Source organism: Mus musculus, chromosome 3, assembly GCF_000001635.26.
Source record: "Mus musculus strain C57BL/6J chromosome 3, GRCm38.p6 C57BL/6J".
NCBI lineage: Eukaryota > Metazoa > Chordata > Mammalia > Rodentia > Muridae > Mus > Mus musculus.
Window position 1 is genome coordinate 38,132,650 of NC_000069.6, and position 72,089 is coordinate 38,204,738.

At 42.1% G+C, this 72,089-nt stretch overlaps 2 long non-coding RNA genes across 2 annotated transcripts in view; one reads left to right on the plus strand and one right to left on the minus strand.

The window, feature by feature from the left end:
* Positions 1-19,256: 19,256 nt before the first annotated feature.
* On the plus strand, positions 19,257-26,499 carry Gm36680. Its single transcript, XR_389702.2, has 3 exons — positions 19,257-19,276; positions 22,997-23,076; positions 25,077-26,499. It is a non-coding gene; the product is annotated as a predicted gene, 36680 (long non-coding RNA).
* A 44,002-nt stretch (positions 26,500-70,501) lies between these two features.
* The window catches only part of 5430434I15Rik (RIKEN cDNA 5430434I15 gene), a 4,969-nt gene continuing 3,381 nt past the window's right edge, over positions 70,502-72,089 (minus strand). The window contains exon 3 of the long non-coding RNA NR_040541.1: positions 70,502-71,624. This is a non-coding gene — a long non-coding RNA (RIKEN cDNA 5430434I15 gene). The remainder of the gene's footprint in view (positions 71,625-72,089) is intronic.

The following is a 72,089-nucleotide window of genomic DNA, read 5'->3' on the forward strand; positions in this document are numbered from 1 at the left end:
GGTGATTAACATTGCACTACTGACAAAGCCAGACACCAACACGGATGGCCTAAAGTGCTGGAAACAGTAAATTCAGGAGAAAAGTGTGGCTGCCCCTTAGCTGCTGAACGCTCATTTTCTCTAGCTGACTTTAACACTTACTTCCTGTGTTCTGGCTGGTATTTGACTTGTGTGTGGCTTCCTTATTAAATCTGTCAGCAGCTGTTCATTGTGTTTCTTTAATTTGGGGGTGGGGAGGTGGATATTTTATAGTTTCTGCACAGCACACATGATCAATTCTTTGAATGTTTTTTTTTTGTTTTGTTTTTCTAATCTTCTTAGTGTTACCACTGGCCCTGGAAAAAAAGAAACAATATATCACAATTACTCACTCCCCTGTCCATCAGACTTACATATATAAAGATATTTCTTGTGGAGAAAAAAAAACAGTGTTAATTCTATATTATTTTCTCTGTCAATGTCTTGCCCTTAACTCTACTGGATAAACATAAGTGATAACTCTCTGATTCAGAACTCAGAAAATTATTTTTGCTCTTGTAACTAATTTCTAAATTTCCTTTCTTAAGCTATTTTCAAAACATGAAAGCTGATTAATCGCCCCAAGAGAGTAAACTTCTTGGTGAAATTTGTGAGAATTGTATTTTCATTAAACCTCTTAGTAAAATGTAATACAATGTATGCTTTACTTATCATTTGTGGGCTATGTCTTCTACAATCATAGTTCTATTCTTGCTTGGCATTTTTGAGATTACATAGCTCAGTCAGGCTGTGATCTTACTATGTAGTCGATGACAGCCTCAAACTCATGATCATCCAGGGCTGGGATTACAAGAATGTGCCATCTTACTTTGACTTGTTCTGTGTTTTGACCCATATAATTACTTTTCTTTTCTTCTTAGGCAATCTAACTTTATTAGAAAGCTACTAATACTTAAAATGTTGAGCTAGAGAAATGTTTAAAACTTACGTCTCCATTACCCTTCCCCTACACACACACACACACACACACACACACACACACACACACACACACACTCACACACACACATTCACACACACACACATACTCACACACTCACACACATACTCACACACTCACACACTCAGACATGCACACTCACACACACACTCACACACATACACACATACACACACATACAGACACACACATACACACATACACACATACACACACACACACACACACACACACACACACTTTTAAAAATTCCTACACACAGAGGTGGAAAAAAGCCTCAATTAGAAGAACATAAGAAAGAAAAAACACACAGAATAGATGAGCAAAAAAGATCTATAAAAGACTGGATCTTGTTCAACTCAGTAGATTAGTCAACACCTAATAGGAATAGGGTAGCATGAAAAGAACCTATCAATATATAAGTAACCAGAGGATAAAAGCAAAATTATAGAAACCAGAAAGTTGTGCTTAATAATAGCTCTAAATATACATGACCCTAACTATCCAATTAGAAAATGAAATCTAGATGATCAGGTTATAAGACAAGATTCAACTGTTTTCCTACCAGAAACAGAACTCATTAACATTTTTAATATATTAACTAATATTAAGCTACTTCTTTTAATCAACTAAATAGACACTTCTTGGGTTGTTGTACTTGGAAATTTTTAAAGAAATGTTATATCGCACATTACATAACAAGACTGAGGGATATTTTAAGCAATGAGGTCTACAGGTCACCACCTTTTGTCCTTAGGCTTCTGCAGTTGCCTGTGGAATCTTCACCACGTTAGAAATGAAAGTGTGAGGTGCTTGTTTAAACAAACTGCCCTCTGTGTTCTCGATGACAATGAAGGGCAAACAATTGTAAGCTTTGTAAAGTCCTTCAGGAGTGATCCCTGAGCACCTTGGAGGCTGATGTCTGCATATACATCTGTTAAACAGCGGGCTGGAGAGCTGAGAGCTGGAGAGAATGAGGGTGTGAAGTCCACAAGGCAGAGTCCAGCAGGTCTCATAAGCATGGGTGAGCAGCCTCCTTCCTAAGCAAGTTCTGGCTGTGCTTAGGGGTGGTTGTCTACGGAGCCTCCAAATGATCGCTATGTGCAGAGGTACAGAGGGTTTCACCACCAAGGTTAGCTACTACTGAATCCTCAGTCTCCAGGAAGCATTATTTCCAGATCCTTCTTGTAGAGCCCAATGCCTGAGTTCTAGCCCCCTGGATTCAGGGAACTTCTAGAGGCCAGGTTGAATACACATGGCTCAAGCCTCCACATAAACACTAGCCTTGAGGGGCACTTTCTGGACCAGTTTTGTCGACTCTCTAGAGATAGCATGAGATACATAGGTGCCTGCTGCTTGAGGTAACAACCACATTGGTTGTTGTGTGTGCTTGTGTGCACGTGCATGCTTGAATGTGTGCACATGTGTTTGAATGGCTGTAGGACAACCTTGAATCTCATTACCCAGATAATGTCTACCTTCTTTTTGAGACAGGGTTTCTCACTAGCCTGGAGCTGATGGATTGGGCAAAGCTGATTGGTCACCACCAAGCCCTAGGGACCCACTCATTTCTGCCTTTCCTGCACTTGGAATAGTTCATTTTGCCTGTGTTCTGAAGATGGGACTATCAGAGCCATCTGTCCAGCCATAGAGGCATCTCAATGATTTTAAGGTTAATAACGAAGGCACAGGTGGCCATGACAAGCCCACAGGTCAAGGATCAAGATGCTCTGAAGCCATATGTGTTTGGAAGAAGTTGGAGGGATGCAGAGTCCTTACGACATTGATGGAGGAAATGCAAATGAAAGCACAGACAGTGATAACATTGGTTTTCTTCTTAAAGTAGGAAGACATCAAGGTCCTGGTCACACAGGCACACATAGCCGCTTACACGGGGCAATAAACTGCTAGGTGAAACAACATGATTCTACATGCATTTGGGAGGATGGAATTCTGGGTGGTCAGTCAAGATCTAGATGCACTTTACTTCTTGCTGATTTTGGAAAGTAAAAAGAAAAAACAAAACAAAACAAAGAAGAAAAATGTTAAAGCTGTTTGGACATAGTCCCTAATATTTCAGGAAATAGTCTAGTTTTTGCCCCTGGGAACACTCAAACATCTAGATGTTTTTCTGAAAACATGAGGATGAATCTGGTTTTCTCTGGCTGATGAGTACAAGGAGTCAGAGGCAAAAGCTGCCCAGAGCCCTTGTGCCCCTGACAGGCTTCCTGGACGGCCCTGAGCCCAGCTGAATTCTCCATACCTCGATGCACTCCATTGCCAGGAGAGAGGAAAACACCCCATGCGCTTTCATTTTTCTTCCTTCAAAAGCCCAAACATCCAGTCTTTGGATGGGTTTCAACCCTGCTTTCATTCATTAAAAAGCGAAACAAAACCATCACTGGCTTCCTTGACAGCAGTCAGGTTTCACTGGGTCTTCCCACTCCTGCCAAGCGGCACAAGTTCTATTCAGCCCAGTCAAGGTCCTTGAAGCTCAGCGCGAGTGGAGCCCATTCAAGCACATAGAGACGGGGACCCACGGGTGTGGGGTACAAGCCAGTGTACTGGTGCGTGGGAAGTCTTAACTACAAACTTCAAAAGAAGCCTTCGGGGAAAGCTATGTGAAGGCCCAAATCGGGGGTGGGGGGGGTGGGGGGGGGTTGGTGCCTGTGAGCATAGAACGCCATCCAACCCATTTTCATCTTTAGCAGAACATCTCCATCCTGAAAGCAAGCATTCTTGAAGAGCATGTTTCCTTTCCTAAAACTAACAGACCTCGAAATGGGAACACAGCAGAAGCCTCTGAGTTTAAACGATAGTATGTATGTATGTATGTATGTATGTATGTATGTATGTATGTATGTATGTATGTATTATGTATGTATTTATTGTCAGGGTGGGGCCGGGGGTGGGGTGGGAGAATGTGTGACCTGGGTGGAGTAAGGAGAAAAATCCTAAATTGTGAGCTTTGTTTGTGTGTTGTATTATTGAAGAAAGAGAAGCTGAAAACACATTTCCTCAGGAAGTGACTAGTTGTAAATATATTCATTAAACATCTCTTTCTGTCATTTTGTTGGCTGAATAGGGTCTGGGTTAGTTTCGACCATTGTAACCAATGTCACGAGGGACACAGTGGGGACTGAGGAAGCCTGGTGTTCATTCTTTGCCAGAATTAAGCTCTCAGTGTTGACCACCAACTTTCTCAGAGGAGCTAGCAGCCGGCTGACTGAGATCTGCACACAACCTTGGGGATACTTGTTACTGTCTTCACAGCTGATGCTGTGTGACTGTAGGCTAGTGACTTGGTCTCTTTAAGCTTCATTTCTTCATTTATAAATTGTCCTGAAACAACTACCTTCCTCTCTCGTTGAAAATGAAGAATCTCAGGACAGAGAGATGTCACAGCAGATTTGCGTGCTTGTTGGGGAGCCAGAGAGATAAGACAGCCCTGGCTTCTTCTCTAGAGGACCTGGGTTCAATCCTCCGTCCTCACATGGTGCTTCACACCTGTCTGTGACTCCACTTCCAGGGCTTTTGACACCCTCACACAGACCCACATGCAGGCAAAGCACCAATGAACACAAACTAAAATCAATTATATGGGGGGGGGCTTGCTGGACACATGTGAGCGCTATGAGGGCTAATGTTCAGATCCCAGAAACTGGATAGCCCAAGTAGTATTAAGGTTAAAAATTACCCCCCTTTATTAGTTCAAAGGGGGAGCACACTGTTTCCTGTCCAAGGTCCATGTTACCCTGATAGGAGGGTACTCTTACTTTCAATGGGAACTGCAGAGGACAATGGCCTTGGGGTTGGTTGGCCGCCATGGTTTTTTGTTCTCCAAGGTCTCAGTCCCTTGAGCTCCACTGGAATTCAGCACCTGCCCCACTCCACCTCCCTTTTCCTGAGAGCTGCTGAGACCTCCAGCTCACCTCTTGTTCTCTTTCTATGATTTCAATAAATATCCCGACTTCACTTCCCAGTCCGTTTTGAAATTCCTTTATCTATGAGACCAAAGCATGCCAAGGAGAGCCTTGCTCATGATATTGGGAATGTTGAAGGAATTTTTTAGGGACCCCTCTTCATATGTGTCTTTGATCTTCCCAGAGGCTGATCCTCCCCAGGTTCCTTGCAGACTATAATATAGTCAAGCATCACAGGGTAGACTGGGCTGGGTGGAGTGCTGGGCCTTGGAAGGGAAGGGGAGACCATATCTATGGCTTTCTTAGAGGGTAGAGGATGCAGAAAATTTTGTCCCTATTTTCTAAACTTAGGGTCTTCAACATCCCATTGTATTCATAAAGGATTCATTCATCCAGAAGGTAATTATGGTCTTTTTTAAAAGGACAGTTTATAAGGCTTTGAACTGTAACCAATTGCCTTGGTATTTCCTTAGAAATTCATTTGTTTAAAACAATGGAGAGGAAAATGAAGGGATTACCATTCAAAACAGATTTTCTGAGTCCTTAGAAGTTCTGAATAGAAGTTCATTTCTGTGGGAGAAGCCGCTGGCTTCGGGACACATGGTCAGTGAGGTTGCTGTTTCTCCTCAATGTAACATCTGCAGCACTAGACATCTCTTATCGCCTTCGTTATGATTTCCTGTATTTTAAATGCTAGGAAGCTTGTTCTATTTATACTACAGTGTTTTACACTGTGTTGCCTCTGATGCTCATAACAAACAGTGTTTTTGTATTATTTATTTCAAAGTTTCTCTGTACACGAGACTTGCTCTGCTGTGGCCAGTAGTCTTTGGTTGGAGTGAAAACTCTCTTAACCCCAGTCTTTATTCTCTTAGGACAAGGAGGACTGATCACTGAGAACCCTGAGTAGGATGGGAGAGGACTTCCTATCTGTGCCCTAAACATAATGGGATAAATGGGAAGAGTGACCACATAAAACAATAACAGCGATGGCAACAGCATTAATAATGCCTAAATAGATAGAAAGAACAACTACTGGCCTGTGAGCTGGAAGCTGGTTTGGATCAAGTAGCTCTCTCTAAGGAAGCCATGGTCCAAAGGAACCTGACATGGACGGTGGTCCCATCCACTGCATAGAGCATGATCTCTCTGAGGCAGCTTGCATGTAAATGAGCATAATGATCACACCACATTGGGCAGGTGGGCAGCCATGTAACATGTAAATGTGCCGTATGACACAGTACACTAAGCACCATTAGTTTGGGTTCAGCACTGGCAACATTGGAAGTCTGACAGGAATGTTGTCATCTGTGTCAAAGCCTATACACTCTACAAGTGTCATGTACTTACATGTAAGTGTAAAGTTAGCAAGTGTGAATGGTTCTGGTTCTCCTTAGAACCTCTGGGATTCCAACAACAGAACTGGACAGCTGGGAACTGTGATCCTGCAGGTCAGAGCTTGCCTTGGGCCCTGTCAGCTGGCACCTTTATGCACATCCCACAGCATGTACAAGTTCTCTGTGGAGGAGTACAGGCTCTGAGAGTCTCAGCTGCAGTAGCACACTAACCCGTGAACCACAGGTGAGTGGAAACCCAGGCAATATACTGTGTCCTGGCAACTATTTAAAATTGTACCATTAAATACAGCAGAAGCAAACAGCTTCAAATCTAGAGCCAAGAGTACTGGCAAGTACCTCCTGTGCCTCTGAATGCGCCATGGTACCGACAGGCAGCATCTTACCCCCTCAAGCCTTAAATCCTAGACTGTAAAGTTTCTGGAAGTGAATATTTTTCTCTGTGGTGAGCAAACTGCTTATTTAAAATTATTTAACAAGCTACTGTTATGGAAGGCTCACATATAGACCCCCCGGGCCAGGAAACTGTCCCTGCAGGTCCCCGTCTCCTTTTTATAGCTCATGCTTGACTATCAGATTTAATATTTTAGTTGTGTGCTGAGAACTTTCCAGACAGGCAATGCATGGAAACAGCATATGGTGTGTCTGCTCCATCTGCTAGGTGTAATGGAGTGAGTGGAAGGGAACACAGCCCAGCAGTTTATCCTGAGCGGGCTTCCCCATACTCATGTTGACCGTAGATCCCTCTGGTGGCATTGTTTGTCCCATTGGTCAGGGTTTCAGGCCCTGTCCATAGGAACATACATATCAGGGCCACCATAAAATGTTTGACTTCCATCAGGTTTGAGTGTGAGGTCAATGAACATCTGAAATGAGATTATGAAAGGCACTATTGGAGAGGTGGGGAAGATGGATATTGGGTCCCCAGCCTCTCAGGAGATCTTTCTCACTTCTTTCCACTCTTTTCTGGCAGTGAGAAGTTTGTGCTCTTGCTTCACAAGGCCTCACAACCTGCTCACAGCTTAGAGTCTCTGGGAATGAGAGGATCAAGGGAGTGGCTGTTGTGGCCGTCCTTGCGTAAGGTTGCCCACTTCCCATTGCCTTCTTGGTCCTCACCATTTCCATGTGGAATGAACCCTCAGCGTTAGTACAGACTAGAAGGTGAAATACTCAGAACATCTGGATGTTTCTAAACATTGGGGGAATTCGTCTGACAGAATATGAGCTTGCAGCAGCTTTGTGCTTTGACTATGGTGTGGCTGTGAGCAGCAGTGGGGTCATCCAGATGACTGAGTGATGTCCCATCCATGGTCAAAGAGACAAATAGGCTTACTTGGTGCTAGATTTATTACTAGAGAAAATTTAGACATTACAAAAAGTCGATGTCCTGCTTTGTATTGCTTTGCTGTGGTGAGCACCAGGACCAGAAACAGTTTGGGAAGAAAATGGTTTATCTCAACTTACAGCCCATCAGGAAGAGAAGTTGAATTTGAGGCAGGAACTGAAGCAGAGACCACAGAGGAACACTGCTTACTGCTTGTCTTCCCTGCCTTTCTCAGCCCGTTTTCTCATTCACCCCAGGACTGCCTGACTAGGGATGGTACTACCACATCACTCACTAATTAAAGAAAAAGTTCCATGGACTTGCTTATAGGCCAGTCTGATGGAGGCAAGGTTTGGGCTGGACAAGCCCTACTGCTCAGGCTGCTTCTGGGAGAAGACATAGGATGTGCAGGCATTGTGTGAGAAGGTGTCAGTTCTATATTACAGAATGGAATGGAAGCTTTAGTTCCCCTAGGGAGGGTCCGTGTGTCAGAGAGATTCCTGCAAGGTCTGGATTATAACTCAGGCAATAAAGTGCTTGTCTTGTGAGCTTGAAGACCTGAGTTCAATTCCCCATATCCATGAGAAAAGGCAAACCTGGTGGTGTGAGTTTGTCATGCCAGCACTGGGAGGCAGAGAGGACCCCATCCTTGAGGTTCCCTTTGGCAGATCTCAGGCCACTGAGCAACTCTGTCTCAGACAAAGGTCAACGGTGTCTGAGGGGCAAAACTTGAGGGTATGCTCTGATCCCTACAGATACATACCACGTGTGTAAGCACACACTTGTTGCTTACACGACTGTGCACACATGAATTGTGCTTATTTATCTGTAAGAGCATAAACAGAAAGCCCTACCACGGAGGCCTTCTGCCACTGCACTACTTTCCTTCGGTTGAAGGTGGCAGAGGACGGCTCCTCCTCTTGCTGATTGGTGGGTTACCCACACACTCCCGAGTGTTTTAGTGTCTCCTAGTTTCATGTTGCCTTTAAAGCTGTGAGAAGAGTTTTTGCTATCCTAGGTTTTTTGTTATTCCAGATGAATTTGCAAATTGCCTTTCCTAACTCAGTGAAGAATTGGGTTGGAATTTTGATGGGGATTGCATTGGATCTGTAGACTGCTTTCGGCATTTTTACTATATTAATCCTGCCAATCCATGAGCATGGGAGATCTCCCCATCTTCTGAGATCTTCTTTAATTTCTTTCTTCAGAGACTTGAAGTTCTTGTCATACAGATCTTTCACTTCCTTAGTTAGAGTCACACCAAGGCTATTAAAACAATGAATTTATGAAATTCTTAGGCAAATGAATGTATCAGGAGGATATCATCCTGAGTGAGGTAACCCAATCACAAAAGAACTCACTTAATATGCACTCACTGATAAGTGGATATTAGACCAGAAACACTGAATACCCAAGATACAATTTGCAAAACACAAGAAAATCAAGAAGAAACACCAACATGTGGATACTTTATTCCTCCCTAGAAAAGGGAACAAAATACCCATGGAAGGAGTTAGAGAGACAAAGTTTGGAGCTAAGACGAAAGGATGGACCATTCAGAGACTGCCCCACTTGGGGGTCCACCCCATAATCAGCCACCAAACACAGACACTATTGCATATGCCAGCAAGATTTTGCTGAAAGGATCCTGATACAGCTGTATCGTGTGAGGCTATGCTAGTGCCTGGCAAATACAGAAGTGGAGGCTCACAGTCATCTATAGGACAGAACACAGGGCCACCAGTGGAGAAGCTAGAGAAAGTACCCAAGGTGCTGAAGGGGTCTGCAACCCTATAGGTGGAACAACAATATGAACTAACCAATACCCTGGAGCTCGTGTCTCTAGCTGCATGTGTAGCAGAAGATGGCCTACTCGGCCATCACTGGGAAGAGAGGCCCTTGGTCTTGCAAACTTTATATGCCCCAGTACAGGGGAACGCCAGGGCCAAGAGGTGTTAGTGGGTAGGTAGGGGAGCAGGGCAGGGTAGTATAGGGGACTTTTGGGATAGCATTTGAAATGTAAATGAAGAAAATATCTAATAAAACAATTAAAAAAAGAAGAAGAAAAGGCTGTGAGAACAAACCTTGTCTTCATTTCTTCCTGTTAGAATTCTTCCATGGTGGGAATTTTAGCACCATGGGATTATCTGAAGCAAATGAAAACATTCTGTTTCTCCTCCTCATTCTGTCTTCTAATTGATGTTGTAAATAATGACTTCACCACTTTCTTGGCGTTTCCCATTTCAACACTTGGGCTATTATTTAATTATAAAGGTTTGAATTTGCCTTATTCAATTTATGTTGAATACATTAACTTTGAACAGGGATTATTTTTAAAATCAAGAAACAAGAAAGGTATTTAGAGGGATAAGTGGCAAACTTACAAGTAAAGGGTCATTTGAAAATGTATATTTTCTTATGCAGTAACGATTTAATTAATTTTCAATGAAAACAGTAGATAGGATGTATTCTAATTCCTGTTTTATATTAGTCCCGAGTGTTATGAAATCACAGCTTATTTGTAAATATCTGTCACTTCATTTTGTCTCTGCTGGACTTATTAACGGTGTAGAGAATTCCATTTTACTAGGATGTGTGGGTTTTAATTTTGAGGCTTCGTTGCAGTTATGTGCTGTGTGACCTATTAGAATTTCAACAGAGAATTCTAATTGGACTCCACACTAAGATGATTCCCTATCAGGCTAATCCATACTTTCTTTCTTTCTTTCAACCCCTGGGGAATCACTAGGCTGTTTTAGTCCATGAACCTCTGTGTCCAAATGAAAACAAACAAAGTAACCAACCAAGGAAGAAACACTGGGATTGTTTGTTCCCTCCGTTCTTTCTTCTTAGTTTCTCTTGTTTTACTCATGTTCGATACACTGTATAGACTGATGTTCTAGGAAGAAAAATAATTCCCTTTGGCTTTTTCTTTTTAAGTCTTGGATAAGACACAGCCAGGATGAGCCAGAAAGGGTGACCCTGGCATAGACTCTGCAGTTCCCCTTTGCAGACCAAGCCAAACTCCAGACACTGAAATGGGGCTGGCATCAGGCCAAAGGAAATCTAGTCTGTACATGCTAAGTAGCCAACCGTTTCCGTTTCCATAGTGTCACTGGCAAGGAAGCTGGCTGCTGGTGCACCCACCCCAGCAGAGAAAGGAGGAGTGCTCTACTGTCCCCTCGCTGCTGCTCAGTGCCAAGGTGGTGTTCAGTCATGGAGTCTGCAGAGAAGCTGCCATTCCAGCCAGCAGCCATGTAGCCCTTCCTGCTTCCTATGGGAACTAAGGCCCCAGGGAGTCAGGAGCAGGGCTGCGAGACAGCCAGCCGCTCCTTTTCATTCTTACACACCTTTCCTCTGCTGGGAGACTCGCTGGAGGGGAACGCGATTCTGTTTTCAGCCATTTATGCATGGTGACCCCGTCAGCTGTCTGGTCCTGTATTCATGTGGCCTTTCTTGTTCTTGCTCCACATCCTTTCCCAGAGTCATTATAAGTCAAGCTTGAGTTCCCCCTTTGAGCTTTCTCTGTCTCAGTCATCTGAATGGGTTCCTAGCAGTAGCTACAAGTTGTTTGATCCATCTCCCTTGGCCCACTGTTTCCGGTTGCTATGTCTGTGTTTTATTCTCGTTTTATCCTTAGACATTGTGGATCACCACTATTTGATAGGCATGTTTCCGCTCATGCCGTAGGTGAGAATTTAGGATGAAGAAAATCAACAGTGGTTTGCTAGCTTTGAACTTGGCTCTTTGGAGCTTATATTAGAAATGGACTTGCAAATAACCCTTCAAGGTCCAGGGTCTGTGGTAGTGACAGGGAAAATACTGTGTATATATAAAAATAACGAAATGTATTTATTTGAGTAAAATTATGGAGGGGCATGATTATAGCTCCAATAAAGCAGATTAGCAGGCTCGTTAAAATAGAGAAAAATTCATGAAGAGGAAGATGGAGTTGCTGAGGGCAGCTGGGACCCAGGAGATCTTTTGAAGCAGCGAGAAAGCCCCAGTGGAATGGAGCGTTTGGGAGAACTTCTCCAGCTGTCACTGTTCATGTGACTCAGTGGTTAGAGGAAGTTCTGCAGGTATGCAGGGTAGAGCTGAAGCCACAAATCTTTTCTTCGTCACAGGGAGCCACATGGTCCTCTATCTGCATCTAGAAGATTTCTATAGGCTTCTGGATGCCCAAGTCTGCATGGCCTGGCTTCCTAGGATGGGTCAAATGAGCAGACCAGTGAGTGGTGCTGGGGGCTGAAGCCTGCTTCCCCAGGGCTGCCTGCCATGTGTCTAGTGCCTGGGGTGCCTGGTGTTTTGTTATGTAAGGAAGCTTTTGGGGTGGGGCTCCTAGTTTTGTTTCTGTTGCTGTGATGAAGTACCTTGGGAGAGATAAGTTTAGATGATAAAAATTTACTTTAACTCACAATTCCAAGCTAAAGTCCATCAACACAGGGAAGTTCACAGCAGCAGGAGCTAGAGATGCATAGTCTCATCATATCCACCATCAAGAGAAACAAAGCTTACACATTTAGTGCTCAGCTGGCTGTCTACTTTTAGGCTGGGCCTTGTCACATAATGTAAGGCAATCAAGGGCATGGCCTCACAGACATGGCCATAGGCCAACCATGATCTAGGCTGTCTGCCACTGAGACTCTCTTCTTAGTCAATTCTAGGTTGTGTCAACTTGACAATTAAAGCTATCTCTCCCCAGAGACAACCTAAAACATCTTAGTAATGGCAAACTGTTTTCCTTTCTCCAGATCATATTTTGCTTTTAGCTTTAAGAGCAGCAGGGCTTCAGATGCTGTGAAAATTGGCCACTGAAGTTGTATTGAGTGAGCCATAAAGCAAAAACAGACAGAGGAGGAACAGTTGGGTACATCTTCAGAGGGGCTGACGAAGCACCATGGCGCCTTGTGACTAGTATCAAGGACGAGAGATCTTTCCACATCAAAGATGAAACTAAAATTCTAGTTAGTGTCAGAAAGTGGTAGAGAGGACTCAGGACTTTAATGGTCTGTCTCTCCTCATAGGCACGAGTTCTAGCCTAGAGCAGTCCCCTAACGCTGAGAAATGATAACAGGTTCACCATTGTGACAGGTATGATGAATGGGCCTTCTTGAACTCTCCCTGCTGATCCACAGCTAGGCGTAGATCCTCTCTAGCAAGAAACATCTCCCTCTGGGTTTAGAGTGGCCACTGTAGACCAACAGTAGTTATTTTACTTTGATGAGTTCTTTAATCCTTCACACAGGCTGCCTGCTTCTCAGCCACATGACAGCCCCCAGCCTGCACCATGACCACTGGATTGCAGAGTTGGTGTCAGAGACAGACAAGAGCCCTCCTCCTGCACTGTCTAACCAGTGCCAAAACAATCAGATTAATCCTGGTGCCAGCCTGCCAAACTGGCCCGCCCAGTAAGCCTTGGAGTATTTGAAACATCTAGACATTCATATTGGTTGGTTTTGTTTTCTGTCCCTGGAGTGATCTCGGGGTTCTTGCCAAGGGGGTCTAATGGCTGTCAACAGATAATGCCACATGAAGGTTTTATAAGCTGACATTTCCTGTTACTGGCCTTCCATGTCTAAAGGCCAAACCAAACAGTGTTTGGACTCTTTGGATCTCAGACTGTTTCTGTCTCTCTGTCTTCTTCCTCTTGACCCAGCCCTTGGGTCCTCTCACCACTGCCTCTCCTTCCAGCTTGTGCAGAAGCATAGGTCAGGGGCAGGAGACAGACATCGCCTTCTCCTTCTACAGAAGGAAACTGAGGCAGATGCTGATGTTGATGCTGGCATTGTTCTAAGATCCAGAGTGGAAGCCCTGGCTGGAGTGCTTCCTGTAGAATGCCAGAAGTTTAAAATAGAAGCTCAAATCTTTCCTGCTCCCAAGGTCTAGATCCTGTCCATTGAGACAGATCAATACAACGCTGGAGTCAACAAAGCAAAAGTTAGGAGAAGGAGCCAGGAAAGACAATTCCCAGATCGAAGGGCCCAAGTGTGGGCAAGATGTTTTTCATTAGGTTGTGGTTATAGCTACATCCCTGCACCATCTGATGACAGCCCCATAGAAAAAGTATCAGGATCCTGGAAGTGTAAGGCATTTTTGATAGCAGAAGTGCTGAGCAGACAGGCTAAGAATGCCCCTTTTCTGGAGCTGGTGAATGGGGCCCTGGGGCTGAGCAAGGCAGGGCCTGCACATATGTCTACAGTAGGCCCAACCTCCTGCTTTCAACAACAGAAAGAAGGGAGAGGCTCAGTTGGTAGAATGATCACTCTGCATGCCTCCCTGCACTCCATCCCTAGCACCAGGAATGGTGAGGTGCACCTGTAAGCCCAACACTCCTGAGGTGGAGGCTCAAGGGCCAGCAGTGTAAGGTCATCCTCAGTTACACAGTAAATGCATTGCCATCCTGGTCTGCAGGAGACCTTGTCTCAGTAAAATAAAAGGAGATAAGTTAAAAAGAACCATAGAACCACAGGAAAGTGCTGCATTGCCTGGTGGATGTCCCCAGCTCCTCTGAGACCCGTGTCCTCTTCATGAATGTGTCCTCAATCAACTGTTTTCGAAGAAAGTCCATTTTGTGTTGAGACCAAGGTCTAAATTCCAATTCCAGGAAGAAAATCTCAAAGTCCACCTGAGCAAACATCTTATGACATCCCCCACTTAGCAACAGCCAATCAGGCTACAATAGAATAAAGGCACATAGAGAGAACCTAAGACATCCAGCAGAGAGTAGATAACCTGACAACCCTGTTTATTAGATGGTTTTGCCCTCATGGTCAGTTCCTGCAGATCATACCAGAAATGCAGTTTTTAAAATACTAACTTGCTGATCCATACAGAAATTACCCAAGCTGGCCATAACCACAATAAATACCCTGCACCCCTAGACTCAGGGCTCACACTCTGACCCACTGTGACAGTGGGAGTTTGAGAGTCCTTGCTCAATAGCTCGTAATAGAGACCCTTATGTGTTTGTATCAGAATTGGCTCTTCCGTGGTCTTTGGGGTCCCTGCACCTTGGGCCTAACATCCTCATGCACACCTTTTGCCAGCGTTGATCTGACAGACTTTTTCCTCAGGGAAATCCCAGGTCTCTCAAACTTACACAACTCAAAACCAGTTGATTTTAAATCTTGTCAGGTACACAAAATTAATTGAGGAAAGAGAACTAAATATGAATGAATTCTGGGTGTCCTGTATGAGTGATGAGACAGAACTCTCATCAACTAACCCTGGGGCATGTACTTCAAAGAGAAGGATGAGGGAAGGTTTAAGACTGTGTTGAGTTTGAAACACTTGTGGAATGTGTACCTGGACTTCTGTAGTTGTTTAAGTTTGTAATTTAAATAACAACATAGATCATGGCTTTATCTAGTTTCTCTTCACTTAATAATTTTAAAATGAATATGTATAAAGTTGGCAGTAAGACTAAAGAAACGATAAAATTATTCACTTCTTTAGCCATTTATAGGGAGGATGTTTAATGGTGGAAAACTCACTGCTCAGAGCCCACCTACACAAGACTTATCAACCGTCCTTGTGGTGATCAGACTCATGATAATGATCAGCTCTGAGGCTGGGGATTGACAGTGTTTGAGGCTCAATGATCAGCATACTCTGGTTGCTTTTGTGTCCTAGAGGATATTCAAAATCTGCACTGTGTGGATGTCGGTTCTCTGTCTTGCCTGCACAGGCCCCTTGTGTTACTTCCTTGCTCACGACACAAAGCCCCTGTTGACTTATTTCTTCACTAGACACGTATTTCACCAATGACTTCCATTTTTTTGTACATTTCACTGTGTTATTCCATCCAAACCAACACAAACCCTGTTGTAGCCTTGACTGTTATCAGTACATGAACAAAGCGGAAACTGAACAGCTCCATATCATTCTAGAAAAATCATGATCCTCAAAGGAAAGCAAGTTATCTAGAAAGTCTCACAAATGCAGATTGGTTACCACAACAAAAATAAGTACCATCAGAATAGTGTGAATACCCTAAATAGAGATAGCTGGGTAAGAAGTATTGAGAAAAAATGTCTAATAGTGACTTGGGTGGAAGCCCCCAAACACACCATGGAACAATGAACAGTTCTCTTTTTATTTCAAACATGGTCACCCCATCCCACTCCCACCACACAGAGAATGTTAGGATTTATGTCAGGGGCAGGGGAGTGACATGGAGGTCCCACACAGGCATGGCACGTCTGTAAGAGTTTCCAGAGAGGTTTACCTGAGGAACAAAGACTCATCCATCCTATTGGCTGCACAGTTCTGGGGTGATGGGCTGAGTAAAAAGAGAAAGAGAGAGCTAAGCCCCAGTATCTGAACAGTAGTCATACCATCTTTCCCAGAATGTACTGCATCCTTCCAGAAACAATAGCAGACACAATTCTTCTTCCATTAGGTTACTTTTGTTGGGTATCTTAGCAACTACTGCCCTTAGCCACCAAATGCTGTTAGTTAAATGGTTTGAACTTCTTTGGAATTTGCTCTTTCTTCCCTATCTCCTGCTAAGACTTTGTTTGCATCCTTCTTTATGTTACATAATCAACACCCTCTCTCTGTACCTGAAATGTCTGGTATAAGTTTCTCTCTGCCTCCTGGATTCATCCCAGCCAACACTTCTGCTCTATATAAAATAGCATCGACTCTATGTCTCTCCCTTCAAAACCTCTTTAGTATCATTACTAGTTGTCAAACAAAGTCACACAACAGCTATTTTTATGCTTAACAAAAACATCAAGACATTATTCATTGTTTGGTATGAGCTAAGTACTCATGATAGAAAAAAGATTTCACCTTAAGGAAATATGGATGATTTAAATGACATTAAAATGTAAATATTTCCATTGTTTAGAAAACAACTTTTATAAAGTGAGTCACCAAACCACATCAAGAGATGGGGTGTTTGCAGCTCATATCTCTGTCAAAGGACTCATTTACATTTCATGAAAGTCTCCAGAAGTTTAAGAGGCAGACAACCTAATAAATGAAACAGGCAAATGGCCAATGAGCCAGTGTAACAGATGACAGAGAAATGGCTAAAATGTGGAGAAAAAGAGCTCAAAGGAGAATCCCAAGGGCTGCCAGCTGTGATTAGCACCCCAGTCAACCACTGGAGACCACAGAATGGGGAACACGGAGAAGAACACCACCCACTGTTAGTGTGTGGATGAAAAGCACTTTTATGTTACTCAACACAGAATCCCTCCTCCATTTCTCATAAATGCTTTATGGGACAGCAGTTCTGTGTGCAGCCATGCAAAACTAGGTCTCCAAGGACAAACCAAATGTTCATTAACAGTAGCCTGGACGAGCCTGTTGTAGAATTCTATTTAACAGTTGCCTTCAATCTTAAAATCTCAAAACTCTTAGAGTCAGGGACTAAAGTCATGTAGAGTCATGAGCCGAGATGTTCCTGTGCACTTCTGAAACTGGACAGAAGTAATGTTCAGCATGAAAGAGAGGCAGGAAAAGGCAGAAGGCTCACCCAAACCTAACAATCTAGGCTGCTAGCTGGAAACCCTCTGCTTCTGTCACTGCCTGCAGCATAGTAGTGAGTGTTTGTATCTAAAGGCTCTGTGGACTTCACATCCATGACTGCTCTCATTTCTATCTTTGTATTTCCCTTAAGTAATGTTGTTGAGGTTATCCTTTCAAGTGTGTAGACACAGGACACTTTAGGAGACAGAGCCTTAAGTATTCACATGGCCTCTCCCTTGAACTCTCTGTGGAGTTCAACGTCTGTTTCCTCAGAGTGGACACTGATGACAGACTGGAGGAATAATTCCATCCATGTTCAGCTTCATAAACTAGTAGATTTATTGAGATCACTCACAGAGTCACAGGTGAGAGGTTACCTACAGGTTCCCAGGGAACTCAAAAGCAGCTTCATCCCAGAACAGTTTCCCGAATGTTCTGACCATCCGGAGTATGGAGTCCTATCTTCATACTCATATAGTAGCATCTCCCAGGGCCAGTTTTAGTTGGGAAGAAGGAGTAATGCCCAGAATTCTAGATGAAGTTCTGGAAAGCCAACCTCCTTCTCCTTCTACCTAGTGTTATCAGTACCAAGGACTTTCCCATGTGTTTTGACACCACCCTATTTAGCTTGCTTCATAGCCAAGGCTATGGGGATGCAGATACTCACAGTCATCTCTGTTCCCTGGTGGAGATGGCTATGTTATTTCCAGAGGAAAGAGCCACACCCTAACAGGTGCATAAGAACTTGCACTCTCTGGTTGCTTTCTTAGCCGTTACCCATTTTGTCTAATTCTGAATGATCTGTTGTTTTTACATATACATTATACCATATGCCTTTCAAAGGCCTTTTGCATGATCCTCTGTCCTTCCACCACGTGTTTGCATCAGAAGCACCTGCGTAGTAGTGGTCCTTAAGTTAGCCTAGTCTCTTCTCTTTCCTACCCGCATCTCACAGAAAAGGGAGATTCTATAACCCATAGAAATGTAGGCGCTCACCCAACACAGCTAAGAAATCTATACTCAGGGTGTTAATCATTGCTCTTACTGGGAGGTTAATTGTGGAAAACTATGTTTCACAATATTAAGGAACCAATTAGAATTGTGTTGATATTTTTTGCGGCTATTTCTCTTTCCCCTGTGTTAAAATTAAAAAAAAAAGAAATTTGTATACATGAATCAAAAATAAACAGGCAGGTTTAGAGAGATGCTCACTGGTTAAGAATCCTGAATCATGAGGGCCAGACTGCGGTCCCCAGCGCCCATATTGGTAGGTCATCAGTACCTCCAACTGCAGCTCCAGGAAACACTCTTCTGGCTTTCACTGGCTCTCACACACACGCCACATAGACTAGCACACACACACACACACACACACACACACACACACACACACAAATAAAATAAAATAAATCCTTTAAAAATAATAGTAAAAAAACAAAAAATGGACAAAGTTGAAATCAAGTGTGAAGGTATGTGATCATAATGCCAATATCAGGGAGCATGTAGAGTCAGGAGGAGTGCTGCACGTGTGAGGGTACCTGAGAAACATTTAGTCCAGGCATGGCTATCTAGCCACAGTGAGATCTTGTCTTAAAAAGTAAAACTGAATAACACTACTCCACAAGACTGTATAAATTATAGTCATTGTGATTAGAAAATGTGTAATAACTTACCCAGAATGGAGCTGATGAAGAAAGACTAGTAACCAGCTACTCAGAGTCCCACTTGTAAAGGGGAAAATTGAGCATACAAACTCGTTCTTTTCTTCATAACAGATTAAAAGGAAGAAATTCTTATTCCATTATCTTCCTCCTGTGAAAGGAGTTAATTTATCACAATTGTCAAAGACTTATCAAAAACCCTATGTATTGAATTAGGATATATTAGTTGCGGCTGGAAAGATCACTTAATGGTGCTGCAGGGGTTTTCACTGCTTTTCCAAAGGACCCAATGTCTCCCTCTGATCTCTGTGGGTAACTGCACACACGCACAGCGCGCACGCACGCACACACACACACAATGCATACACTCACATAAACACATACACATAAGTAAGAGATAAGTAAATATTTAAAAGAGAAAAAAATATACGTGTCCCTGTGGTAAACTTTCAAAATAAATAAAAGTAATTCCGACTGGAAATTGCATAATTCTAGCTGTCAAACACAGAAATCAGGTCAAGTGCCAAGAGAATCGGACATCTTAGCAACAGGTAAGGATCAAATACTTGTGTTGCATAAATCATGCTTATTTGTTGAGCTTTGTGAAACCTTCACATGGAACCGTGAGTCTCGCCTGGCTTTGGTTCCAAATAAGCCTGATGTTCCTACAGGTCAACAAGAGTTTTGCCAAGGTTCACGAACTTCCATCAACTGTGGACTGAGGTTTGAACTTTTTCTAAGTTGGGCCATTCAATAACTTTGACCATGTTTAAACTCGATTCCTTTTCAAATGAAGGGTTATGGGTGACAGACAAAGAGAGATAAGTGCAACCAGTCTTTGATTTTATAAAGAAAATCTGCTGCACTTTTTCTTCATGCCTTAAAGTTTCAAAGGAAATTGGACTGACCAGGAGTGGGAGTAGGGACAAAAAATCAAAAACAAAACAAAACAGAAATCCAACTTAGTCTGTATAGAAGAGTCACCAGAATTTATATGACCAGTGAAGCTAGTTTCTATGCAAATCCAACAGTATTAAGCTTATATTGCCATAGCAATACAAATATTTACTGTCCTGTTATTGTTTAAAATATCTTATGTGTATTGCATGATTTATTTCTGCTATAGATCTCCATTATAAATCCCCTTAGAGACTAAGCCAAGCTTTGTCAGCCATAGCCGGAGCCAGAGACCCAGGTCTGTGCTACATGAGCTCCAGTGTCTGGAATGTTTGCAGAGACCTCCACTCCTGGGAAGCCAGGATTCTTGACTGCATGACAGGAAAGACTTTCAGGGTGGATATGAAGCAGTGCTGGGGTTTATTAAGAAGATATTTTAACACTGGTTTAAACATGGGTCTTAAGGAAGATGGGGTAGTGGGGGGGGGAGGATATTACATACTCAAGTGGGGCTGGCTGAGGACTTCTCAAGGAGGAGCTGCAGTTAAATCTTTATAAAAAGCTATATGTTTTGGTGTTCTGAAATCATGTTGTTTAAAGTGTTTCTACAGATCCCCCACCCCTTTGCCCTTTTAGTAAGTGAAATGGGAGAGTCTGTCATTCATAAAGGTCCAGGAAATTTTTACTGTTTGTAAACTAGCCAGAATGGAAGCTGCAAGATGAAGTTGGGTCTCCAGGAAGAACAGAAAACCCTCTTAACCATTGAGCCATTCCTCTATCCCCTGTCTTTACATTTTATATTGTTTTTGAATAAAATTTGATTACAAATACAATTTTCGATGTCTACAGGAAATGTAGATAATCCATGCAGTCAAGAATAGGCTAATTCACATTAAAGAGCAGGCTCTTGGGACTTTCTTTTAGACTTGAACACGGTGGAGGACGAGCTTGTAGCCAGAACCTTAAACTGAAGACCTAGACAATAGAGAAACAGTCTGTGGTGACCCCCTTCTCCTTGGTGACACAACTAGTCATGATCATAGATACCTGGATTTGAGTTCCAATAAGGTTTACAGCAAGAAAATGTTACTTATGTGCTCAGGAAATCAACATAGACATGTTGGAAGGACATGGCCTGTGAAACAGACATTCTGATGGCCCTTGGCTATTTATTGAGTACACTCCCCTTTTATCATGATTCCAAGTTTCTTTGTAGTTTAACCCTGACATCTATACATCAACAGAAAGGAGGAGACACTGGGGAAAATCAAAGTGTAGAACAGTTACTTAAATGGTGGAAAACACGTCTGTTATGGTGGCTATGAACAATCTGTATAGCATTTAACAGTGAAACACAATAACTTCTGATTATGCCAACTCTGTGAATAACAGCATTGTCTAAGTCAGGAGACCATTTAGTTATTTGGCAGAAATACGTAGAGGAGTAATTAATGTATGGAAATATCAGTTGTAGTGAGCCTTTAAGTATAATCAAATTAATAATGGAATTCTGTAACCTTGGGAGCTCCTCTCCCATCTGCTTTTGGTAGAAGCATCATGTTTTTACTGACCCATCCTCCCTTCCAGTTGTCATATAATTCAAACTTGAGTTTGGCCAGGGCAAGGATCAGCGTTCAAACATTCCATTAGACTTTGCCCAGGGGTCTTTGTGTTAAGGACAATGAAGTTACACTTACAAAGCTTCCCTTGGCTTAAACATCGGAAGAGCAGCTCATGTGCTGCAAACTGAGGAGAAGGCTGTCATTCATGTGTTCTGTCAGTTACACTATGGAGTTTATTATCAATCTGGTGCGTTGATATTTTTAAAAGTGATTATGGTGTGTCTATGAATAGTGGTGTGTAAATGTGAGTGCAGGTATCTCTGGAAACCAGAGATATTAGAATCCCTGGAGCTGGAGTTACAGACAGTTGTTAGCTGCCTGATTGTTGTGGTGGGGACTGAACTCTGGTTTAGTTCTGGTATTCTTCAAGAACGAGTATGCTTTCATAGCTCCTGAACCATCTTTCCAGCCCCCAGATATGTTACATTTTTGATATTGGTTAAATCTGGGAAAACAAACAACAAACAAACAAACAAACAAACAAACCATTTTTAGGTCCTATTATAAAATGTAGTCTCTTAAACTCTTGATTTTTGGGCAATAAAAATGAACCAGGACCAACACTGCTGTTGCAACCTAGCATAAGCACTGAACATGTATCCTTGCTCCATGACTCCTGTTCCAACATTTTGTGCAAATGCTTTCTGTACAAATGTGGCACGTTCAGTTAGTAGAAGAAGCCAGGGTGTCGGGGAGGTGTTCAGCAAAAGGCTGTGGTTGTTATTTGGACTCTCTTAGCAACAGCTGATAGTTTGCTTAAGATGAATAGTTTCTAGGAGGCTGACATGGAGATGACTTAATACAGAATATGGCTTGTGTTAGTTAAACTCCAAAGGATTAGTCCTGCTAGCTTTCATAAATAACACCTGCTTGAGCCTGCTGGCATTGCCTGTCCACATGGAATGCACCAGTGCAAAACCTGGCAGAACTGACAGACTAAATTATCAAAGACAGAATATTTTATTGCCCCCAAAAATCTGCTGTCCTTTCAATACTGAGAACTTGGAAATTAACCCTGAAAGAGCCATTTCCAAGACACTATACAATCACATGAGTTTATATACATACAGAAAGACAGCAAACAGTATTGCTGTGCTCGTATGAGCTTCCCAATAACTTTTTATAGGGAAACAAGAGTCTTCTAGAATGTTTGTAGATATTAGCAACACGCACACAGCTGACAGTTAGCATAGATACAAGGGACTTGGCAGGAGAGGTAGGTAACATTCTCAAGTTCACCTGGTTGGTGAAGTGCAAAGTCGTCGGCACTTTGCACCATTTGGAACATGATTTTCCCTGGTGCCTCACTATGCAAACAATTCCAGATACAGAGCTTCTCTCCTACTGCAGGAATCTAAGAGGGCATATAGCTTGTTTTGACCCATGCTAGCTTTCTGTGTGTCCTTCTGTCTCTGCCTTTATTCCATTTCCCCCTCTCTTCTCTAGCTCTGCCTACATCCCAAACAGGTTTAAACTAGCCTAGGGAAGAGTTGCAAATCCTTTGGAGTACAGCCATTGCTCTCTGGCCAGGGAGTCTAGCTGCCAGTCAACTCAGATCCCCACCCTAGCTTCCTACTTACATCCAAGTGAGCCCTATTGTATCAGTGGAGGGATACTTAGATCTGCAGGCATCATCACTTGTGTGTATGTGTGTCCTATGTCCCAATAGTAGATGTTTTAGGGGAGGACTATTATCCTGGTAGCCTGGCTGTTTCCAGGAGCACAATGAATGAAACTCCTGAGGGATATCAGGCTTTCTCCTAGCTCCTGTTCAAGACCTACATGTGGACCAATCAAGACCCCTGTGCAGTTGGAAGCAGCTCCCCACACAGGTACTGTACAAAGGATGGGAAAATGTTCTGTTTTTTCCTCTTTTCTTTTTTTACTATTGCTTAAAATCCTCGCTTAAAACACTAGCTGTTCACTGGACTAAACAGAACACAGATATCAGCAGCATAGTTTAGAAAAGTAGTTAAATGAACAACTATGACAATAGAAACAAGACACAGGCAACTCTGAGAAGACTTGACCTGTGAGAAATATATGATTCCCAGAGCTGTCACACTCTAAAATTCAAAATATTTAGTTTTTATAGAAATTAATTTTGTGTGTTTAGATTCATGTGTGTGTATGCACTACTGCACAATGGTGTGTGTGTGTGTGTGTGTGTGTGTGTGTGTATGTGTGTGTGTGTGTTTGTGTGTATACCAGTGGAGGCCAGAAAAGTACATTGGATGCCCTGGGGTCGAGTTATAGGCAGTTGTGACTCACACTATGTGGATTCTGGGAACTGAGTTGGCTACTTCACAAGAGCAGGGAGTGCTCTTAACTGCCAGACATCTCCAGCCCCCAAAATGTCTAGCTTTCATTAAAAGTTATTCAGTATACAACAACAACAACAAAATAAGTTTCTCCCTTTCCAGGGAAAGAGAAAGAAATAGGAACCATTTCTGAAGAGACTTGGCCATGGCATTGAGTATCCACCAAGACTTTTAATCAAATACATTACATGTTTTCAAAGAGATGAGGGAAATAATGAGTGAAAGATGAAATGAAGAGGACAATGTTAACCATAGAGTGTGGTGGTAATTACTGATTATCAACTTGATGGGATCTACAGTCACCCAGGAGGCAAACCTCGGGTATAACTCCGAGTTATTTTCTAGATAGGTTGACTGCAGATCTGTGAGAACTCATCTACATTAAATTAATTGAAGTGAGACAATTCCCTCAAAAGTGGGTGGCATTGTACCAGCTTGCAATCCCACCAGCAATGGAAGAGTGTTCCTCTTTCTCTACATCATTGCCAGCATCTGCTGTCACCTGAATTTTTGATCTTAGCCATTCTGACTGGTGTGAGGTGGAATCTCAGGGTTGTTTTGATTTGCATTTCCCTGATGATTAAGGATGTTGAACAGATTTTCAGGTGCTTCTCAGCCCTTTGGTATTCCTCAGTTGAGAATTCTTTGTTTAGCTTTGTACCCCACTTTTAATGGGGTTATTTGAATTTCTGGAGTTCAGTTTCTTGAGCTCTTTGTATATATTGTATATTAGTCCCCTATCAGATTTAAAAATTCTTTCCAAATTTGTTGGTGGCCTTTTTTCTTATTGACAGTATCTTTTGCCCTACAGAAGCTTTGCAATTTTATGAGGTCCCATTTGTCGATTCTTGATCTTACAGCCCAGACCATTGCTGTTCTATTCAGGAATGTTTCCCCTATCTTCGAGGAATGTGCCCATATCTTCGAGGCTTTTCCCCACTTTTTCTCTATAAATTTCAGTGTCTCTGGTTTTATGTGGAGTTCTTTGATCCACTTAGACTTGAGCTTTGTACAAGGAGATAATCTGCAATCCTATAGGTGGAACAACATTATGAACTAACCAGTACCCCAGAGCTTGTGTCGCTAGCTGCATATGTAGCAGAAGATGGCCTAGTTGGCCATCATTGGAAAGAGAGGCCCCTTGGTCTTGCAAACTTTATATGCCCAGTATAGGGGAATGCCATGGACAAGAAGTGGGAGTGAGTGGGTAGAGGAACAGGGCAGGGGAAAGGTATAGGAGACTTTTGGGATAGCATTTGAAATGTAAATGAAGAAAATATCTAATAAAATTTTTTTTTAAAAAGTGGGTGACATGGTCCCTGGGCTTGTGTTCTAGACCATACAGAGGAGACCTGGTGCTAAGCACCGTCATTCATTGCTCTCTGCTTCCTGACTTCGGATGTGTTGCAGTGACTGCCTCGTTCTTCTGCTGCCATGGTGGGCACACCCACAGGAGAATTTAAAGAAATTGGGGGGTTCTGTACTGATTTTTAAATTTTATTTGTTTCCAGATATCGTAGAGATAAGTGTCATGGAAGTTAAAGGATATGCTGTTAGCCGATGCTTATCTCCAATCAAATACCTCCATGGTACCAACATGTCTCATCCACCCTAGCGCACATACACAGCTTCAGTCGTGACATTTGTCATAGATACAGGCAATTTCAGATATGCCTGAAGAATTAAGAAGCTTTCCTATCCCAGTAACTCTGATTTCAAAATGAGACTTCAAGGGAAGATTTTGAGAAACGCAGAAGTATAATAAAGCAGAACAGATGTTATTATACAAATGCTTCATTGCTCTCTCAGTGGAAACAGCCTCCAACATGGGTTTTAGATCACGCTAGCTATGAGCCATGATCTTTGATCAAGAAAAATCTAGTTGGTAGTATTTTCCAAAAAAAATTTTTAGATCTCTTTAGTAATAACAAAAGGAATCCAGTTACTTTTAAGTGATAGTCTAATTCCTACAGAAGCAGAGGAACTTTAAGCCAAAATATAAAAACAATAAATTAAAGCATTAACTAGAAATCCCCAGGCATCCAGGCATCTTGACAAAATGCTGACTTTACCGTCCTCTGGTGTCATTTTGACTTGAAGCCCATCAGGTGACTCATATTCCAATGACTGCCACAGTGTCTCTGGTCCAAATTGCTACAGGGTAGGGAAGTACTCTCTAGATACTCAAAGCGATTAATAAACCCTGTTCAGAAAAACTTGTAACGGCCACACCTTGAGGAAGACACAGTGTCTCATATGAGCCCTTCTTGGAATGGATCTACATTCTGCCTGAATCTTAAAAGCAAAAGCAAAACAAACAATTTTGAAAATGGATTATAGTTGCTCACTTAGTTTTTTGTGCGTGTGTGCAATGATATTGGGCATTTATTCAAAACATTGTTAATTTCTTCTTACCTGGAGATGAGAATGCCTATAGGGTTATTCTTGAGGGTGATACCACAGAGTTTAGAGTATGCTCCGTTCCCTGAGGTCTCTCTGTGTTCAAGCTCCATCACTGGGAGAAAGTGCTCTGGACACTGCCATATGGGATGCAGGAGTGTGGGGCAACATTTAGGTACAAAACCACACTCACCTAAAAATCACTACTATACAATAATATGGAAAATTCTACTGAGATAAGATTTTAAAGAAATGTTCATAGTAATTTATAATTTTAGCCGTTACTTTTAACTGACTTCTGCAGGCTCCTGCACATGGAGGCAACTGCTCCATTGCTCCACCTCCACCAGGAAGAGAGAGAATGAAGGATTAGCAAGTCCTTATACATCTTCAGAGGACTATTTGTGAGATGCAGGCAACTCATAACCACTGTCAGCTGGAAAACAGTGAAGAGGCCTGATGGGTCTCAGTCCATAGACTTCAGAGAGCATGCCTAGTGTGTATGAAGCCCAGGCTTCATCTCCAATACATAAATTAGCCATGATGGTGCATGCCTGTAATCCAAGAACTCAGGAGGTGAAGTCAGTGGGATTGGGAGTTCAAGATCACTCTTGGATACATAACAAGTTTGAGGCCAGCATAGGCTTTATGAGATCTTGTCTACAATGACTGACTGAATAAATAAATAAATAAATAGAAGGTTGAGTTTTTAATTCCTTGCTAAAGTCTCTGTTAAGAGTTTAAACAAGTCTCTGAAGAAAGAAATTAAAGATCTCAGAAGATGGAAAGATCTCCCATGCTCATGGATTGGCAGGATCAATATAGTAAAAATGGCTATCTTGCCAAAAGCAATCTACAGATTCAATGCAATCCCCATCAAAATTCCAACTCTAGTCTTCAACGAATTAGAAAGGGCAATCTGCAAATTCATCTGGAATAACAAAAAACCTAGGATAGCAAAAACTCTTCTCAAGGATTAAAGAACCTCTGGTGGAATCACCATGCCTGACCTAAAGCTGTACTACAGAGCAATTGTGATAAAAACTGCATAGCACTGGTATAGCAACAGACAAGTAGACCAATGGAACAGAATTGAAGACCCAGAGATGAACCCACACACCTATGGTCACTTGATCTTTGACAAGGGAGCTAAAACCATCCAGTGGAAAAAAGACAGCATTTTCAACAAATGGTGCTGGCACAACTGGCGGTTATCATGTAGAAGAATGCGAATTGATCCATTTCTATCTCCTTGTACTAAGGTCAAATCTAAGTGGATTAAGGAACTCCACATAAAACCAGAGACACTGAAACTTATAGAGGAGAAAGTAGGGAAAAGCCTTGAAGATATGGGTACAGGGGAAAAATTCCTGAATAGAACAGCAATGGCTTGTGCTGTAAAATTGAGAATCGACAAATGGGACCTCATAAAATTGCAAAGCTTCTGCAAGGCAAAAGACACTGTCAATAAGACAAAAAGGCCACCAACAGATTGGGAAAGGATCTTTACCTATCCTAAATCAGATAGGGGACTAATATCCAATATATATAAAGAACTCAAGAAGGTGGACTCCAGAAAATCAAATAACCCCATTAAAAAATGGGGCTCAGAGCTAAACAAAGAATTCTCACCTGAGGAATACCGAATGGCTCAGAAGCACCTGAAAAAATGTTCAGCATCCTTATTCATCAGGGAAATGCAAATCAAAACAACCCTGAGATTCCATCTCACACCAGTCAGAATAGCTAAGATCAAAAATTCAGGTGACAGCAGATGCTGGCAAGGATGTGGAGAAAGAGGAACACTCCTCCATTGTTGGTGGGATTGCAAGCTTGTACAACCACTCTGGAAATCAGTCTGGCATTCCTTAGAAAATTGGACATAGTACTACCGGAGGATCCCGCATTACCTCTCCTGGGCATATATCCAGAAGAAGTTCCAACCGATAAGAAGGACACATGCTCCACTATGTTCATAGCAGCCTTACTTATAATAGCCAGAAGCTGGAAAGAACCCAGGTGCCCCTCAACAGAGGAATGGGTACAGAAAATGTGGTACATTTACATAATGGAGTACTACTCAGCAATTAAAAACAAGGAATTTATGAAATTCCTAGGCAAATGGATGGACCTGGAGGGCATCATCCTGAGTGAGGTAACCCAAACACAAAGGTACTCACATGATATGTCCTCACTGATAAGTGGATATTAGCCCAGAAACTTAGAATACCCAAGATATAAGATATAATTTGCTAAACGCATGAAACTCAAGAAGAACGAAGACCAAAGTGTGGACACTTTGCCCCTTCTTAGAATTGGGAACAAAACACCCATGGAAGGAGTTACAGAGACAAAGTTTGGAGCTGAGACAAAAGGATGGACCATCTAGAGACTACCATATCTGGGGATCCATCCCATAATCAGCTTCCAAATGCTGACACCATTGCATATACTAGCAAGATTTTGCTGAAAGAACCCAGATATAGCTGTCTCTTGTGAGACTATGCCTGGGCCTAGCAAACACAGAAGTGGATGCTCACAGTCAGCTATTGGATGGATCACAGGGCCCCCAATATAGGAGCTAGAGAAAGTACCCAAGGAGCTAAAGGGATCTGCAATCCTATAGGTGGAACAACATTATGAACTAACCAGTACCTGCCGCCCCCCCCCCACCCCTCCCCCCGGAGCTGGTGTCTCTAGATGAATATGAATCAGAAGATGGCCTAGTCGGCCATCAGTGCAAAGAGAGGCCAATTAGTCGTGCAAACTTTATATGACTCAGTACAGGGGAACTCCAGGGCCAAGAAGTGGGAATGGTTGGGTGGGGTGTGGGTGGGGGACTTTTGGGATAGCATTGGAAATGTAAATGAAATAAATACCAAAAAAAGTAAATAAATAAAGTAATTAACAAAAAAATCAAAAACAAAAAAAAGAGTTTAAACAATAATTTTTTAGGAGAAAAATACAATTTTGCAACATTTGTAGTGCTTCACAGATATCATTCTGCCTTTAGAGTCCTAGCTGTTCCCTCCAAATGTCCGTTTAGCCTGAGACTTATAGTAACTGGAATAGAAAAGTTCACTGTTCTTACCATTCAAGAGCCACAATGCAGAGACAGAAATTGGTGGCCAGGCTGTACTTTAGCCAAAGATCAGGCAATCTTAGAAGAGAGACTTGTGTAACAGCCCCAACAGATCTATCCGTCGCCTCTGTCCTACCTCTAGCTAGCATCTTTACAGGAACTCTGAACCAAGTCTGGTCTTGTCCCTCTGGTCATATGGTCAGCTTTGTCTCTGAGATTTTTGATGCTGATGTTTCTCTCAGTGTCTCCTGTACTTACCCTTTTCTGTAGAGCAGGAGTTTACTTCCTCCAAATACCGCTGAGCAAATTCTTCCCAAGGTACCATCCAAGTTACACCCGGGCTAGAGGCTAATTCATAACAAACAAACCATGCCAGTGTGCATGTATTCTGTGTCATGATGCCACAAGCAAACTTTAGTAAGTTTCAGCAGATTTGCTTGTCATCTCTTCTGACTGAGCAGGGAAGACAGACCCAGGTCTGTCTTCAGGTCTGTCTATCCCCAGATCTGTCTGTCTTGATGTCTGTCCCCAAGTTTGTCTCAATGTCTGTTCCTAGGTCTGTGTTAGGACAGATGGAGGTGTGGCCATTATGTCCTGGCACACGGTGGCTGTAAACAAGAGTTTAGCATGTTTAGAAAAAGCAGCATAGCAGGACAGGAGATATGTGAGGTCCATTTCTGTGATGAACACCAGGTTGAGAAGGGAACATTCTAGAAACTCAGCTTGTGAGGCCCCGGAACCTAAGCATCTCCCCAGACTTAGGCCTTGGTTGTCAGTAAACAGCACTTTCATAAGTTGGGACAGATCTCTGGGAGCCAGTAGACAATCTAACTTCCCTGTGAACAAGATGCAGCCCCCTGAGGTGAGGCTCTCAGAACAGAGCCTTAGGCAGTCTGTCCCTCTGTCTATGTTCATCTTCCTCTCCATGGAGTTTCAACTCATACCAGGCCATAGCTTGGGAAGGCTGTGGGGCTTGTCTGCAGGTGCTGCGCAAAGTTAAAGTGTTCATGACCAAAAAACAACAACAACAACAAAAACAAACTCAGAAAGAGAGCACCGTTCACCTGCTGGTATACTGGTCTGCTGGTATACTGGCTGTGAGCTTAAAAACACTTGCCTAAAATTGCTTAATTGGTTAATTCTTATAATCATTTATCTTTACTGAGGAAGAAACATTTTGTACTTTAAAATGATATAAACTGACTTTCTTAAATACTCAGAAAGCTTGGCCCTTCCGTTACTATAGTTTTCATATTAGAAGTGGTGATATTGTCAACTTATTGACCAATTCTGTGCACCTGTCTCTCTGGAAAGCATTTAAGTGACTTAATCCTTTTATCTCAACAGTGAGAGGGACACACAGCTGTGGTCTCCTCTTCCCACCTGGGGAGCAGAAAGCAGAATGGTAAAGACTCTGTCTATGCGCATGAAGCTTCCAAATAGCAAATTTCTAAAAAACAAACAAAACAAAACAAAAACAAAAACCCTCAGAAGCAGTATTAATCTCACTAAGAACATCTCAGAGGTCCGGGGTCACCCTGGAGCTCCAGCGACCTTCAACTCTCCATTTTCCTGCCTCCAGGGAGCTGAGATTCCAGGAACACGCACAAGAGCTTAACACTGTCAGTGACCCTTAGACTTTCTACACTCATTCCAACTTAGATTTCACTAAAACACTGGGTTGTGTCACCACCAGGGAGAGACCAAGATAATTTAAATATAGTATTTAGTAGTCATTTAACATTTTTCTTCTAGACATTTTATACACACAAAATAGTTTAATCTTCCTGGCAACCAAACAAGCTCGGTTTTATTATGATCTCCATCTTGTAAGGAGGAAATTAATGGAAGAAAAGTTAAGTGACCTGCTCAAAACCACACAATTAATATATGGTAGCGACAGAGCTTGACTCGGGCAGTTTGATTTAGGCTATTTCCTTAGCCACTACACTTGGCAGTTTTTAAACCAAGAAGAAACTAAATCCTCTTTTAACTCAGGTATTTCATGTCCCCTCTTGGATGAGTTCTGTCAGTACTTTATTATGTTTGTGTTTGTGTCTTCACTACTCTGCTTCCAGGGTCTAATGTACTCTGCGTGATCCAAGAAGCAGCCAAGAAATAGCCAAGCGAAGGACACCTGATCATTTTCTGTGAGACTTTTTAACACAGTCTCTGCATATGTCTGATGGCTTACAACTGCCTGTAAATTCAGTTCTAAGAAATCTGACGCCGTCTTCTGGTGTCTATGTGCACCTTCAGTTATGTGTGTACATGCACACACACATACATGCACATACATGCACACACACACATACATGCACACACATGCTCACACACACATACATGCACTCACATGCACACAGAGAGAGACAGAGACAGAGAGAGTAAATCTTCTGAAATGATGGCATAAAGCAGAGAAACAAAGATGGAAGGCAGATTTAAGCTGTATTTTGACATGGTTGAAATATCGTAAGAAATTGGCAGTTAAGGTCAGGAAGGTAATTCAAGTTGATGTTGCCTACATGTTAACCTATTAAAGGTCACAATGACGGATGCGGATGCCACTTCCTAGAGAAGGCTAGAGAGAGAAATATACGAGAACGCACAAAAGTACCACAGCTAGTTATGAGCAATAGAAAAAAAAGCAGGTAAGAAGGCTGAGAAGAACAATGAAGGTTATAGAAAGATCAGCAAAGCAGGGTGGCAGGGAGGAAGAAGTAAACATTGTGACAGCCCTCTGGGCTGTCAGGTCAGGGGGTTATCCGACTGTGTCAGTGGAAAGGTCTCTCTGTTTCCACAGAGCTGGTTGAGTGGTCTTTCTTCCTGTCTGCCCAAGCACTCCTTCAGTCTATCAGCCTAGTTTAGTGGAGCTGCTTTGAGCCTCTGGGTGGCTCACCTCAACATCCATCTGGTGATCTGTTGTCAGGGTATTGGCACACAGGGGCATCTGATGGCCACGAGCAGATAGAAACTTTATTCTTTCTACCCCGGACACATTATTCATTCTGCCGTCAAAATTAATTTCTAAAATCAAAAATCAAACAATGGTTCCTCAGTTTAAAAATTTGCTTCCGTTCTATTCCATTGGTCTACTTGTCTGTCTCTATACCAGTACCATGCAGTTTTTATCACAATCGCTCTGTAGCACAGCTTGAGGTCTGGAATGGTGATTCCACCAGAGGTTCTTTTATCCTTGAGAAGAGTTTTTGCTATCCTAGGTTTTTTGTTATTCCAGATGAATTTGCAAATTGCCCTTTCTACCTCGGTGAAGAATTGAGTTGGAATTTTGATGGGGATTGCATTGAATCTGTAGATTGCTTTCGGCAGGATAGCCATTTTGACTATATTGATCCTGCCAATCCATGAGCATGGGAGAACTTTTCATCTTCTTAGATCTTTGATTTCTTTCTTCAGAGACTTGAAGTTCTTATCATACAGATCTTTCACTACCTTAGTTAGAGCCACGCCAAGGTATTTTATATTATTTGTGACTATTGTGAAGGATGTTGTTTCCCTAATTTCTTTTTCAGCCTGTTTATCCTTTGTGTAGAGAAAGGCCACTGATTTTTTTTTGAGTCAATTTTATATCCAGGTACTTCACTGAAGCTGTTTATCAGGCTTAGGAGTTCTCTGGTGGAATTTTTAGGATTACTTATATATAGTACCATATCATCTGCAAATAGTGATATTTTCACTTCTTCCTTTCCAATTTGTATCCCATTGACCTCCTTTTGTTGTCAAATTGCTCTGACTAGGACTTCGAGCACTATACTGAATAGGTAGGGAGAAAGTGTGCAGCCTTGTCTTGTCTTTGATTTTAGTGGGATTGCTTCCAGCTTCTCCATTTCGTTTGATGTTGGCTACTGGTTTGCTGTATATTGCTTTTATTGTGTTTAGGTATGGGCCTTGAATTCCTGCTCTTTCCAAGACTTTTATCATGAATGGGTGCTGGATTTGGTCAAATGCTTTCTTAGCATCTAATGAGATGATCGTGTGGTTTTGTCATTGAGTTTGTTTATATAGTGAATTATATAGTCAGAATGGCTAAGATCAAAAATTCAGGTGACAGCAGATGTTGGCGAGAATGTGGAGAAAGAGGGACACTCCTCCATTGTTGGTGGGATTGTAAGCTCATATAATCACTCTGGAAATCAGTCTGGCAGTTCCTCAGAAAATTGGACATAGTACTACCGGAGGATCCAGCAATACCTCTCCTGGGCATATACCCAGAAGATGTCCCAACCGGTAATAAGGACACATGCTCCACTATGTTCATAGCAGCCTTATTTATAATAGCCAGAAGCTGGAAAGAACCCAGGATCCCTCAACAGAGGAATGGATACAGAAAATGTGGTACATTTACACAATGGAGTACTACTCAGCAATTAAAAACAATGAATTCATGAAATTCTTAGGCAAATGGATGCATCTGGAGGATATCATCCTGCATGAGGTAACCCAATCACAAAAGAACACACATGATATGTACTCACTGATAAGCAGATATTAGCCAGAAACTTAGAATATTCAAGATACAATTTGCAAAACACATGAAATTCAAGAAGAAGGAAGACCAAAGTGTGGATATTTCTCTCCTTCTTAGAATGGGGAACAAAATACCCATGGAAGGAGTTACAGAGACAAAGTTTTGAGCTAAGACAGAAGGAAAGACCATCCAGAGACTGCCCCACCCTAGGATCCATCCCATATACAACCACCAAACCCAGACACTATTGCAAATGTCAGAAAGTTTTTGCTGACAGGACCCTGACATAGCTCTCTCTTCTGAGGCTATGCCAATGCCTGGCATATAGAGAAGTGGATGCTCACAGTCAGCTATTGGATGGAACACAGGGCCCCTAATGAAGGAGCTAGAGAAAGTACCCAAGGAGCTAAAGGGGTCTGCAACTCTATAGGAGGAATAATAATATGGACTAACCAGTATCCCCCAGAGCTGTGTCTCTAGTTGCATATTTAGCAGAGGATGGCCTAGTCGGTCATCAATGGGAGGAGAAGCCGTTGGTATTGTGAGGATCATTTGCCCCAGTACAGGGGAATGCCAGGGCCAGGAAGCAGGAGTAGGTAGGGTTAGGGAGCGGGGGGGGGGGGTTAGGGGGCTTTGGGATAGCATTTGAAATGTTAATGAAGAAAATATCTAATAAAAATTTGCTTCCTTCTTTTAAATGTCTTTCATAATATGAATACAGAGCTTTACCCTGGCTTCCAGAATTCTGGACATGAGGGACAGTCTTTACTTTTGACACTTCCTGTGGACTGTCTTCCCTACCTTGAGACAATTCCACAAAATTGCAGCTTTACAATCTAGCATGACTGTAGAGGCAATGAATATTTCCACTGACTGATTACACAGCCTGTAAGGATGAGATCTCAGCTTTGCTTAACATTACCTGCATAGATGTCTAAGCACGCTGCCCTCCTCCATAGAATATTTGTCTGAATAAACTCAACCCAAAGCTTATGCCCTCCTTTTATCTAGTAATTCTCTGGAGTGGGGGGTCTTTGATGACATGGCTGAATGTGTATTGCCTTTGTCCAGTGGACTCAGCCAGAAGCAGCATCTTTCCCGAGGCAGCAAAATCAGCCATTCCTTCGTCCTTCCCAACTGTAATGTGGGACACTAAATGTGAGTCAGGCCGGAGCATTGGCAGAGTGCTTCTGGCCTCTTTCCTGATGACGTGTATGGCACACTGACTCCCACACTGCTGGACCGATGGTCACCGACCATGATGGAAGGGTGGACAAATCCTTTCTTTCCCAGCCTTCCTCAAGGACCTGCAGCTGCCATTCTGTCCCTTGGGTCTAACAGGGCCCTCTGTCAGTTGGACTTTCTTTTTTATTATTTATTTATTTATTTATTTATTTATTTATTTATTTATTATTTAGTATGTATGGGGAGGGGGTTGCTATGTCATGATGCACAAGTGGAGGTCAGAAAACAACTTGCAGATGTCAATTCTCTTCTTACACCATGTGAAATCCAGGGATCAAATTTAGGTCAAAAGCCATGGTAACCGGTGAATTATCCACTACATCTTGCTTACCTTTTTTTTTAAGTATTTTCCTCAATTACATTTCCAATGCTATCCCAAAAGTCCCCCACACCCTCCCCCCCACTCCCCTACCCACCCATTCCCATTTATTGGCCCTGGCGTTCCCCTGTACTGGGGCATATAAAGTTTGCCTGTCCAATGGGCCTCTCTTTCCAGTGATGGCTGACTAGGCCATCTTTTGATACATATGCAGCTAGAGTCAAGAGCTCCGGGGTACTGGTTAGTTCATAATGTTGCACCTACAGGGTTGCAGATCTCTTTAGCTCCTTGGATACTTTCTCTAGCTCCTCCATTGGGGGCACTGTGATCCATCCAATAGTTGACTGTGAGCATCCACTTCTGTGTTTGCTAGGCCCCGGCCTAGTCTCACAAGAGACAGCTATATCACCGTCCTTGCAACAAACGCTTGCTAGTGTATGCAATGGTATCATCGTTTGGAGGCTAATTATAGGATGGATCCCTGGATATGGCAGTCTCTAGATGGTCCATCCTTTTGTCTCAGCTCCAAACTTTGTCTCTGTAACTCCTTCCATGGGTGATTGTTTCCAATTCTAAGAAGCGGCAAAGTGTCCACACTTTGGTCTTCGTTCTTCTTCAGTTTCATGTGTTTTGCAAATTGTACCTTATATCTCGCTATACTAAGTTTCTGGGCTACTATCCACTTATCAGTGAGAACATATCATTTGAGTTCTTTTGTGATTGTGTTACCTCACTCAGGATGATGCCCTCCAGGTCCAACCATTTGCCTAGGAATTTCATAAATTCATTCTTTTTAATAGGTGAATAGTACTCCATTGTGTAAATGTACCACATTTTTTGTATCCATTCCTCTGTTGAGGGACATCTGGGTTCTTTCCAGCTTCTGGCTATTATAAATAAGGCTGCTATGAACATAGTGGAGCATGTGTCCTTCTTACCGGTTGGGACATCTTCTGGATATATGCCCAGGAGAGGTATTGCGGGATCCTCCGGTAGTACTATGCCCAATTTTCGGAGGAACCACCAGACTGATTTCCAGAGTGGTTGTACAAGCTTGCAATCCCACCAACAATGCGGGAGGGTTTCTCTTTCTTCACATCCTTGCCAGCATCTGCTGTCACCTGAATTTTTGATCTTAGCCATTCGGACTGGTGTGAGGTGGAATCTCAGGATTGTTTTGATTTGCATTTCTCTGATGATTAAGGATGTTGAACATTTTTTCAGGTGCTTCTCTGCCATTCCGTATTTCTCGGGTGAGAATTCTTTGTTTAGCTCTGAGCCCCATCTTTTAATGGGGTTATTTGATTTTCTGGAGTCCACCTTCTTGAGTTCTTTATATATATTGGATATTAGTCCCCTGTCTGATTTAGGATAGGTAAAGATCCTTTCCCAATCTGTTGGTGGTCTTTTTGTCTTATTGACAGTATCTTTTGCCTTGCAGAAGCTTTGCAGTTTCATGAGGTCCCATTTGTCAATCCTCGATCTTACAACACAAGCCATTGCTGTTCTATTCAGGAATTTTTTCCCCTGTGCCCATATCTTCGAGACTTTTCCCCCACTTTCTCCTCTATAAGTTTCAGTGTCTCTGGTTTTATGTGAAGTTCCTTGATCCACTTATATTTGACCTTAGTACAAGGAGATAGGAATGGATCGATTTGCATTCTTCTACATGATAACAACCAGTTGTGCCAGCACCATTTGTTGAAAATGCTGTCTTTCTTCCACTTGATGGTTTTAGCTCCCTTGTCGAAGATCAAGTGACCATAGGTGTGTGGGTTCATTTCTGGGTCTTCAATTCTATTCCATTGGTCTACTTGTCTGTCACTATTCCAGTACCATGCAGTTTTTAATCACAGTTGCTCTGTGGTCTAGGAAGAAAAAGCGCTGGGACTCACAGACCAAGCAATGCCATTTTGCAGAAGCGAGTGAAGACAAATTGGAGGGTTTGATTGCATTTGAGGACCTGGCTCTTTTGGTTAATGGTTTCATTCATTTCCTTTTAAGTTTTACTTAAATGTGAGTATCATCTAATCTCAATAGGCTTGATCTCTGTAGGTCATAGTACTTGGTTTCTTATGTCAGGACTATGGCTGTAGGACTTGCATGGCTTTGGAGTATTCAGTCCTCCATACCTTATTATAGAGAACATGGCATGGTAGGTTGTGAGGTGCTCACAGTTAGGCTGTCCATGTGAGATTTTTCCTTTTGAATATACTGTGTTTATTGATGCAGACATTCCACACAATACTGTGCTATTATCAAGGTTAAGGTTGTATTATGGAAACAGACATCTTACCCCAGCAGGAACACTTGTGGTAGATAATAGCATAGGGAATCTTCCAGGTAAGGATGGTAATTGTGATGGTTTGTATATTCTTGGACTAGGGAGTGGCACCATTTGGAGGTGTGCCCTTGTTGGAATAGGTGTGACCTGGTTGGAATGGGTGTGTCACTGTGGGTGTGGGCATAAGATCCTCACTCTAGTTGCCTGGAAGTCAGTCTTCCACAAGCAGCCTTTGGATGAAGACATAGAACTCTCAGCTCCTCCTGCCTCCTGCCTGCCTGGATGCTGCCATGCTCCCTCCTTGATGGTAATGGACTGAACCTCTGAACCTGTAAGTGGGCCCCAATTAAATGTTGTTTTTTATAAGACTTGCCTTGGTTATGGTGTCTGTTCACAGCAGTAAAACCCTGACTAAGACAGTAATGATGCTTCCTGAGCATTCAAGCATCCTTCAGCTGTGGCAGGGTCCCAGGATGGAATCTTTAGAGGTCCTGGAAGGTCATTAGGAGCATTGGCCATTGGTTTATGCCGACACATAGGCATGCATGAACTCAGCAACCATGCCAGAAACTTGATGGCCACTGAAGTCAGAGTTATACAGTAGATAGGCCCAAAGTTCCCTTGTCAGTGCCCCATACAGCACAGAGACTTCAGACATTGTGTCTCAGGAGCACAGTACTGGGATCCTAGAGGCCATCTCTAAGGTTCCAATTTTTGTCTTTTTCCAGTAGACCTTAGCTTTGAGATTACAGTGTATGCCTGGTTCATTAACATATCAATGGCATACATCTTGGGGTTGGTTCCTTAGAATATCAAAGCCTGTCTTGGGGTCGGTTCCTAGCTTACAAGCTCTACTTTATTCCAAGTCACCCCAAAATGGTTTTCAATGGCTCAAAAAGCGGTTTCACTTATACAGCAGTTTGGAGGCTTCTGGGTGATTGACATAAAATGAGCAAAAAAGACCTTTATGATTCAATTAATTGTAAGGATGTCAGTGTATGCTCATTGTTTTCCACAGAGGTAGTCATAATCTACATGTTTCTCTGTCTCTCACAGTTCAAGCATATCCTGTTCTGCATATACAGTTATGAGATAAGAAATCTTTCTCTTTCTCATAGGCATGGGACCAGAGGGGCATTACCACAAAGCAAAGATTCCTGCATCCCTGCCAGTGTTCACATATGGCACCTGGCTTTCTGTGAAGCAGTAAGTTAATTTACACAGGAGCAGTTTGCACATAACCTGATCATAGAAGCTCATACTATATTCTCAGCTCTATTTAATCGATGCTTCTCTCAAGAATTTCATAATTTAATGACTAAGGAAGAAAATATGCTTCTCCAGTAGCCAAGGTCACCCCAAAGTAGAACTCTAAGCTCAGATCATCACAGGCTCATATAGACCCACTTGCCCTGGAGATGAGACACAGCCAGAATACTCCTGCCTGTTGACATAAAAATGTTGAAGTTCAGGGCAGGAATGTATATCTACTCAAGGCATACAAAGTGTATTCATCAGGGTTTTCGAGGAACAGGACAGATGGAGTGAGGATATGGGTAAAGGAGATTGATAAAATTGCCCTGGGGGTAGTTCATTGGGCGTCTACCCACAGAAGAGTCCGAGAGCCTGAGTGTTGCCCACTCTACTAGGAGGGAGGCCTCAGTAGTTCCAATCTGATAGCAAAGGTCTGGAGGCATCCTAGAGAACTAATCACCTTAAGTCCAAGTTAGAAAGTCAGGGAAGTGAGTTCTGATGTCAGGAAGCATGACAGCCACGGCAATGGGGTTGATGCTCAGCAGTAAGAAACAAAGGCAGAGCATGCAGCACAGCTCCGCCCTTGGGTCTCTGCCTACTTGGGCTGTGCCTTGGAAGGTGCCTCTAGAGGGGCATCTTCTCCCTGTCGTCAATTCATTCTGGGAATACCCTCACAGACACACCCAGGGGTGTGCCTCTTAGTTGATTCTGGATTCAATCAAGCTGTCAATCAAGATTAACCCACTGCACGGGGACAAATAAGCCATACAGAGCAGAGGATGGAGCTTCCAGATAGACTCAGACAAAGTAGAATGATGTGATGGAAAATGAAAAAGCCCACATATGTACCCAGCTCAGAAGGCATTGGGGAGTTTGGATCACATGAGCTTAAACTTGAGAGCACATCTTCATTGGCTCCCAGCAGTGGATCCCCAGTGTGTTCTCCAGGGCTTGGTCCAGTACAGAGCTGTAAGCTGTGGTGAATGCCAGGGCGGTTTAAGAAAAGACAGGCATTTCTTTCAAGGACCTTAAGGAAGTCTTGGTTGGGTTCCCTACATCCCACCCACAGTGTCAGTAGTTCTCTTGAGAATTAGTGGTCTCATTTCTGTATTTGGAAACATTTTCCAGCTGGAAGCCAAATACAGTGATGTCTGCCTGTCATGCTTCTGGGTGAGAGACATAACAGACAGGCTGATGTCTGAGGCACAGTTTATTTAGTGCTCTTATGTACAGGCTCTGTACTGTCCTGATCCTAGATCACTGGAACACAAATGTCTGGGCCAGATGCTATCTGGTAAGACAACAGCTTTGGGCTCAAAGGCACTTACAATAGAGTTTTCTCACTCCAATATTTAAGTGTCCTTCATTATTCATAGACAAAAGGTGGGTTTTAATTTGGGGAAATTGAGTTGATTATACTTTACATTTCTCATCTTTGTAAGCACTCCTCCTCCTTCTCCTCCTCCTTCTTCTTTTTGGTTTTTTTTTCAAGACAGTTTCTCTGTGTAGCCCTGGCTGATGAAACTCACTCTGTAGACCAGGCTGGCCTTGAACTCAGAAATTTGCCTGCCTCTGTTTCCCAAGTGCTGGGATTAAAGGCATGCTGCAGTGGTCCTTCTTTGCTAGCCTTAACTTTAGCACGAACCTGCTGTAGGTTCCTCTTAAGGTGACTTCTAATCTGTTCACTTTAAATCGTGCTTCTCCTCACATCTTTCCATCTCCCCCTTTCCTCTTATCCAGGCTCTATCCTTTAGGATGGCAACCCCCAAGCCTGTCTAAGTTACAGGCTTTCAAACTTGGCTGTATGCATCATGACTTAGGGTGCCTAAGCCACTGCTACAAAAATGCTGACTTGTGACTTCATGTCTCTAGGGTAGGGATCAGAATCTGCAGTGTGGTGTGTGGGATGGGGTGTGGTTTGAGTGCATACATGGGTTGAAAACACAAATTCATACAGTGCATTTGTGGGGGTCACAGGACAAGCTCTGGTGTTGATTCCCAGGTGTCGACTCCCTTTTACTTGAGACAGGGTCTCTCCTTAGCCTGGGGATTGCCCACAAGCTTCCAGGAATCCACCTGTCTCCACCATGCATCTTGGCCCTTCTAGAGTTGCCCATGCTTGCTCTAATAAGTTTAACTAGTTTATTAGGGTGCTTTATTAGCCAGGCTGACTCCCAGCCCCAGACTCTGCACTTGCACAGTGCTTCCCATATTCTCATGAATGTTTGGGCTGGGTACTCAGTGGCTCAGTAATTGTGTCTATGTTCCTGGTTGAAGTGATCATTAAAATTCAGGTGATCACCCCCAATCCTGGCTTTTTCCCCCTCCTACAGCTCATACCAGTGGTTCATAGCTTCTGAGAAACATGTTACTGCATTAACCAGCCATAGTAACCTCTCACACTGAGACCTAACCTGAGTATAACCTCCCCTTGGACCTTCACATCTATGAATTAGTGTAAGGGCACTTCATGTGTCTTGCATCCTGGGTGTTGTTCCCTTAGTGTGTTTCAACAATGAACATTCATTGAATTTTGGCAAACAATGAGCCAAGGTATCACTTCCCCCAGCTCTCCTGGCCATCCATGACCTTTCAGGATGATGACATTTGGAGAAATATAAAACTTCAGCTACATTCTTGTGGCTTGAAGATGACTGGACAGGGATCGGTAGACTCTGAACCCGTGGCATTCAGCTGCTACTATATTTTCTCCTGGTAACATAAGGCTTTCCATACAGCACATCCTTCTAACCTGCAGGAACCCACCCACATCTCCAAATGTCTCCTGGACATCCTGACAATCTGTGGTAGCACCGAGATAGTCATTGTGCATTCAAATTAGTTTTGTATGTTAAGATAATTTTTATTGACTTGGGACCACAGCAACCTAGATAAAGAAGAAAATTTTTGGCCCGCCAAAATAATCAATACAGTCTATCCATTTATCTGGAAAACAATGAGAAAGTAAAGGGATCAACTGTAAGAAATAGATATGGATAGACAGTGCTTTCTGTATCAGCTTTGCTTAGCTCTCACAATTTTAAAAGTGTTACACGTCTCAAAATATTGGAGTCCTATTGCTGTACAATACAAAGACATTTACCTTGTTATATAACCTTAAAAAATTAATTTTAGTTCAAGAACATATGAAAAATCTGCTTCAGATATGTCTTTTAGTATTCATTTTTGTTACACACACTTTAAAAAGTATCAAGAGGCCACACCACCAGCATCATACAAAGAGCAGAAGTTGCCCCATTGAAGAAATTTGTAGATAGTAGAAATTGTGCTCGTTACTCACGTTAGGGTCTAGGAACGAGGTTCAGTGCAGAAGGATTGCCTGGCATGGCCAGAACCTTTGTTCAATTGCCCCAGCACCACAGAAGCTAAAGCTAAGGGGCTGAAGATGTCCCCAGGGGCACAGTGCTTGCTCAGCGTGTGTGAAGGCCTGACTCCCCCAGGAGCACAGGCTGGGGTTCCCTATTCAGTACTGTAAGTTGGCACATTGCCTTTCCAAGGTGGGGGGCCCTTCTAATTTCAGAATAGTTCCCAAGTGGCTGACTGACAACAGAACCCCACCTCCACCGAAGGGACACTTCCTTCCTTGGACATCTTCCATGGCCACAGTCTGAAGACAGACAAACCCCTTACCGCACAACCAGACCACGGCTTCCTAGTAAGGAAATTAACTCAAGTCTTTGCTGCCAGGAAACTCCTGTCAGGAAATCTAATCGCAGGTGTCCTATCCCATCATTCATCTTCCGCTGATTCTTTTCCTGTGGGACTGGCTGCAGAGGGCGGGGCTAATTGTGACAGTGGGCTACAACAGAACCTTCACCCTAGCTCCCACACAGGTCGGAAAAATTGGGCATTTTGACTAAAAGACAGCAACACACCTGCTAATTGGAGCCCGAGGAAGCACAGTTTTTCCTCACCTTTCTTCTTTTCCAGTTAAAAATTACAAAACATCTACAAAAATCTTTCCCTGAGCTCAATACAGGGCCCATGGGAAATTGCAGGCCCTGGAAATTCTGCTTTCGCCTTCAAACCACACCATACACGCTATTTCACAGGATCTTTTCATTATCCATCTTGCAACATATCAAAACAACATTACATTTCTCTTTAATTTCAAGCCAGCCCGTTTTGTTCTTCTGGGACAGCGCACATTTGAAAGGTTGAGCCGGGTTTTTATTTATGCACTCTGTGTTTGGTTAAAAGAAAGAAAGAAAGAAAGAAAGAAAGAAAGAAAGAAAGAAAGAAAGAAAGAAAGAAAGAAAGAAAGAAAGAAAGAAACTGAGACGGAACTTCTGAGCTGTTTTCAGAGCTGTGATTAGACAAAACCGAACGTCAGAAGCAATGAAATTTATAAGACTATAAATCACATTCCATCTTCAGAGCTTGAGACGTCACAGAGATGCAAGGACTCCACAGAAGGGTGTTCACCCTTGCTCTGCCCAGTCTCGCGTTTGTCAGTAGGCTGATTACCACAGAGTTTCTCGGGGTTCCTCAATGTGCCCACTCAGGTGGCTTTGGGGGTCTCACACCCTTTTGCAGAAGACAAATTAAAGGCAAATAGCCGCCGGTGTGAGATATGAGGTGGGCAGGAAATGCAGTCCTAATTCTCCGGAAATCTTCAGAATGATGGGCAAAGCAGCTGCGGAATGGTTCCGTCCTACAATTTGGTTTTTATTTTAGACTTGCTTATGTTACTGGGATTTATAAGTATTTCATCCCACGAAGAGAACAGCATACCCTTCAGCCCTCAGAAGAGACTTGGATGGAAACACTGCTCTTTCGTGGCACGGGGCCTCCCTGAAACCCCGCGGAAGCACAACTTCGATTCCATCTGGAAAATCGCTAGCGGACAAACAGACCAGAAGAAAGTGAATCTGGACTTTCAATTTTCTCGGAAAAGCTTTGCAACAATGTCTGTGTTTGGAAGCGCAGTCTGTGGCGGCTGTAGATGTGAAACCATTTTCATCTGAAGGTTGCCTGGATATGGATTTCCTGCATCTCCATCTCACTCATCTTCAAAAGCTGCATTCATTTCATTTGATTATTGAGGGGCTCTAAAGAGCAAAGCTTTTCAAAGGTCACTACAGTCACTTCCATTTCCATTACAGGCAGGAGAGGCAGGAAGAAGCGGCAGAGAGGTATTATGTGACCTTCAGAGACAAAGTCACTCTGCTTAGAAAATGTTCCTGTTCCTATAAAGTTTACTTTGCTGCGTGGTGCTGCTCAGCATAAACGTCTCTAATACAGACTCGCAGCATTCCACAAACAGCGGAGCGATTGGTACAAGCCATGGGCTGTTTTAGAAGGCATTACACATACTATGCTGATCAGCCCATACCAACAGCATATTTACTCTTCAAAGATTTTTTTGTCTTTACTTTTTCAGACACCTCATCAAGCACAGCGGTACACACTTGTAATCCCAGGATGCGTGAGACCAAGGCCAGCCAGAGCTACAGTGAGATACAACATACTCATACACAGTGTGTTTTATGTGAATGTTTTAGGCAGGGTCTCCTACAGCACTGCCCGGCTTCACTATGTAGCTGCCTCTGCTTCCCAAGTGCTAGAATTATAGAACCAAGCCTGGTATACACTTTATTTGTCTCATAGAATTTTTGTTTGTTTGTTTTGTTGTTGTTTTGGTTTTGGTTTTTCGAGACAGGGTTTCTCTGTATAGTCCTGGCTGTCCAGAACTCACTTTGTAGACCAGGCTGGCCTCGAACTCAGAAATCCACCTGCCTCTGCCTCCGGAGTGCTGGGATTAAAGGCATGTGCCACCATTCATGGTTCATAGATGGTTTTTAATTCCAGCTGGACTCTGCTGAAACAGCCACGTCTTTACATAGAACTCTAGAATCTTAGACTCATGTCAGACCTTCCTAGTAATGACCTCAGCATACATTCCTCCCCACAGAGAGATGCTCACCAACTCATCGCCTGCAGTCAGATTGCCAAGCACCCTCTTTCCCCATGACTTGCTGTAACAGCAAATGTAACAGTAAACACTAATGTGCAGGTATAAAATTATTAATTTCAACCTAAGTTATAAGTAACTATTATTTGAGTTAAGTTGAGATTTTACTTTATGAATATTGCTTTCATGATTATGCTTTACACACTCCATGTGTTATTTTAAATATTAATAATTTAAGAAATGTATTTAAAACTTACACAATGAAGGTTTAGAAATATGGTTGGCTTGGTTTTGCCTCATATAGTATGACTACTGACATGGTAACATCAATACTAAAGGGCAATTTGGAGTAAATACACACTGTCAGTCAGTGTGAGGCCAGTGTCTGTAATCACAGCAAGTAGGACGCTGAGGCAGGAGTGTGACAAATTAAAAGAACAAAAAAGAAAATAAAAACATTGTCAATATCTCGCACTATCCTTCCCATGAGTCTTTTCTTTACCTATCTACTCTTGGAAGTTTGTCTTTGATTCTCCTGACTTCTGAGTTTGGTCTTACCACAATCTAACATGTTCTCAAAATATTTAGGTTTTTGTTTGTTTGTTTGTTTGTTTGTTTTTCAATAATTTTTTATTCACATTACATTCTGATCACAGATCCCCTTCCTCGTCTCCTCCCAGTCCCCCCTTACAAATCCCTCCTCCCACTCCTCAGAGAAGGGGGACCCCGCCTTGGGTATTACCCCACTCTGGGACATCCAGTTGCAGTAAGGCTAGGAGCAAACTCTCCTGCTGAGGTCCGATCAGGCAGTCCAGGTAGAGGAAGGTGATCCAATGGCAGGTGATAGTGTCGAGACAACACCTGCTCCAGTGTTAGGGGACTTACATGAAGACCAAGGTGCACATCTGCTATAAATGTACAGCAGGTTTACATCACGTCCCTGCATGCTCATTGACTAGTGGTTTAGTCTCTGTTTGCATCCATGGGCTCAGGTTAGTTGAGTCTGTAAGTCTTCTTGTGGTGTCCTCCAGCTTGCTCAATTCTATCCCCTATCTTACACAAGACTCTCAAGCTCTGACTGATGTTTAGTTGTTGGTCTCTGCATCTGTTTCCACCCAGTGCTAGATGAAGCCTTTCAGGAGACAGTTATGCTAGGTTCCTGTCTACAACCATAGCAGAGTAACATTAGTAGTGTCAGGGGCTGGCTCCCACCCATAGGGTGGGTCTCAAGCTGGGCCAGTCATTGGTTGGCCATTCATACAGTCACTGCTCCACCACTATCTCTGCATATCTTGTAGGCAGGAAAAACTTTGGGTTGAAGGTTTTGTGGGTGGGTTGAAGTCCTACTCCCTCTACTGGAAGTCCTGTCTAGTTACAAGAGGAGGCCACTTCAGTCCCTATATCCCCCACTGGTAGGAATCTCAGCTAGAGTCACTCCCATAGACTTACTGTAGTTCCCACATTCCCAGGCCACCAGCTAGTCCCAGAGATGCTCCTCACAGATTTCTATTCTCACTCCTAGCTCTCTCCCACCTCCTCCTCCTCACGCCTGATCACCATGCCTATTCCCCTCTCAAGCTCACCCCAACCAAGTCCCCTCCCTTCATCCACCCCCCCCATTACTATTTTTGTTTCCTTCTAAGGAAGGTTCATATACCTGCATCCTCCCATTGGCCCTCCTTATTACCCAGTTTCCTTGGGTGTGTGGATTATAGCATGCCTATCCTTCACTTTATCTTTAATGTCCACTTACAAGTGAGTTCATACCAAACATGTCTTTCTGGATCTGCGTTACCTCACTCAGGATGATAGTCTCAAGTTTCATTCATTTGCCAGCAAATTCCATGATGTTTTGGTTTTTAATAGCTGAATAGTATTCCAATTGCGTAGATTTACTACATTTTCTCTACCCTTTCTTCAGTTGAGGGGCATGCAGATTGCTTGAATTTCTTCAGTGTCTGTTGTTATGTCTCCCTTTTAATTTGGATAATGTCTCTATGCCCTTTAGCTAGTTTGGATAAGGATTTGTCTATCTTGTTGATTTTCTCAAAGAATCAGCTATTGATTTCCTTGATTCTTTTGTAACTGTTCTCTCTGTCTCTAATTGGTTGATTTTAGCCCTGAGCTTGATTATTTCCTGCTTTCTACTTCTCTTGGATGTTTTTGCTTCTTTTTTCTAGAGCTTTCAGATGTGCTTTTAAATTGCTAGTATGAAGTGGGTGGGTTGGTGAATACCTCTTAGAGGCAAAGGGGATGGGAATGGGGTGGGGGATTCATGGAGGAGAGAACAGAAATGGGTATCCCCATAATTGATTAATAAATGAAAAATTGCTAGTATTAGATCGTTCCAATTTCTTTATGGAGGCACGTAGTGCTATGAGTTTTCCTCTTATCACTGCTTTCATTGTGTTCCATAAATTTGGATATGTTGTGCCTTCATTTTCATTGAATTCTAGAATGTCTTTAATTTCTTTATTTCTTCACTGACCCAGTGATCATTGCGTAAAGAGTTGTTTAGTTTCCATGAATATGTAGGTATTCTGTTATTGTTGAAGTCCAGCTATAATCCATTGTGGTCTGACAAGATACAAAGAAGGAGTTATGTCAGTTTTCTTGTATCTGTTGAGGTTTGTTTTGTGACCAATATATGGTCAGTTGTGGAGAAGGTTCCCTGAGGTGCTGAGAAGATATACTTTTTTGTGTTTTGGTGAAAGGTTCTATAGTATGAGTTAGATCCATTTGATTCTTAATGTCAGTTAGTTTCATTTTTTTTTCTTTGTTTACTATTTGTTAAGAGTAGGGTGTTGAAGTCTCCCATTAGTAGTGTGTGGGTTTTTGTGTGTGACTTAAGTTTAAGTAATGTTTCTTTTATGAATGAGAAAGTTTCCTAGTAACTGCAGGAACAATGTATAAAAAAATTGCCTTATAATATAAGTAACAGAACAAAATGGCAAGCTAGCCAGGTAACAGTTACCTAGGCCTTAACATCCCATCTAGCCATCTAGGCCTTAATATCTTACCTAGACCTTAACAGTGAAGTTGTGTGTGTGTGTGTGTGTGTGTGTGTGTGTGTGTGTGTGTGTGTGTGTGTGTGTTTCTCTTATTTTGTTCTTGCTGGTATGGAATTATTTATTCCCTATACTTCCTTGGGTATAGTTAACCTTCTTGGGTTTGACTTTTCCTACTATCATTTTTGGTAGGGCTAGATTTGTGACTGGATATTGTTTAAATTTGGTTTTGTCTTGGAATATCTTGTTTTCTCCATCTATGGTGACTGAGAGTTTTGCTGAGTATAGTAGTCTAGATTGTTTTCTGTGATTTCTTAGAAGCTGCAAGATATCTATCTAGTTTTCAGAATCTCTGGTGTGAAGTTGGGTGCAATTCTGACAGTTCTGCCTTTGTGTGTCACTTGGTTTTTTTCCTTGCAGCTTTTAATATTCTTTGTTTGTTCTGTAGATTTACAGTATTGATTATTATGTGATAGGAGTATTTTCTTTTCTGGTCCAATCTAATTGGTGTTCTGTAAACATCATGTATATTTATGGGCATTTTTTCTTTAGGTTGCATAAATTTTCTTCTATGATTTTGTTGAAAATACTTTTTGATCCTTGGAGTTGGGACTCTTCACATTCTTCTATTCATATTATTTTTAATGACTATCCCAGATTTTCTGAATGTTTTGTGTCAGGCATTTTTTAGATTTGCTATTTTCTTTGACTGATACATCAGTTTCTTCTACTGTATGCTCTACTCCTGACAGTCCGTCTTCCATGTCTTGTATTTTGTTGGTGATGCTTGGGTTTGTTGCTCCTGTTCTCTTCTCTAGGTTTTCCATCTCCAGGATTCCCATATTTAGTGTTTTCTTTATGGCTTTTATTTGCATTTTCAAGTCTTGGACAGTTTTATTCAATTCCTTCCCGTTTAACTGTATTTTCCTGTATTTCTTTATGGGATTTATTTACTTCCTCCTTCAAGGCTTCTATCATCTTTATAAGATTGGATTTAAGGTCATTTTCTTATGTTTCAGTTGTGCAAATATGTCCAAGGCTTGCTGTTGTGGGATAGACGCTCTCTAAAGGTGCCATATTGCTTTGGTTTTTGTTGATTGTATTCTTATACTCGCCTTTAGTAATCTGGTTGTCCCTGGATGTTCCTTGTGCAGAGGGCTTCATGTTGGCAGCCTTGGGATGGACAAAAGAACTCAGGAGGCAATGCAAGGGGACTTGACAGGCAGGGGATTGAGGATGGGTAGAAGGGAATTTAAGCTCTATGTTCTTGATGCTAGAGGCCTGGTGAAAGCTGGAGACTAGATAGTTGGATAATGGAGCCAGACAACAACAATGATAGCATGATGCTCAGAGCAGCTGGGTGTGTCCTAGAGGACTTGGTGGCATGGACATGGGTGAAGAAAAGAGATCTAAGCTGTGCATGTCTGGCTTTGTGATTCTGATGAATTTGGGCAGAGAGGTGGTTGGATAATCTAGCTTATATTTCTTAATTGAGTGGGTAGAAAGAATCTGTGCTTGTTAGTCCAGTGCTCTCAGAAACCAAAAGAGAGCATTGAACCCCTGAAGCTAGAATTATAGTTGTTTGTAAGCAGCCAAACATGGGTGCTGGGAACTGAATGTAGGTCCTTTGCAAGAAGAAAAGTCCCTTTAACCACTGTACCACTACTCCAGCTTCCTAGTCAAGCATCCTATAAAGAAAACCATGCTACTTTGACTTAGAAAACTCCTTTCTATATCAGGATCCTGTCAATAAGCACTTGTTGGTATCCACAACAGTGTCTGGGTTTGGTGATTGTAAATGGGATGGATCCCCAGGTGAGTCAGTCTCTAGATGGTCATTTCTTCAGTCTCTATTCCACACTGTGTCTCTGTAACTCCTTCTATGGGTGTTTTCTCCCCTTCTAAGATGGATAGAAGTATCCACACTATGGTCTTCTTTCTTCTTGTGTTTCATGTGGATGCTCACAGCCATCCATTGGACTGAGCATAGAATCCCCAATGAAGGAGCTAGAGAAAGAACTCAAGGAGCTGAAGGGGTTTGCAATCCCATAGGAGGAACAATATGAAGTAGCCAGTACCCTCAGAGCTCCCAGGGACTAAACCACCAACCAAAGAGCACACGTGGTGAGACTCATGGCTCCACCTGCATATGCAGCAGAGGATGGCCTAGTCTGACATCAATGGGAGGAGAGGCTCTTTGTCCTATGAAGGCTCTATGCCCCAATGTGGGGGAACGTCAGGGTCAGAAAGCAGGAGTGGGTGGGTTGGTGAGCAGGGGGAGGGGGTAGGAGATAGGAGAGGGTGTTTTTCAAAGGGGAAACCAGGAAAGGGGATAACATTTGAAATGTAAATAAAGAAAATATCCAATAAAAATATTAAAAAAAGAAAACCCCTATCTTCTTCTACCTATCCACATTCCCAATAGAAAATAACATTTCTTTTTAGCAGATACAAGGATATTCTTTCTCATTTAAGACATTAACTATATTTGAATGTTACATGTGCAATGGGTTAAGAATATAAGACATTGAAGACTGAAGTCCAATAAATCAGAGAAGATGCCCAACAGAGCTAAAGGAATTACATACAATCATATCTTCTCAACATTTTCAGATTACACTTTGTGCTTACTTCATTGATAGATATCTTAGAAAACAGAGCTGTGTAATAGCTTACTTATCATAGGGTGAAAGAGACCAAAGAACTATACTTATTCTTGAGAAAAGGATTTAACTGAAATTAATTTAGCCAACAGCTGCCTTCATAGGTGAGGGGGTTTCAAATGTAATTGTTCTTATATGTGCAGAAACTTGAAAGCCATTGACCCAAATGTTCCCATATCCTAAGCCCCAGACATTTACTTCATTGGGAAAAGCAACTCTGACTTTGTATATCTAGCTGCTGAGAATATTAACGAGGAAGGCACCCTAGTGAACTACCCCAAACCCTCTTCCCCTCTATCATTCTGTGGCCTAGAGATTATTTTGAGCCCAAGAGATAAAGTAGATGCAAATGAAGGGGCTATTGAGGTAACGAGGTGGGCAAAGGCATTTGCCATGCAAACCTTGCAGCCTGAGTTTAATCCCTGAGGTAGACGGAGAAAACCAACTCATAAGATGTGTGATGTGCTTTGACCTTCTACATACCTGGCATGGCACATGTACTCCTCCCACAAGCTGTGAGCTCTCTCTCTCTCTCTTTCTCTTTCTCTTTCTCTCTCTCTCTCTCTCTCTCTCTCTCTCTCTCTCTCTCTCTCTCTCTCTCCTGTATATATGTATCTTTCACACACACACACACACACACACACACACCATCGTTGTTGTCATAGTCATCATCGTTGTTGTCGTCATCGTCGCCATTGTCGTCGTCGTCATTCACCAGCTCAGAGGTGAAAATGGCTCTCTGCAGTAACTTTAATGGTGGTACAGATACTGCATTTATATCTCTTCACTTTCTAGAGGAAATATTATATTGGTTGCATCTAAACTATGCATATTATAAAATGTAAGAGCCACTGTGTTGACTGTATTTATGCAACTATTATATTATATTGTCAATTTGTACTGATAAAACATAATTACAGTAATTGTTGTAACCTAACCACCCAGTATTTCCCATCATTAGTTACCCATAAACCTGCCTTGTCTACATAATGTGAAGAACATTACAATGACACATATTGGTTATGATGAGGATGTCATACTGTGGCCGATCTGTAGAGTGTATCCTTCCCTAAACTCTGTGTCATGTTTTCCTTATTGGTATGTGATTCTTGATGTGTTGGGCTGGATCTGTGTCTCTGAATCAACCTCCAAGAGAAGTTTCTCCAGGCTGCACTGTAGTACTTTCCCATCCTTACCTTTCCTCTAGAGATGACTTATTCCTCTGTATTTTCTTTGATCTCAGAAAGACCTTCTATTCCAATTATCTAGATTTTAGCTAACATTGTTCAGCCAATTGCCACCAACAGCACAGACACTGTCACTCATTAAGAAATAGCTTATGAAAAAGCCTAGAATGTTAATGATAAATCACCACACACCCCCTTGTATCTCCTCCCCCAAGTAAATCTCCTCATCACTGTCAGGTCCTCAGGGTTCAAGTCAGTGGAGCATTTCCTGCTCAGGAGAGAAGTAGTCACTCCTGTTTGTGTCACCACCCAATGGCCCAGTATGACTGCTGCACTGTGCCTTTACTTGAAACATTCAAAAAGAGAGTATTGTGGAAGTGTGAATACACAGCAGTATAAAAAAGAAAAAACAACAAAGAAACCCTACTGATATTTCTTTAAAAACAAAACCAAATATTTAAGGAGTTCTTGCTGCCTGATGAGACAAATAGAGCTGAAGTCATATTTCAATGCCAGGGGAAGGAGTGCAGAGGAAGGAGCTGCCAATGTGTGAGGGTGGCCAAGTGGAGGATGTCTCTACAAACTTGTCTAGAGAACCAGGAATGGCAGGTAATCTCTCAGTATGACTGATGGAGATGCTAAACACACACACACACACACACACACACACACACACACACACCACAAATATTGATAACTACATAACTGAATCTTCATAAGATAACATTGCTCTTAGTGGATTCACTTTATGTGATTTGAGGAATAAGGGCATGTCTACTTTTCTATCCACGTTTTCTCAAAAGGACTAAGAGTTATGGGGGAAGTGAACATGGACAGATGGGCTGAAGGCTGTGACAGAGGCATGCACTTTTTAATCTGTGTATTAGTTGCAGTCACCAGGCAGACTAAAAGGATGACACTTGATTAATCATCTATTGCTTTTTCAGATCTGTTCTCAGACATATTCCCACATGCTAGCAGAGGGGTTAGTGCCTTTTGAAATCTTTTGTGACTTTATCCTTGTTTGGCTCCATCATTTCATCCCACTCAATCTGCAGACCTTATTGTTTCTCCACAGACTTCTTGCTTATTCTTTCACATCCCTCTCTAATTGAAGCAGGCATTAAGACAAACTCTCGTCCAGTCTCCTGAAGCCATCTCGGAGTCACTTTGCAGCAAACTGCTAATGATGGTCATGTTATTTATTGCTCAAACATATTCCTGTAAAATTCAGTATGGATAGCTATAAAAACCAAGGCAAGGGTGCCAACAGACCGCTCTATTCACTGTGCACCTTAAGCAACATTTCATCTGAGCATTTAGCATATGCCTGCAATGGCCTTTGCCAGTAGACTTTGGCTTTGGCTTTACTGGTATTGCACTTGCCAAATTCAAAAGGTGGGGGGGGGGGGTGTGTAAAAAATAGCCTGCTCACATCTCCAGATGTTTACTTTTAGTTTAAAAATGAGATTTGGGGTCAGTGAATAAGGCAGGATGGAAAGGGGCTGCTGCACTAACCAGAAGAAAGAAACAATGTGGAGTCTTGGAGCCTGCCTTTGCTCCGGGTTCTGAGCTGACTCCAAACCACAGGAGAAGGAAAGTAAAAGTTCTCCAGCCATGACCCAAACATACTGTGCTATGTGGCAAGTTCAACGAAGGAGCCAATAATGTCCAGGGTGAGAGTTTAGGTGTTGAGTACACAGCCTTTAAAAACCTAGCACACAGCACTGGGAAGTGTCATCTGAGGTCCATGGTCCTTTACAGAAAAGATACTCATGTTTGCTATTGTATTCCTGGTCCCTTAGGCTGGCTACCAGTTCCTGGCTACCACAGACTGCACGAGCCTATGGTGTTTACCATGGGGCTGCTGTCACATTGCAATTGAAATTCAATCCAAGGGGTCACCAATTATGCCTTAGATTGACCCATTGATCTTGGCTTCTCACAACCTACTCATTACACAAGAGCAAAGGTAAAGAGGGGGATTTCAAGTTATTTCACTCTCCTTCTACCTTGCAGTGGTTCATTATGAAAAATTGCAACCAAGACTAGAGAGATGGCTCAGTGGTTAAGAACTTGCTGTGCCTGCAGCAGACCCAAATTTAGTACCCCGCATCCATTTAAGCTTGTTCTCCACTGCTTGAAGCTCCAAGTCCAGGGTATCTGATGCCCTCTTCTGGACTCCAAGGGGACATGCATTCATATGTACATACCCCCACACAGATACACACACATGCACATCATTTTAAAAATTCAAAAACCAAACCAAACCAAACCAAACCAAACCAAACCAAACCAAACATCTTCCACTATCTTCCAGATGAACAAGTGTGTGATGAGCTTTTAGGAACACATAGTCAGGCCAGTATCATTTCATTTTGAACTGTACATCTAATTACAATGTTACTATACTGTGAAGTAGTTTATAGGTGTTCAAATTTCTGCAGCTGCTTTATAACTCAAATCCAAGAGGTGGTTTGTTTTAAAGCAGAGAACAGATGGTTAATCTTATATCATTTCCCAGACTCTGGGTTTTCTGATCATTCCCCTGGGTGTGGCATTGTTAGCTTCACTGGTGATATGCATGGAGGGGCTGAAGTTGGGAGTGAGTTTGGAGAAGATAACAGAACAGTTTCAGCCCTTATCTCACATCACAGGTAGTTCACACAGCACTTATCCACACAGCAGAATCTTTTCTTGGAAACCTCATGACAGTAACACAAGCCTGAAATTGGAAGGAAGGCCTGGTAAGAATGATAGAAGCATAGCTTCATTTCGATTGTACTGTCTCTCCTCTTTCTCCAAGTCAGCACAATGCCAGGTACAGAGGCTCTCAGAACCTTGACTTCCTTAGTAGACAAAGGTTAAGAGGTAGCATCCCATAGCTCTAGTATTGCAGGACACTTTCCCAGAAGCCCACTCTGCCACACCTTACAGAACAAGGGGAGCGGTGGTATATTGTTAGCATACTGACATGGACAGATGGACATGCCTGCATCGATTCACAACATCGGGATTTACTAAATGAAGAATTCACAAGGAACATGCCTTGGTGGATGGACTTTTCCACCTAGGCCAAATTTCTCTTGATAGTTGTCCATTGACAAGCTCAGGTTCTCTCTCTCTAATCATGCATTACACGTCACAGAGTAAATATACTTCTATATATGGACATGCGTGACTAAAGACTAGTATGAAAGCATTAAAGAGGCCCCAACAGAATGTAAGGAGTCCAACGAGGCCTTGCTGGGAGCAGAGGCAGAAGACTTCCAGAGATACACAGAGAATCTCTGAGCATACTTGGTAATGACACTACTTCAAGGATTTCTGGAGTGCAGATGTGGAGGTTAAATGGGTGAAGGGCAGGTCCATATGAAGACAGATGAATGGATGGATGGAAGAACTGGATTTCCATTGAAGTAGGCTGTGCCAGCAGTGGGGAGCAAGATAAGCTGAAGCCCACAAGACAGTTAGGGTTGTTCTGTCTGTTGGTTCCTCCCTGTGGACATCGGGTGGTCAGATGGCAGGTCAGTTGAGGTCAGCACTGTCTCAGTGTTATGTGTCTTCCTTGACATGGAAAATGTGTCATGAGGAAGGATAGGAAACTCATCTTTTTTTTTCTAGTTTCAGTTCTGCCATAGCTTTCTGCTTTCCGTGGTGCATAACTGAATGAAAATGTAATTGATAGTGACTGTGTCCAACCCAAGTGGAGCTCCGTGCTTCAGAATGACAACAGAGACACAGAAAGTTTGGCAAATATTTAAGGGGCTTTCCAGAAGCAGTTCTATAATGTTTTTTGTCAGTTTATTTCAATAAAATGATGTTGTTTATTATTTAAAAAACAAGGAATGGACTTTGTGTGTGTGCATAGTTATCCCTTGAAACTGGAGTTACAGATGTGTGTGTGTGGGGGGGGGAGGTCTGAATGAAATCCTCTGCAAGAACAGTATGTACAGAACCACTGGGCCATCTCTCCTGCACCTCTCTTTGAATTTTTAAAGTGTACCCTCCCACCCTCATAGGGCTTGACTACTAACAGTTTCTTCTTCCCTATAACAATTTCTGAGCAACTTCAGTTGTTTCCTCTCACTTGCCCCTTACTCTTCTAAACTGCTTTGTAAATAAAGTTTGCCTCAAATTACTCAAGTATGCCATGCCTCCAGTCAGGCTGCAGACAGAACACCAGGTGTCTTAGTCAGGGTTTCTATTCCTGCACAAACATCATGACCAAGAAGCAAGTTGGGGAGGAAAGGGTTTATTTGGCTTACACTTCCATACTGCTGTTCATCACCAAGGAAGTCAGGACTGGAATTCAAGCAGGTCAGAAAGCAGGAGCTGATGCAGAGGCCATGGAGGGATGTTCTTTACTAGCTTGCTTCCCCTGGCTTGCTCAGCCTGCTCTCTTATAGAACCCAAGACTACCAGCCCAGAGATGGTCCCACCCACAAGAGGCCTTTCCCCCTTGATCACTAATTGAGAAAATGCCTTACAGTTGGATCTCATGGAGGTATTTCCTCAACTGAGGCTCCTTTCTCTGTGATAACTCCAGCTGTGTCAAGTTGACACAAAACTAGCCAGTACACCGGGGTAGAAAGAAAATTTATCTGCAAGTCAGGAAACTTTTCCTTTTTGGAGTTTGAGATACATACAAGCTTCCAGGATCAGACAGTGATCATTAGCATCATAGGTGAAAATGTCCACCCAGTGTGACATCGTGACATGGCAGTCTGTCAGTAAAGAGACCGTGTCCTAGGAGGAGACCAGTCTTCCTCAGCAGGGAATCCATATGAACAGCTGATGCTTTCTGGAATTCTTGTGCTACCCACTGACTGTGCACTAAACAAAACATCTTCTATGTGTAGGTACTATACCATGCGTTCTTAAACAGTCACAGTCACATGTTCTAAAATAAAACTACAATGCATTTAATTTTAATTATTGTGTGTGGGGAGTGTTAAAGTAGATTCACAACTTTAAGAAACCACGTATTCTCACACTAAAAGCGGCCTTCTAGAAGGTCGATTCAGAGTAACATGTGGCGATCTTAAGTTATAAAAGTTGCAAAATCCCAACCTTGGGCCCTACACATGAACTTGGCGTTGCATCACTAAAACCCCCTGAGAACACAGCATATCTCTACCAAATCCCTTACAAACTGCTAATGGTGGCCACATGGTGCCTATGGAATAGCCTCCATGGACATAAACCCTAAATTACTGCCAATTATTTAATCCTGCAAGCTGAAGCTATCTGGAAAGCAACCTGAAATCAGATCTCCTAGTTTCCAGAGTTCCCAAGCTCTTTGGCTCCATCCTAATTTCTTCTGGTTGATGCTAGTAAATGAAAGTCTGGAGTTTTTTCTGAGTGCCTATCTTTGAGCCTACTTAAAATCTGTCTGGGGGTGGGGGAAGGGACCTGGGGAGACGGGGGTTGACTGGGGGGCGTTGCCTGCTCTATGTGATTGTATTTGGCCTGCAAGAGAAGTTAACTTCTTTCTAAGACCTCACTAGGTCAGCTGCTTATCATTGCCAGGCTTCCAGTATTTTCATTCCAAAAAAAGAGATGACTTTGGGGTTACTGTTGTAGCTTGAAAAATCCATAAATTCTCTTGCTAACTAATGGGGATTAGTGCTGGTGAAAACCTAAGGATTACTATTGGCTGTCTTTCAAAACCACCTGATGCAGTATCATAGCTTATTGGGGAGCATGCTGTCAAGCTATTAGGCTGTTTCTGCTCTTAAGGAAGGGACTAAGGCACCTTCCCTTCACATGTCTCCCCTGTCATAGTGACATTGTGTAGCCTTTCAGATATTGGCAATCAAAACGATCATATTTAAAGATAATGGGACACATCATGCTTTTTATTTGTCAATTGTGACTTGATAAAACTGATGAAAACCACTTCATAATTGATTATATGCAAGTAGTGAATAAAATACTAAAAGATGCTTAAAGTGGAGGAAATAATAATAGAGGTGTGGTGATCCTGACAGGAATTATTGGTATGGAATCTTGTAAACCATTTTAATCTATGGGGATAATAGCTGTGTAATGCATTAGAAAGAGGCAAGTTAATTTACAGACTGCATTTGCTAAAAGCAATTGACAGATTAGAAGCAATCTTACACAACAAATGCCCACCACAAGTGTTGGCAGAAGCATCCAGACAGTTTCTTTGCAGTACTGAGTGCTTTTGTGTCAGTTGAGGTCAGGAAAATGACTTTTCTTCTTGTAAAATCCTGTTAGAGATATCTTTAAAACACCCTCATCTCTTTCCCATCTTATACTTTCTTTGCTGTTCAATAAATACAAAACAAATCCCTTATTAGGGGTATGGGGGACAGACATCAGGCATATCAATCAGACACACAGAATAGACAGGCAATCACAAACTACAAACAGTCGAAAGACAGAGGAGAGAAGAGAAGAGAAGAATTTCAATTAAGCTTAAATTAACAGAAAAGGAAGTCTTTGTTTTATTCCTTAATGTGACACTGACACATTCTTGTGCCTATGAGTCTCTTTAATGTGTTAAGGGATGCACTGGGGAACTTTGGAGTATTAAATTCTAGTTCTGAAGGTTATGTAACTACATATAAATATAATGAAAGACAGTTAAGGATGAGATGTAATTATCATCAATGTTTACAGAAAAGTGGGAACTTTAAAAATGCATAATGTATATAGTAAAAAAATCTATACATTCATTGTCACATGTTTGAGTTATTTTAGATCAAGGCTACTTGCAATCAGCTAACAAAACAAATATCAGAATAAAATGTATATGCAAGGATAAAAATCTTTAATCATTTAACAAAATTATACATTGCATGCCTGCAAGCTGCCAGATTATAGTACCAAAATCTGAGTCCGTCAGTCAATAGAAGCTAGGTGACAGATGGTAGGTAGGTAGATAAGTAAATAAATAGTTGATAGATGATCAATAAATGAGATAGTTGATAGATGATAGATACATGAGTGAATAGATACTAGATGGATAGATAGATGGGAAGGAAGGAAGGAAGGAAGGAAGGAAGGAAGGAAGGAAGGAAGGAAGGAAGGAAGGAAGGGAAGGAAGAAAGAAAGGTAGGAAGGAAGGAAGGAAGGAAGGAAGGAAGGAAGGAAGGAAGGGAGGGAAGAAAGAAAGGTAGGAAGGAAGGAAGGAAGGGAGGGAGGAAGGAAGGAAGGAAGGGAAGGAAGGAAGGAAGGGAGGGAGGAAGGAAGGAAGGGAAGGAAGGAAGGAAGGGAGGGAGGAAGGAAGGAAGGAAGGGAAGGAAGAAAGAAAGGTAGGAAGGAAGGAAGGAAGGAAGGAAGGGAGGGAAGAAAGAAAGGTAGGAAGGAAGGAAGGAAGGGAGGGAGGGAGGGAGGGAGGAGATAGATTTGCTTGGCGGCTTGCAGAAAATGAGCACTGTGCTACAATGAAAATATGAATAAAAGCCCATTGTTGTAGAAGTGGATTCATCAGCTTGGGAATAAGACCAGAATGATTTAAAGAATGAAACATTTAGCAAATGAGCATGTATTGAAAGAGTCTAGGCAAAATTAAGCCCACATGAAAATGTTCTAAAAAGTTAATGAGAATCTATTCAGTCTAGCTAATGCTCTGAAGACAGCCATTGTTTCTTTACACACAAAGAATGAATGGATTTGGCATGGGAGAGGAAGAGAACCAGAGGCCAAGTAGGACGAACTTTGGCCTGAACTAGGAAGACAGAGCCCCGATGGCTGAGATGGACTAAGATAAATGCATATGTTGCATATGGGAAGCATACAAGCACCTTGCCAGCACTACTGAAGGCAGATAATAGCAACAGTGAACTAGTCCCATCAGGCTTCCTTCATGACTTTTCATGTTCTAGCCAATCCTATCAAAAGTCCAACTGCCTTCAAGTTAAGGCCACCTAGTCTTACTTGCAGGTTACTGGCACTGTCCAGGTGTGGGTACATAGATAGTGCTTATGTATTTGACAGTTATATAGATCTAGTTCCTTTTACTTATTCAATGGGTTATGTATACTTTAACCCAATAATAGATGCAGAAGACACTGAGGAGAGAAAGAAGGAGAAAGAAGAAAAAGCAGTGAGGAAGGAAGAAGAGGAGGAGGAGGAGGAGGAGGAGGAGGAGGAAGAAGAAGAAGAAGAAGAAGAAGAAGAAGAAGAAGAAGAAGAAGAAGAAGAAGAAGAAGAAGAAGAAGAAGAAGAAGAAGAAGAAGTCAAAAAACAAAAAGAGGAAGAAGGGTCAAAAATTAGCCAACAAGACTTTGAGAAGAAGGAGAATAACCCACCCCAAGAATACACAATGCCTAAAGTGGACCCTAATCTAGACTGTGGTCATTGGGTGATAGTGATGTGTCAATGTAGGTTCATTATTTAAATCAAGTGTGCTGCTATGTGGAGCTTCTGAGCATAGGAGAGGCTGAGCCTGTGGGAGACCTCTGTACCTTCTCAGTTTAGTTATTAGTTCAAAACTTCTCTACAAAATCAAGTCTATTTCAGAATGACTTCAGAGACAATCAAGACAACTTTTAACACGGAAGCTGTGGATGGGAAAGAGAATACCTTGGGAGAAGTCTGGAGGAAGGAGAGTTTCAAAGAGAAGACAGGACATATACTACAACTCAGCACACTGCAGCAGCTGGAGGATCTGCTCTGTGAGGGGGCACCATTTTGGAAAGGCTTTGGCAACATTGTCGACAGCCATGCTACACAGAGGAAGCTGTTCATTTCCCATGGAAGAGGAATAGAGCAGGGAAACAAAAGTAAACCCCACTGATAACTCTCTGTCCTCTTGGAACTGTTGGTTGTTAATTTAGATAGAATTTTCTAGAGCTTGATAGCTCTGACCCCTTCCAACTCAATAATTTTTAAATTTGCCTTTTTCTTTGTGATCACCATCTTATCGATACATACAGTATTCAGTTGAAAAAAGTGACTAAGTTATTCATTACTAGTGGAAGATAGACTATGAGGAGATTACCAGGTACCACTCTGGTAACATACTATGCTAGATCTTGACATAAAACATTAAATGACAGAAACCACACTTCTCCTCTCTGAACATAAGGCCAAATATTCAGTTACAAGCACTGAGCATCTGGGTTCTTCTGTGGCAATTCCTATGTGGGATTATCTATCAGCTGTGTTATCGTTGGGCCTTACTTTAAAATGTGCTTCTTTACACTGTGCAGAGAGAGAACTAGGGCAGCTCCTATATAAAACACAGGCAACCTGAAACGAAATAAGCAAACATTTATTTAAAAGTATTTTGACTCTGTTGAAGTACTTGACTAATATATCTGGCAAGGACACAGACTGTAGTTACAATACCACATGGTTTCTATACCTCTGTGTTCCTAGCAATGATTGGAGGAGGGTGTTTTGGAGATAGATAAAGACGAAGTATTTAGTTGGTATTCCAAGGAGAGGAACACATACTCCCTTATCCTGAGTCCCTGCTTACAGACTTGTGTGCAAGGGATAAAGGCACGATCAGAACACTGGGTTTGAAGCTAAGTTTCTGCCATGTACTGCCAGTGAGAGTTGGTTGGAATCAATCAGCTTTGTTCTCTTTGAGATTTATCAAAACTAGTAGGAATATGGTAATATTACAACATGCTATTGTAAGAATTACAGAGGCTAATATATGGGACGTGCTTAGCTCACAGACTGATGGAATGTAATCACTCAAACCTGTTACTGATACCTATCGTTCTTTCAGGGTTGCAACCCTCCTTGTTCTCACCAATTACTATCAAAAACTTGGAAAAATACAAGATGGGATGGGCTCTTGTTATAGCATACTAAGGAAGGGGGCTGCCAAGAAAAGATAGATTGTTTTATTGCCATGGAGAATGAAAACAGCCACCAGGACTGGGTTTCTACCTGTCTAATGAAGCAATGATTGTTCTATAGCCACGGTAACAAGGCAAGCTCAGAACTGGATTTAAATCTAATTGAGCAATGACAACTTGCCTTAGTGAACATGTCCCTGAAGGCTAATCAATTAGGAATAACCTCATACATTGAAAGTCACCCAGCTGGCAGTCAACCGACTTCAGGGAGCATGCATCTGCTGCTGATGCTAAACTTTGGCTATCTCTGTAAATGGTGAACATTGCTTGTAAGATGACAGCTGCACAGTCTTCTGCTGCAATGAGCACAACACTTCGGTAACCAACACAGAATGCAATTCCACAGCTGACGTCACTCACTCTTGGCCTGACAGAAACGATCTGAGGCCATCTCTTTCTCTAAGCCCTGCAGAAAATTCAGTTTGCAATGCTGGGTGAGGCCACATCTGAACAACACATCTCTTTTATTTTGCTTAAGACAGCAAGAAGTTCAGCTTTGATTTAAGATTCAAGCATAGATTTCAGTTTCTCACAACTAATGTAGTTTAGAAAGCCCTCACTTGGTAGGCTACACCTTAATCTCCAGGCCACTCTCTTCACCCAGCTCCTTGTCTGAGAGTCCTGGACCTTTTGGGTTTGCTTACACTGAGCTCTTGTTATGTAATGTGTGTCGCGTAGAATTGACTCTACTTGGCTGACTGGCTCCATGCTGTGTTGCTTGGCTGTGGTGTGTGAGCTGATTGGCTCGATGCTGCATCTTTGGAGTCTTCTTGTCAATAACACATTTGCCTCCGCAGCCTCTCTTTGCTTCTCATGTTTATTTTCACAAGTGGATTTTGTGTAATGTATGTTGTCTGTGCTGGTGAACTGAGTCAGAGAGAGTTTGGCAGAGAATGGAAGGGGGTATAGACAGATAAGCCACCAGCCACCTAAGCCAGTCAGAAACTGTTGGGGATGGGCATCCATGAGGCTAAGATAGGAGGTCAAAGCATGTTTTATTGCATTGTGCACACATTATGTGCTGTGGTCAGACACTGCATGGCTCCTTCCCAGCCTCTCTTGTTGGGTGGTAACAGGAAGACCTTTTGGTAAGTCAAGTCATTATAGGTTCTTCCTTGCTTGGTTTAGGCTTGAGAGAATTGAGCTGAACATCTTCCTGGAAACACTCCTAATTAGGAATTACATTCCTTATATTCCCTGACACGTGCTTTCCTGGAGGAGTGATCTAAACTTATAAAAATGATCCGTTTCGGGACTCTCGATGATTCAGCTGTTACTTTTCTAAATGTGTGCATGTGTGTTTGTGTTCATGTCTGTTGAAGCATTGTGTGTGTGTGTGTGTGTGTGTGTGTGTGTGTGTGTGTGTATGTTTGTGTTTATGCACACATGTGGAGGCAGAAAAACAACCTTAAGAGTCATCCTTAGGAACACTGAACACTTCCTTTGAGACATTGGTTGAATGTCATCTATTATGCTAGGTTGGCTGGCTAGGAAACTGGAAAGATCCACGTGCCTCTGTCTCCTCAGCACCAGGGTTACAAACATGGGCCACAAAACCTAGCATTTTTATGTGGGCTCTGGAGGATCAGTCTTAAGCTCTTGTATTTGAAAGGTCTGTCTCTACTTTCCCATTGCTACGCACCGACACCCACAGCTTCTTACAGATGTTGTCTGGCCCTGAGCAAGCATGAGCTGCATCAAGAAGCCCATCAGTAGAAGCTGAGGATGGAGTCCTAGCTGTGGCCATCTGAAGTGCAGAAAGTTTTCTTCTTATAATCTCAGGAACTTAGAGTTTGCTGCAAAACTCATAATTGTTTTAGGACTTCTTGTTTGTATCTAACAGAAAACTGTCATCTTCTTAGATGAGAAAACATAACAGAAGTGAGATGAGAATGCAGAGGGGACATTCAAGCCAGCTGTACATGATCTGACAAACACCCTTGGAAAGGCAAGAGAAATCCATGACAGACATTTAATAAACACCATGTGGCTCTCACCTTTCAAAGGTACTGACCAAAAGACAGACACAGTCATTAATGCATCTTTCCCATTTCTTTGGTGTCACAGAATTCCATTCCTCACAACAATATTTCCTAGCATAGCTTCTAAACACACTAAATCGTTTCAAACTTTTTATGACAAAGTAAATTGGCTGGTAATAATATTAAAAGTCAAAAAACATAGTTTTGCTTAGAATAAGAATGTCTGGTTGGGCCAGAAGATCTCAGTAGTTGTCAGCCTTGAATGTGCACAATCAATGGGATATGTCTTCAGGGGAGGTGAAGATTTGTTTCTGCCTCATTTTCCTTAAACTATTTAAGTACCAGAAATTTCTGCAATCCTAAATCACTGCTGTAAGAAAGCTACTTAATACCTAGTCCCTATACACTTAGTTGCAAGTAAGAATCTACTTTTCCAATGGAAAGACAAGGCTATGTCTACAGTTGAGGGGTTATGTTTCCATTTATAATATAGATGAATTTGGCAAGAGTAGAGTTAGGAAAGGCATGGTCCCAGAAGTGGCCAAGGAAGATGATTTAGGCCTAGAATCCTAGCAGACAGAAGATGTGAGTAACTCTATATGAATCCAGATGTCTTGTTATACTATTTTAAACTCCTCCTCTGTCCATTATTATTGAGCACATTAGGTCAGGTTCTAGAAATATTAGATAAAAATCATTGTCAGAATGTAAAGATGTGTGTGTTGGGGGGGGGGGTCGATAAGATGGCCCAATCAGTGAGTGTTTATTGCACAAACATGAGGAAAACATGTCTATATCACAAGTGTGGGAAGAGTGACATGAAGGCTCAGTTCCCCCATTAAGCAGAGAGTCTAGCCAATCACTTAGCGCTGAACTCAGAGCGAGAGAGAGCATGTCTCAAAAATTAAAGTGAAGATCTGTTGATATTCAATGTCAATCCCCCCAACACTATACATACATGGCAACAGTGGACAAATACATGAAGGCTAGTATGCATGTTGTTTTAGGGTTTATCCATAGCTTTAAAAGTCATTCAGAAAGAATCAAAGTTATTTTTTTTATCAGAGAAGCTGTCACAGCAGAAACACTACCATGAAAGAGCTGCTGCTTTAAATAGGCATATCAGCTTAAGGTCCCCACGTGAGCTGGATATATTGATTCTCAACTATGATCTCAGCACAAGGGAAGCTGAGACAGGATCACAGCCAGTTCGAGGCCATCCTGGGCTATACAGTGAGACTCTGTCTAAAGCAAGACAAACACAGAAAAAGGCTCTTGCTGCGAAGACCTATTTCAATCAAAATAGAAAATCCCAAGAGACATTCACCAATTCCACCCAAGGAGCTGTCCTGTAAAGAAAAGAAAAGTAATAATTTGGGTATGAAATATCTCAGAAGAAAATATTTGGCAGAGAAAGCCCATCTACCTGAGTCTGAAGAACACTCTGTGAGGGCATCAGCTAGGTAATGTCTTCTTTTTTTCCACTTTTATTGAAGATGGATTTTATCCCACATAATATATCTGGGTTATGATTTCTCCTTCCCCTCCTCTTCCCAATTCTTCCTACCTCCCTTCTCATCAAATCCAATCTCTTTTTTTTTTTTAAAGATTTATTTATTGATTATATGTAAGTACACTGTAGCTGTCTTCAGACACTCCAGAAGAGGGCATCAGATTTCATTAGGGATGGTTGTGAGCCACCATGTGGTTGCTGGGATTTGAACTCTGGACCTTCGGAAGAGCAGTCGGGTGCTCTTACCCACTGAGCCATCTCACCAGCCCCAAATCCAATCTCTTTCTGTCTTTCATTAGAAAATGAACAGGCTTCTAAGACAATAATATAATATAATATAATATAATATAATATAATATAATATAATATAATATAATATAATATAATATGACAAAACAAAAATTAACACATTGGAATTGAACAAAATAAATAAAAACAAGAAAGAGGCCAAGAGAAGGCACAAGAAGCAGAGACCCACTCACTAGCACATTCAGGAATACCATAGAAATACTAATGTGAAAGTCATTACCTCTAAACAGAGAACCTGGTACAAACATGTTCAGGCCCCGTGCATGCTTCAGTCTCTGTGAGCTCATATGGGCTTTGCTCATGTTGATTTAGAGGGTCTTGCTTTCTTGCTCTAACTCTTTCTGTCTCCTTTTCTGATGGATTCCCTGAGTGAGGAGTTTTCCAATGTTTCTCATTCTCTGATTAACTACTTGATGTGGGTCTCTGTATTTGCTTGGCTGGGTGATGTCTTAAAGTTGAATAAATCAGGGATTTCTTTTGTGGCTCATTAGCCATATTATTATGTAAAAAATTAATAAACCATGTTTAAAAAGGGTTGTCCCAGGAATGTCATGATTGTGTAATATTTTAAAATCGAGCTGTATAATTAATCACATCAGTAGAATAAGAAAAATGAAGATAATTTCAACTGGTAAAATCCCTCCACTAACAATGACTGGAGGGATAATAATTTAGATAAAGTCTATTTATAAACACACTTAAAACTAACATTGTATTTAATGGTGAAGCTAGAATACTTTCTCCTCAGTGCAATAATAAGACACTCAGCATCAGTTCTTAGCTCTGGAGTTTGGTTCGCATGGTACATTGAGGAAACAACATTGAAGAGAATGGAATGGAAAAATATTCACCGGGTGCTCAGGCAATACAGAAAATAGGATATGTTAAAAGACTTTAAAACAGAAGCAAATTTAATATAGTCAAGTGACTGTCCATCAGTACGGAAGTGTGTGTTTGATTTTGTGAATACTATAATGGCTCATGGATGAAATGATGTGCAATAAATGTCATTTTAAAAGCACAGAAGAGGCAGCCAGCATACTCAGTATAATTTAACACAGCACTGTAGACATGAATATTACAAGCTATAATTCTTTGGCTAAGATGAAGCTGTTGTTCTGTATGCGGAGACGTATGATAATGATAATTATGGATTTAAAAAGGCTTGTGATAAAAATATGTCAGTTTTTCTCAACTAACCAACAGAATGAACAAACATTTCAATTCAAACCTGACCAGGCTTTGATTTTTCCATCCTTGGAAAACCACAAATCGGCTAAAACTTAAAGCAGTAAATCTCCAATAGCCCACATGGTTTTATAACGAGCAACCTTGGTGTTCTGGTGACTGGCTTGTAAGATTCTATAGCGTGAGTCATCTCAGCCCGGGTGCTCTTAGTATTTGAGCCACATGGTTCTTTGCTGTGGGGAGCTTTCCTGAGCGCATTAGGACAGCCGCTTTATCCTGTACCCCACCCCCCCGGACTCCAGGGTCCTCCTCCATACCCTACAGCGGTGATAACCAAACATATCTCATGACACTGCCGAAGGTCCCCTGGAGTCTAACCTCCCCCAAGAATTGTGTCAATAAAATCCCATAGTGAAGACAGTGGGGCAGTGAGGCAAGACAGAGTAGAGATGGCTGGAATGGACAGGCTAACACAGGGCCCACATAGCTCACAAGAGCCAATGTGATTATGTTGGAAAGCACGTTGCCAACAACAAAGGGTTCTAGAAGAATCAGATACCCAAATAGGGAAAAGACATTCATTCTGACTTCTCCAGAACCATGGAAAACGGCTTGACATTAGAAACAGTTCTAAGCACACTGCACTGACCTCTACTATGCTAGAAGAATATACGTGAGAACATCTGTGGAGGAGCTAGAGAAAGTACCCAAGGAGCTAAAGAGGTCCGCTACCCTATAGGTGGAACAACAATATGAACTAACCAGTACCCCCAGAGCTCATGTCTCTAGCTGCATATGTAGCAGAAGATGGCCTAGTCGGCCATCAGTGGAAAGAGAGGCCCATTGGTTGTGCAAACTTTATATGCCTCAGTACAGAGGAATGCCAGGGCCAAGAAGTGGGACTGGGTAGGTGGAGGAGTGGGAGTGGAGGGTGTGGGGGACTTTTGGGATAGCATTGGAGATGTAAATGAAGAAAATACCTAATTAAAAATAAAAAATACAAAGAAAACAATGGAACGAGTGAGCAACAGTTTTCTCTTTGAGTCAACCACCAATTTACAAGAAATGAAAGAAAGAAAGCTTTGTAAACTCCACTCCATGTAAGCTCTTCATGTCTCTTAATTTAAAGATGCACATAGAAACACAAAGGCTCTATGCCACCAGACCTAGAGAAAATGTACATGACACAAATGACAAGAGCTTACATCATGTATGCATGTGAATATGTGTACAAACTACAGAAGCAGCTCATGGCAAAGCAAAAAGTAGCTCAAATTTTTCTGAAAAATTATGGATTGTGTACATGATTCAAAAAGACCAGGCACCACCAGTCAAGAAGACTAATGTAATTACTATGATTTCACTACACAGTGAAATATCCTGACACATTCGAGAATGGTAAAAATTAAGGTGATTGTCAAAACCAGAAGTCCGGGTGTTTGGGAGACTAATGCTTTGCTGATGGGAATGGAAGGTTGTGGTAATCGTTACAAAGCAAAGCAAAGCAAAGCAAAGCAAAGCAAAGCAAAGCAAAGCAAAGCAAAGCAAAGCAAAGCAAAGCAAAGCAAAGCAAAGCAAAGCAAAGCAAAGCAAAGCAAAGCAAAGCAAAGCAAAGCAAAGCAAAGCAAAGCAAAGCAAAGCAAAGCAAGCATTTACTAACAGAGCAAGCAAGCTTTATCTGCGTTCTTTACGTGCTTACAGCAAGTGTATAGCAAATTATGTCCAACCCAAAATAAGTGACACTGGCAAGAATGTCCCCAACACCCTAATGTAGAAAATTCCAACCTGAAACTACTTGTCTGGTCAACAGTAGATGAGTGGATATATTGTGTTTTGTTTATGTAAGAAAAAAAATCTCTCAACTGTAAGCAGGAAGAAATTTTTACTACACTATAATGTTTGTATAAAGAAGTGTGTGTGTGTGTGTGTGTGTGTGTGTGTGTTTGCTTGTGTAAATGCTTGTATAAATAAAATGTACTTAGTTTAGCATCAATCAGTTCAAAGGAGGGTGCATTGTGCAATTCACTTGTGTAAGTTTGTAGAGCCCCTGAATCCATCTGCAAAGGGGTACAGGAGAACGTTCTGAGAAATAGTTTCCACCTAACTTAATGTGCTCTTCACTTGGGTGAATACATTTACTAAACCCTACCCTTTAAAAACAGTACAAGGTGTATTATACATAAAGTATATCTTCACAGATCTTTATATAGAAAGGGATATGATGGGAACAAAATATTTCGTTTGGAAGGGAGTAGAGAGATCGGTCAGCAGTTAAAGAGGTTGCGGCATGAACAACAGGATTAGAGTTTGAATCCTCGCAACCCACGGAAATGCCAGGTGGATGTGGAGGTTTGTCTGTGATTCTAGCCTCAGAAGATAGAGATGGAGAAAACACTAGAACAAGCTAGCTAGTCAGGCTAGCCATATCATCAAAATCTCTGCTCAACTGAGAGACTCTGCCTCAAAGAAAAAGGAGGCGCTAAGGATGATTACTGATATTAAACACACACACACACAAACACAGACCCACACACAGACCCACACAGAGACACACACACAGACACACACAGACAGACAGATGCATACACACAAACACACACACACAGACACACAGAGAAAGAGAGAGAGAGAGACAGAAAGAGAGACACACACACAGACACACACACACACACAAACACAGACACACACACACAGACAGATACACACACACAAACACACACACACACACAGAGACACACACAGAGAGAGACACACACACAGAGCCACAGACACTCACAGACACACACAGACACACACACAGAGACACAGGCACAGACACTCACAGACACACACATACACACACACACATGCTCTTGCTCTCATGTACATATATGGGACATAAATATACACGCACCACACACACACACACACACACACACACACACGTAAAAAGAAGAAGAGACCACAAAGTTGCCTTTTTTTGTTGGGTATGATAATGCTTGCCTGTAAGCCCAGCCCCCTTGAGGCAGGAGAGTCTCTATTTTAAGGCTTTCCTGGCTTATATCTAGCATGATCCTGAGTTAAAACAAAACAAAAACCTAGCTGTCACCCCTCCTTCTGCACTTAAATGTAATGCCAGTGTGGACAGGACCAGAGGTGTAACCCTACATGTGTTTCCTTCCCCTTTCGGATTACGCAAAGATGACACAAAATAAACTTTTCAAAAAGTTTTTCACAAGAAGCGATCTCTGAACTTCAAACTCTCTTCAGATATTTTATAGGAACTGAGTGTTTGGTGACAATGACCTTTGTTTTCTCTGTTGCCGTTGCAACAATCAGAGTTATTTAAACAGGCTCAGTTCTTCACTCCCATCACGAACTAGCCACTCATCTTTGGTTTCAGTTTTGGAAACTGCTACAAAATGATTATATAGCAATTAGAAGCTAATGCCTGGTTACTCAATGAAACCTGAGTATCATTATCTTTGCCATGTGTGTGTGGTGATAATGGTCAGACATGGCCGGTATAGGTCAACAGGAAGTCCACTCCCATTTTCAGAGCTCTACTGCCCTCTGCTGATCCCACATCCCGAATCCATGGAAACGGAAGCCTCCGGTACTCTGAGGTCTTTGATGACTCCACGTCCTGTGTACATGGAACTACAGAGTACATAGAAACTATTATCCTTGTTAATCCTACATCCTGCACCTATAGAGATAATGGATGCATGGAAACATGGAATCCACCTTCTGGTGGACTGGAGATCCATCTGGTGGGTCTTGGAGATCTTTGATTAATATCCTGCATTTATGGGGATATGGACTCCATGGGATATCCTGTGAGATCCCTGTGTATAAATGAAAATGCATCTGAAACCCACTGCATGGTCACCCCAGTCAGGTGATCTTAATTCACTGTCTACCATGCCCACTAAAAGACAAACATGAATCTGCATAAATTCAAAATTGTATGGACTATAAAAAGCCTTTAAAAAGTGAGGTGACCTTCAATATTAGATATGATCAAATATGTCCCCCCAAACTGAAGTTGCCATTTAACAAGATAGTTTAGCACTTGAATATGTTGAGTATGCTGCCCAATTTGACAACCCAAGTTCCATCCTTTGGACCTCACATAGCAGGAGAGAGAACCAGTTCCTACAAGTTGTCCTCTGACCTTCCCAAACGTGCTGTGGCATGCATTAACCTTCTCTCTTCTACACAAAGCAAATAAGTGCAATGCAAATTTTAAGTAAACAATTTTAATACAGTTTATTCCATTTACTATTTTTCCATGGAATAATTAAAATGGCAGGCATCATGGCCATGGATAGCATTGTTTCTTTTTGTGCTTCAGAATTTGGTTTGCAGGCTCATTTTGACAAAGTATTTTTATTTACTGATTTTCACTTTGTCTTTCTCTATTTTGCTGAGTGTGGACTGGACTCTGGATAAGACCAGGATTCACTATAGCTGGCAATTTAGAGCTGGATTTCTGATTATCGGAGCTCTATTGGAGATGACATCAGGGCTGCTGGTGGTTTCAGCTTGGTCCTGTGTCAGGACTCTGTTTCTTTCCCCTGCTGGTTTAGATGCGTCCTTTCATGACTGCATCCTTGGCTTTGGAAGGTAGTCAGAGCAGTGTCATTGAACTTCAGTGAATAGAGAGACTGAGGATGCTACTTCCACGACTCCTGGATCCTTTCTGAGGTCTTGGCTTGTCCAATCCCTGACCATGGGTCATGGGTGGACAGAGAAAGCAACAGATGCTGTCCAGTACAAAATTGTAAACTACTTAAACAGGACTTCTGCAATTTTTCCCTCACTCTCTACTTGATTGTATAGTTCTGAGGTATAAACTTCTATAAGACATCATTGAATCACAGGGTGTGAAGACCCAAGGCATCTCTCCTGTGGGGTGGCTTTCATTCTCACCAGCTTGGTGTTTGCAGTGTATGGCCCATTACACACTGTGTCAGGCTAATGGATTGCCGGTGCTGATTCCTCATGGTAATTTTCTTCATGTATCTTACATTTCTTTCTATTACTACAGCAGAGTGGGTCCTGCAACTTATTGCCACACAGTTAATAGCCATAGATTGCACTGACTTTGAGTCTGGTTTTCTCCTCTGGTCTCCATGCTGCAAAGCTGTTAATTCTTTGTAATACTTGTCTGGTTGTTCCAGGTTTTCACTGAACTAAATATAATATCAGAAAATTGGAATGCAGATCTGCATCTAAAAATGACCAAAACGAGACTGTTGCCAACATTCCTTGGCTCCCATAGTCAACAGTGGCTGAGAAACAGGTTGTTGTCTACTTCCACATGGAAAGGATCAAATAGATGAAGCGCAGTCACACCAACAATGAGTCTCTAGGAAGAGGAAATTACAAAGACTCCCGTCAAGGCAGCAGGGTAAGCATTGGGGCCAGTATTGTTCCTACTGCCTATAAAGACTTTCTGGATCCCCATTCTCCATGAAATCCAGAAGGTTCTGTCCTGATTATTGTAGCCTGACAGCTGACATTGGTATTAGCTCTTGGTGCAGGTTGGAGGGTCAAGGGTTTACTTAGGATAGATTAATTGTAAACATTTGTAACTTGGCCATGAAATGTCTCCACTGGTACGGAGAACTGAGTGCTAATGGACTCTCATCTGTTTGTCTGCAGTTTTGTGTGGGGCCTTTGCCCAGCCTTGAAATCTAAAAGTGCCTAAATCCCTTTTAAGTACTGGCCCATCCATGTGCTTCTGCATTTAACAACGGTTGCCTGGGGACCCCTGGAAGCAGCAGTGACTGAGGGACATTGCTTCTGTCCCCACCACATGCCAGGCTGAGTT